General features: G+C 39.7%; 1 protein-coding gene and 1 pseudogene across 1 annotated transcript; both read right to left on the bottom strand.

The window, feature by feature from the left end:
* Nucleotides 1-1,460: 1,460 nt before the first annotated feature.
* Nucleotides 1,461-7,257, bottom strand: LOC113987799 (annotated as a pseudogene).
* Nucleotides 7,258-19,513: 12,256 nt separating this feature from the next.
* On the bottom strand, nt 19,514-28,250 carry LOC113987792 (hyaluronidase-1-like). The gene is made up of 3 exons (XM_027720884.1): nt 27,333-28,250; nt 21,086-21,175; nt 19,514-19,942 (listed from the first exon to the last, which is right to left on the bottom strand). Exons 1-3 carry the CDS (start codon nt 28,248-28,250, stop codon nt 19,514-19,516), a joined length of 1,437 nt encoding a protein of 478 aa, XP_027576685.1.
* Between the last annotated feature and the right edge of the window lie 23,452 nt (nt 28,251-51,702).

Raw genomic sequence — 51,702 nt, forward strand, 5'->3', positions numbered from 1 at the left:
GGTACAAACCAGCTAAACTCCACTGCACCTGAAGTGCTCCTCAGGAGGTGCCCTCCCCCTGATGAGTACACTTCTAATTTAGTTGTCCCACTTCAATGGATATATTGGGTGGTAGAAATCTGGGCCTGCATCCCTGGATACCAAGGAATATCATAAGATTTATACAGGATGCATTCATGTCTTACAGACAGTTGCAAATTTAACTCATTCACAGAAGAGTTTAAATTTGATTTTATGAAATACTGGTTCACTACCCCACTGTTTAGTTACCCTGAGCGTGACTATCTCATTATAAGATGTGACTTTAACGAAGACATCAAGAAGAGTCGAAACTAACATCTAATCCAATGCTGCTCAGAAAACATTAAGAGACATTTTGTTTCTTATTAGCGTGTACTTTGGTCGTACAGCACAAGCAGAATGTGAAATGAATCATTTTTACACCCTTCCCTTGAAAAATCTGCCACAATCAGCACTCTGATTTTAACACACTGCATTTTTCTGAGAAAGACATTCCATAAAAAAAACCAAACGAAAACAAACAAGCAAAATATCTCTATATAGTTTTCTTCACTATAAAAAATATACCTCAGAAAAATTTTAGTAGATCTCCTGAATTTATTTTTGAAAGAAATAGCCTATATTTAGTTTATACTTCTTTCTTTTAAAGAAGGATCATTCTAAATTTAATTTATTTCTTATTGATTAGTTGTGGTTTAGTCACAGTCTCCCCTAACTGAAATGGAATTTAAAATATGTCTTTCTGCAGTGGAATTCTGTCAAAAACAAATGAAATTTTTTCTCACTAGCCTTCAAGAGCTCTATTAACATAATGTTTGTTCACTGCACAATTGCTTTTCTAACACAGTTATTATGGCAATAACTCACTTAAGTTAGATATGACGGTAATAACACATATTTGAAAAATGAAAAACTTCTAAGAGGTGCAAAATCACAGAGGTCTAAGCCTGATGAGATCTTTAAGGTTCTGACACAAAAAGGAATAATGGGGGCAAGTAAGAGCTGGATGGTATGTTTCAAATGTTTGCCTGGATCAAATGGGAAAAAAAAAAAGCAGAGAACTCAGCATAGATCTGATTCTTGTGTAGTTGCTCTGCAAATGGTAGAAAAGGAATTTTAGCTAATGTGAAACTATTCACTTTATTTTTTCCTTGTACGTTCTAAGAAATATGTAATACGTAGGCAGCCTGTGTTAATAAATTAACTCAGGATAACTTAAATTTGGCTAGTTTGAATGATTGATCAATTTTATACAGAAAATATAACCCAATTGAGGTGCAAAGGGCTTCAGCAACTTGCACTCCCAAGGAAACACCACAGTGTGTAGATCTGCAAAGAACCCATGTTATATGCTAGAAGTGCAGGTAATGTCAGCAGGGCTGTATGGCAAGACTGTACAGGTCTGGAGCTGATGAAGATGCTTCAGAGGATTGCCTTTCTCATTTGACTCTGGTGGAAGGAAGTTCATCCTCCTGTTCATGTTGATTCTGACAGAAATCACATCCAAATGTTTAAAAAATTGGCTGAAGTAATTGAATTTGCTGAGGACAACCAAACACTTATTTTCAGCCATTTATTCACATGATGACTGGGTTTTCTATACTATCTGTTGTGAGAAAAATCAACCCAGAACACCCATTTCACACAGCTTTAAGGAAAAAGTATTTTCTCATTACAAAGTTTAATGTACGGCTTTCTGAAAACTCCAGGACATGACAGAGCCTTAGAAATCAATCTTTGATTTTAATGGGGCTAGGTCTTACATGTAATACAAAACCTTTCCATCTGATCTTATCAGCCTGCTTCATTTTACTTACCTGCACACAAGCACAAGGAGAGTTCTCATAATCTGACAAATCGCTGAGAACCACTGGTACACCTCATCTAATCTGATTGATGTGCTAATCAGGCTCTAGATAACTTCCTAGTATTTTACCCAGTTGGAAAGGAATTTGACCAGGATGATATAACTATTACAGAACTGTCTTCCAAAATGCCTGGTATTAGCTGTTGGCTTCATTCCCTACCACTGGTTGCCTATGAACCTGACAAGACCTTGTTAAGCCGGGAAAAACTGACCATATTTCACGGTTGTCCTGAATGGAGGACAGCAAAGACTGGTTAAGCAACCAGCTCTGCTGGTACTGAATGTTCAGGACTGGTGCAGTCAGACAGTGTCTATTAATTGGATAAAATTAGGATCTTACACATTGCATCTAAATCAGGCTCAAGCTTACCTCTAAAGAAGTTAAATTCATATCTCACCAAAGAACAATGCCTGCAGCTCCCAGGGCACTTTCTCCAACAATGTTAATAAGATCTCACTACAGTGAAAAGAGTAAAGACATCACTGTCAGGTTAATTCAGCGTTTCATAGCCTTTCTAAAGTAATGCAATGGTATGTTATGTGACTGTCTCTTGGACTATGTTTTCTTTTCATTCTGGTCCCTATGAACTGTATTTTATTCTGGCTAAAGATTTGCTGTCTAGACTACAGTGATTATGAAACAAAAGTTGCAAACTTAGGTACTGCCTGAGATGTTGGTAATAAGCAAGTGAATAAACATGGGGGGATAAAAGCATTTTAATTCACTTTGATGCAAAAATTTAATCATAGTTATTTGATGTGCTGGTTTAAAGGTAAACCAGCTGGGGAAATGAACTCAACTCAAAAGAGAGATTATAAGTCAGAATAACAATTTAATAAAGTAATACAACAAGTACTATTATACAGACAAACAACTGGTTTTAACCCACAAAACCCAAATGTATAACCCAGCACCCTGAGGCATGAACAGAGTGGTGTTCTTTGGGGCCCCTGAGTCCAAAGTAAAAGGAGAGGGGAAAACCTGTTGGCAAGAGTGCTGTTGCAGTCTGGTCAAGAGTGGTGATTGCAGTCTGGTCGAGAGTGATGGTTGCAGTCTGGTTGAAAAGTGGTGGTTGCAGTCCAGTCGAGAGTGGTGGTCTGCAGTCTGGTTGAGAGCGGTGATCTGCAGTCTTCCTCTGGATCCCACAAGTGGTTAAAAAAGTCCCAAGACTCCAAGATTATATATCCTCCAGTTCAGGCAGGAATGCTCAGTACCTCCCTCAGGGCAGGGGGTTCCTCAATGGGTGTGAGGACAAGAGCAACCTCCTATCTCACAGGCCTCTTAACACCTAGTTTATAGCCTGAGGAGTCAGGCTCTATGGGCAGATGGTGTAAATGGTTCATTGATAACAGTTTCTGGGAAATGACATGGAAGGCTATAGAATACACAGTTTTGGGTTACACCCATACAGTGATGAACTGATCCCAGCTGTTCTAACTAGGACATTTGATTATCAATTACTAGAAGCAACTGAAATCCTTTCATTGAAGTGGTATTCTTAATGCGAGAATTCCCCAAAGCATTCCATCAGTTCTGTTTTTGCTAATAAGGGGAAGGAGAGAACTATTTTGCTATGTCAATCAGCTGTTTTTCAGTTCCTCTCCAATGTGAAATCTGTGATTCTAAAAGCATCCATTGTTCTTGATGCTTTCCCATAAAAGAATCTCATTCAGATTCTTATAAAAACCTAGAAGTGCTTGAAAATAGGCACACACTATAGGAGGAAAATATGGGCTTTGTGCAACCTTAAATGAAAGAGAAAATGCAACACTTGATGAATCTTAAGAATTTTAGTTTCAATTTTTTTAATCTTTCTAGTTTTGTCTTTTACTGTACCTTTTCCTCATATAGCAGGCTGTAAGGAGAGGGTATCTGGCGCTTGCATGTTTATCCTTAATTTGAATGGTGATTAAGAAATCAAAAAAATCCAAATTGCTATGCCACAAGCACAGAATTTGAAAGGCCACTGATATGCAAGTGACTTCCTAGACATTGTCACCAACTTAGAGGAGTTTGAGAGCCACAGCACATCAAGAAATCAAAATAGAAAAGCTTCACATGAATTAGTTGCCCGAAGGGAAAAAGAGGCAGGAACTGGACATAAAAGGACAAAGGGGATGCACAGCAGCCCACAGCAGTTACTGATGTCCGTCTATTCTCTCCTTGCAAAGATAAGGAAGGGTAAACTGGATAAAACCACCAAAGCAGGTGCCAGCACTTCCTTTAATGTCTTCGAGACCAAGAGAAGTGAAGCCCCTTGCTGGGAAGTGTAGTGGGTGATGGATGGCAGTGATAGGGGAGTAGTGACATCTGATAGAAGAGGGAGCTAATACTCTTTCCCAGACAGGGTGCCAGCTTTAGACTCTCTACCTGGACAGAAAATTTGAACATAGCCTTTAAAAAGTGAATACAACTCACTTGCTGTACTCTGAAACAGAGAAATTGTGGCCTGCTGGTTGTGTAGTCGCTGTCTACAGGTGACAACAGAGCCAGGGCAGTGGCAGACAGGTTATACTGCTTTTTCACAGGAAGCCTACTGTCCTCATCCAGGTCCTGGGAGGATGTCCAGGATGAAGTAAAAAAAGACTAGGGTAATGGACTTATCTTGAAAATACTTTTATGTGTATGTTTGTATGTGTTCAGTACCCCTTGGTTCTGGTGCACCTTGGCCTGTCCTGAGGTAGGTATTATGGGACTAAATTAAATGGTTTTGAGGTGGAGGCATGCAGAAAGACTGCATTTGCCTTTCTTATGTACACTGAACAAGTTGGTAACATCTCTGTCTCAGTCCCTTCTATAAAAAAAGCAGGTATCTGGAAATTAATTAGTGATTTCATACCTGAGCACATCAGGGAGGATTAATGTATTAACAGCCTCCTATGTACTATATCATATTTCTGGAATACTTTTAATCCATTCAAATGCATAACAATGAATTAAAGAAAAAAAAAACAAGGTATTCTGGGCTGTAATTTTTATTCAGAACATGGAGCTCCTTAAAGCATGTGCATAATTACCATGAACCAGCAGACTTGGCCCAAGTAGGAGGTGTTTCATTCCAATGTACCATCTGCAAGAATGGTTAAAGGATAAATGCAGGCTACATTGTTCCAGCAAAAACTCCCCATAGAGAGAACTAATAAAGGTTCATCTCTATAACCTAGTCAGGTATACACAAATACAGGCAAAGCATAATCTTGGGATGTCATAGAAGAAATCCTTATGGATTTATTCAACCTAAACTGAGAAAAGTGCAAAATGTTTATGAGTGTTTCGAAGGGGGTTTCTTAATGTCAGTGGAAGGACACAGGTCTGTAATGCTATCACAGAGCCAGGAAAATGCACTGTTTCTCTTCACTCTATGGGCACAAACCAGGGTGGTTCTAATCATGGAGAAAATAATTATGACAGTCAGGGTATAAGCAGTATTCGCACAGGCCCTTTGGGTTTTTTTCATTCCTAATGCAAGTGTTTCCTTCATAGAAGCTTTTGCACTGTTTCAAAGGAAATGACTAATATTCAACATTTTTTCGCTGAAATATTCCCTTCACTTCAGTTGTGAGTTTCCTAGACTTTCTTCTGTAGACACCTTTTGAACCACAATTGGCCCGCTGAGGTCTCCAATGCATCCAGTCTGAAGCTAACCTAGTGAAGTCCTTAGCTGTGATGTAATAGTTAATGCCATGCCTTTTCTTTCTGCATGAATTTGAAAACTGAAGTTCTAGTGTATGTCACCATTAACAGGGATTTCCTGTGATGTGTCTGCCCTCTTGCTTTAGCTAGTGGGCTTCAAATCATATAGAATATTTTCAGGTTCAGTACATCGTACCTCAGGGATCGCAGTTCTGTCAGTCATTGCAGGCGGTCTTAAAAGGTTTGCTCTCCCAAAATGGTGGTTGGGATGGTTTCATAGCAAGGGAATTCCAGATGAGAGTTATGTGCAGCCATGCCAGGGGCTGAAAGGTGAACAATGCACAACAGCGTTTCATTTTCAGGCAGTCCTTTCATGACTTAAAAGACAGCAAGAGGCAGATCTCCCAGTCTGTCTGTGGAACATAATAGAAGTATAGGTATTTATTTCATATATAGATATATGGATGGGTATCAGTCACTCCTAAGACATCTACCATGCTAACACTGAAGAAACAAAGTGAACACAATGTAACCCAAAGAAAGGAGGAAAAATATCACCAAAGTTAATCAGTGTAATTCTGTGGAAGTCAGCATACCTCAGTTACTTGTCTCATAGATCCGGGTCTTACTGAAATCACCAAGGATGTTGCCATCTCTTCAGTGGGCCCCAGGATGTCTTAGTGGCTGTGGCTGTTGCCATTGGAAAGGTTGATGAATAAATGTTTTTCTTATTCTTCAAGCTTTCTCAATAACAACAAAGGTAACTGTAATATCAAACCTTGGCTTTTACCACCATCTTCACAGCTTCATGAGCATCCTTGACTGTCTAGTGCAGTGTCTGCCAGAGATACTCCAGATAACTCTAAACAAACACACATATTTCATTGTCATTGTGCAGTACCATAAAGGGATCCAAGTTCAAACCCTTGATAGCAATAAAGCAGATCCATGAAAGCTCTGAGATATTGATTAGCCTGGCTGCACTATCACATGGAGCTAACACCTTACAGACTGGCTCTGATAGCTCTGCATAACACTGCATTGTGCAATGTAGACTTTGAAGCTAAGCCCTGTGGCCACTGCTACAAGCAGCATCATTAGACACAAGGTCCCGGCCAATTGTGTGTGTATTAAGCAGAGAAGAAAACAGATATACATCAAAACCTACATTACCTACATGCGAGAATGAGAAAGTCTTATCCATTCTCCAACTCCAAGATTTCCCTTGCATTCAAAACCCTGGGAAAATCCCACATAGCTGTACAATTAATCATTATGGATTTTCATTTGGGTTCTACTGTTGTTCTTCTTCCTTAGTTCTTGCCTACCTATTTGTTTCTCCTGGGATTGTGACCTGCTGGAGGCAAGGATCATGGGTGTTATACAGGCAGCTGGACTGGAAATAGCATATCTATGCTATTCTTCATTTCTCTCGAAACAGAATAACAATAATGAATACGTATGAACCTGAGGTACTTTTATGGGCCTCCTCACTCCCTCATTTCTCTGCTGTTTTAGGGTAGGACTAGCATAATCTAATATCAGGTACCCACATCAAAAATGTCATCATGCAAGGTAACCAACCTAGGTACTTTCAATGAGCCATTGATTCTTTTAAGATATAGGTTTTTGACAGTTAGAGGCATCAGAGTGCTTTGAAGCATCCAAGATGTACCTGTTCCTCCTGCTGACCAGGCAGGCCATCCACAGGATCAATGCAGTACAGAGTAGACATCACAGAACTCAATGTTTTGTCAGAGAAATCTCACCCCATGAGACCCACAATACCTTGCATTTAGTGAAGACCAAGCCCAGATTTTCAAAATCGTATTCACATATTCACAAGTGCCACATTGGCATTAATGAGCCATTTAGAATTGAAAATTAGCCTGATTTGCTGAGTTTCTCTCCAAAAGCTTATATCATACTAAGAAAGTAAACTTGGCGAAGCCACTTAAGGCGTGTCAGGATTAAAAGGAGGTCAAACTAAATTTTCTTACCAAAAGGATGCACAGCTAAAGCTGGAAGATGGTGGGCTTGCTCTTTTGAGGAGACAACCAACAAAAGGACCACCTTTAGAGAGTCAGGCTTGGTGCTCCATTACCCCACAGGGATGGAGAAAAGGGACAGGGAGCTCTTGCCAGCCCAGCATCTCTGCCCCTTACACCAGTCCGTGCCTGGGATCAGCATGTGTTTCTGGCTTTCCAGGAGGGCTCCAGGGAGGCTGCAGCACTGCTACCCAGCAGTTTTGCCGACAACAAGCTGGAAAATGCGGACCTTGCCCTGCTGCAGAGCTATTGCTGAGCACTGTTCTCGCAGTTCACAGAGAATCAGACCTGTAACAAAATCCTGCCAGAGGGCAGCAAATCCCTACAATTACTTGTTTTTCATGTTGCTGAATGTGATTCTAAACTGCAGCATGTCGAGTTTCCCCTGTGAAAGCTGTACTACCATCCTGCCCCTCTGCTCTCATGCTTGTCACAGCCTGGTTTAGGGAGGTGTCACTAGCTGGGCTGGGCACATCCTCGGGTGATTCACCCCCAATTTCAGGGAGCACTTCCAATGCAGGAGCTATGTCACAAGTATGCCAGTGGCATGCATTGGCAGCCATCCATGCCCTGGGCCACACCACGGCATCACACCAAAACCCATGGGGCTCACAAGAGACTGCTCTTGCTGGGGTCTGTCTTCCAATGGGAAGTGGGAGGCGCAGCACTCCTGCACCATGGTCCACACACCTCTCCTCAGGCAGGGCTGGAGTGTAATTAACCCTACGCTTTACTGTATGCTGGAGGTACTGATTTGCTGCCTCAAAGCCCTCTGAGCTGGCACATGGAGAAGGCAGTGTCTGCAAGCTAAAGAAAATAGTAGTAATAAAAATCATCAGCAACAGCAACAGCATAAAAACAACTATAATATTACTGTAGTTTATTGAAGACTGCAAGGAAGTGGCAGACCACTCTGCCCCCTTAGACAAACCTGTAATGAAGGACTTAATATTTAAAAGTTAGACTCAATGATCCTTGTGGGACCCTTCCAACCCAGAATATTCTGTAATTCTGACTCAGCATAGAAAGATATTTGTAGTTGCTCTATTGTGAAGGAGGGAAAAAGTTGCTGTTTTATACTTGGTGTGATAGCAAATGACTGACTTCTGACTTCTGATTTTATTCCACTCGATCCATTTAGCCACCACACAAACACATACATGCTCCATCTGAAGTCACGTGTTTGCAGCATGCAGAAAGGATATCCTGTGCCCAAGCTCTGCTCAATATTTTTCCCTTTCCCCAGACTTTTCAAATTTGCTTCCTGTTGTGCAGGATTGCTAAGTTGTACCTCTCTTTTGGCTAGGTATTTCTTTCACTTGTATCTGTCATAGTCAACAAAATCCAGATTGAATATATCCAGTTATAACCCTTCTGCTAACTATATTTTTCTCTGTAAACTAAGGCAACACAGAGGCATCCCATCTTGGTATCCAGCTGACAGTGAAAATGCAGAGTGAACAGCAATCTCCAACAGAGAGAAAGCAGAAACATCTTTACTGGGCAGCAAACAGCTCTAGCTAAGACTAAGCAAAATCAGCCTAAAACAGGCAGTTCTGAATTGAAGAGACAGAGAGAAGTAATTGAACCAGATCACAGGATACTGCTGAAAAAAAATAGCTGGCTAATTGATAAATGTTCATCCAGTGATATAAACCCTGTATTCCTCTCCCCCAGTTAATATAGAACTGAGGAATGCACTTTCAAGCTTTAGCATTTGTCTTGTAACAAATAGCCTCCTCCAGTGAGGTTACACTATTCATATTAAGGAATTAGAAAAATTACAGATTATTAATAAAGGTAGTGATATTTTCTCCTCTCTACAACAATATGACATTGATGCAGCACAAGCCTGATGGGCTTAAACAGGCAAGCCAGTTGCAAAATACTCTTTGATAAAAGATGTGCATGGTTTTTGAAACAAAATTTTCACATCCACAAAGACCCAATAAAATCCCTGGATTTTTACAGAATAACCCTTTTATTGACATTTTATCAGCAAACCTACAGCTGATACACTCAGAAGTCTGATGGTGGAACAAGTTTTTTTCCAGTTGAAGTCATGCTGTCAGCTGTGAATTGTGCATTTCGTGCTGGACCTGAATTTGGTGGCAATATGCTCAGGGGCTTGTGACACAGGAGATGACCCCGAGAGCCGCAGAGTTGCAACAGCCTCAGAGAGGATGGTATGTGTGGATGCATTGCTGCCATCTGTCTCTGCCTTTCCTCATGTGGATGGGGGCTTATTAGACCAAGGTATTCTTTAGTGATTTGTCTTATTCAGATTCTGCAGAGTATCTCTGTTATGTTAGTGAATGCAGGGGACTGAATATGCAGCATAATGGACAATGAAAATGGAGCAGGACCTCACCTCATAATAATCTGCCTGACCCAGTGACATTGATGGCTGATTATAGACAAGATTCAAAACCCTTTAGCACAGTCCTTCACTGATCCCCGTGAAGGTGCTAGGAAACCTGAGCAGCATTAACTGCTGAAGAATGTTTCAAGTTCAGGGCTGAGCACTCTCAAAATCCTACAAATTAAAGTATCAATCTGATGCAGCAGAGCTATTTCCCTAGCACCTGTAAGGAATGAGTTGAATAAAGAATCAAAAGTTAAAATCCTGAATTATTGGAAGGTAATTTTTTAGTAAAATTTAACTTACTCTGACTTCTGTGGGACTTCTGGACAGAGGAGATCAGATTTCAGAAGACAAGCTACAAGTATGTGTTGGATTCATCAGGACAGTCATCTGGTCTTTACCATCTCAGCTCCTTTTGCTGCCATACTGGACTTTTCTTATTTAAGTGGGAACACATGTATTCCAGTCACTTACTAGGTAGCTGGATTTTTTAATCTAATAAAATGAAGAAAATTGATCAAGTGGCCTTATGCTATTTACTTGTTCTCCACTTCATGCTGCATAGATGTCTCTTATATGTATATAATTATACCTGACAGTGGTCCAGCCTGGGAGATTTGATTCATGCGTAGTCCTAGCAAAAGGCAGATAGTTTGATGAATTAATTTAAGGGCCAACTGGCATCCATGGCAGTCTTTATGCTTAGATTGTACTTTCCCAATGCTCTTGATGCCAGTGACTGTGTTATTTTCTGGCATACACTGAAATAATCTTGAAGCTCCTTTGTCCTGTGTCCAGCCTGGCAAGGTTCTCAGTGCTCCACAATTTTCCCCCTGTTTTAAGCCCAAAGGTTTTTCAGTACCCACCTTTTCCAAAGATAGTAGCCTTTACACTAGGAGCTATATTTTGTATGCTTGTACTAAAGAATCAGCACAATGGCCTGAGTCCTAGAACAGTCTGAGGAGGCTGCATTGTTATGACATTGTCTTCATGGGGTATAGAATATTAAGAAATTATATGGATTACACCATGTACAAAGCAAGAAGTTTCATATTCTTTGAGGGTATGTCAGTCTCAAGACATGAAGACTGTGTTCAGGAGTGGGCTTCAACTGGCTCCCAGTACGACCAGGTTTTCTGTCACACGGTTCATTTACCTGCAGCTCAAAATACCCCAGTGCAAAGATCCATGTGCTTAGAGGACCACAGTCCAGCATAGCCAGCTGCCTGACTTCAGGCTGAGTCAGAAAAAAAGTTGGAGCCCATTTTAAAGCTCAGAACTGCTTGGGCTGTCCACATCCATGGAGTTCCTGAGCTCGCAGTGCATTCATTCAAGATGGATGTAGGCCATTTCTGGACCAGAAATGGGCTTCATGGCATGTCCTCACCACCCTTTTCTCACCACCTGAATTTCTGAGGCTGAGATAAAGGAGCAAACACCAACAGATTACTGCTGCCTTACTCTTACTCCCCACAGCATTTTAAATTGGGAAGCAGCTTTCCTCTCGGTCCACTTTTCCAATTCAATTGTAAGGCAAATGCTAACTGAAAACGAAGCAAGTGGTCCTTAATGATCTGAGCATGTTCTTCTCATAGAAATTAAACAGGGGGCTAGCCCTGCACAATAGAAAGGAGCTGACTCTCCTCCGAGCAGCTTTCTTAGGAGTCCAGTAGAGTTACTGTGTATTTGCACTAGGGTAAGATCATGACCCCAAACTGAGCAGAACAAGCACCCACACGCTCACTGGAGTGATTAGAGCTCACACCCAGCACCAGCAGATACGGGTGACATTCCTTTATTCCTACTCCTACAGAACGGGTAAGGCAACAAAAAAATAAAAAAGGAATTTGATTTTTTCACCCCCACCAGCTGAGCTTTACATTAAAGCTAAATGTTAGTGTTGGAGAAAATACAACAGTTCAGCGTTGTCAGTCTAAGGGATTACTGCAATTATTTTAAGCTGGGGGTCATGCAAACCTCGTTAAGCCTTGTGTATGGACAGAGACTTCGAACAAACATAATGAGCCTTTCTCAGTGGCCATGCTCTCCTCAGCTGTCACAGGACCTGCTGCTTCACTGCAAGGAGAACAGAGGGGATATTTTGAGGAACTGCTACTGACTGTCCTTGCAACAGCTGGTGGGTGCTGGGAACTAATGGACTAATGACAGTCTGAAAAGGAAATTCCACGGGTGAACAAAGAGAACATGAATATTTCATATCTGCTTTTCAGCTACTGCAAATCAATGAAGATATACTACCTTACAGGAGATGAGTGTGTGCCCCTTTAAGAGTGGAGAAATCAAAACAAAATTAAAATAGGAGATCACATTCTGGTGAGGTTAATGTGAAAAGTGAGGTAAGTCTACTCCTCAAATTAGCATCTTCAATGCAATCAGATTGGTTTATTATTGGATTTTAATCCAAGTATGCTCAGAGCTCAGTATTGCTGCTGAGATACGAATACAACAATGGTGCTTACACATCACTACTCCTTCTAAAACAAGGTGTAACAGTACCTGAATTCCTGTGGAGGTCCAGGGAGAGCTTGTCTTGTTCCTCCCTACTTCTAGGTTTAGAAAAAATGTCCAAATTCCACACCATAAAGTTCGATGCTGAGACTTAAGAAAATAATACTTGTCCATGGAGCAGTCCAAAGATTCTGAAGGGCTTCAGTGCATGCTTATATTAATTAATCTCATGCAATCAGCATCACTTTCTATTATGGGTACTCAAGGGCTTTGTGGGCTCTTTAAGCCTGACTCAGTTTTACCAGGCTTGAAGAAGCACCTTTGATAGAGCACTGAATGGTATGCACTGGCCCTGCCTCGGTCCTGTCCTTACCAAAGCCAGATTGCGTCTTGCCTGGAGCAGTGCTCCCCCATCCCCGCATCCCCCGGTGGAAAATCACCATCGTTACCACGGTCTGTGGTCTCCCATGTGGGGAAATCCCATGTCAAACTGCCCTGCCAGTGCTTTGGGTATTCCCTGCACCCATGAAGCCAAGGTAGCCCAGCATAGGGGGGGTAATACCTGGTATAAGCTTGTTTTAACATTCCCATCAGCAGCTATGTGCAGAAATGGAGAGGCAGATTCCCTGGGCATTAAAATGCTCACTTTCCTTCACAATGGGGACAGGCATGAGCAACTATACACAGAGGGCAAGGGTAACAGCACAAGGTGAATGCAAGTGCCAGCTGAAGAAAACCCAGCTGTCCTCTGTGTACATGACTTGCTGCCTGTACCGCAGTTGAGGAGGGAGGTGTTATCCCTGTAGGGTTTCCATAGCACATAGGTCAGGTGGAAAAAACCCAGGGTAAGGAGCACCGTCAGTAAAGGGAAAAACTAAATGCTTTTAGTTCTACCCTGGAAACTCAGCATCAAAAGGAGTAATACAAAAAATGCTCTTAAATAATCTGCTGCCCAGTTGACTGAGAAGGTTATTACTACCACGGAAACAAACATAATTTTTCAAAAAACTGCCCTCAAATATCAAACTTCTTGACTGTCTGAGGAGAAAAAGCAGACTGATGATATGGTCTGCTTTGCTTCTCACAGATACTGGAAAGCACCTTAAATAAAAGCTGGGAGAGTTCTTGCCGTAATGGAAAAATGAGAAAGGAGCTCTGACTTTCTCTGAGAAAACAGGCTGCCACTGTGTTAAAATATCACCCTAGTAAAAAAAGAAATAAAATTTTTGAAGAGGCTACATATTGTTGAAATAAGAGCAACCACATAAGTGAAGTTTAAAATACTGTTCTTTGAAATTATAGGAGTCTGTTTATTTTTAGCTTGTTAGATGCTGTTAGCTTCCTGTATAAACGGAGTTACATAATAGACATAATCCACGCAGCAGCACAGGCCAGACGTGCCAAGCTACAAGGTTACGCAACTGCCTCCGAGTTCGCGCCTGCCAGGCAGAAAACAAAGCCTCACGTCCCTCGGAACTGTTCTGCTGCTTCTGAGTCAAACTCAGACACATGCATTACAATATGAACATGCGTAGTCTCATTGATATACACATGTGCACGTAAATATGTATGGATATCAACACGCATACTCATATCCCCTTGTTTTCTTATTACATCTTAAACAAGGTACTTGTTGAATCAGAAAAATACTGCCATGGAATTACTCTACTGACATTCAGTGAGGGATAAACTGATATGTTGTAACTATTAAAAGCATCAAAGTTAACCCTCAAGCACCAACTTACTTGGGGAAGCCACCAAAAGACTTTTCCCCTCTTTCCTAATGGGACCTCTAACTGCTCCTTACTGCTTTGTGCTGTGGTCTGTGGAAGGTACACGGTGCCATTGCTGAATAAGAACAGCTCAGGGGCTTTAAATTCATTAAGCAGTATGCAACAGCATTGTTTTCCCTTAGGTTCTTAGAAGGATCAGATTTTTATATCTGAGAAACTGTACTGTTACCAGCCACCATGGTTCTTCGAAGTGCACAGAACTACTACATTCAATTTTTAGAGTAACCTGTGTTTTCAACCACTCCCACCCTCTGAGTCTAGCCCAGATTGACAGGAAATTACTTTTCCTGAAAGGTAAACAAAAGTGGAGTTGTGGCTGCCACAGCATCTTAAGCATATCAGAGTTTCTTCGGCAAAACTTTTCCTATGTATTCTTATTATGCATGGTGTGCAAGTTTAATTCACTATCTACAACAAATTCTTTCAGTGCAAAACTGGTGTAACTTTTAATTTAAGCAACATGTTTTTTATTTAAGCAGGGAGTTTTAAAGGAAGAAATGCACACACATATTTATTTATGTGCAGCATTACAAATCCAAACTGGTCTGAGATTTCATTCTGTTGATTTTGTCTGTGAGAGCTGTTAGCTCCTTTTTAAACAACAGTATCATTCCCATTTTTACAAAGCCACTGACCCTAGTGGAGAACATTGCATTTGGAAAAAGCTGATGAAACACAAAAAAGTTCAACCAGCAAGCCTTACTTGTCCTTTTTCAACTTAAAGACTCAGTGGCAAAAGGGTACTTCAGAAAACCTTAAATACCCATGTTCCTGAGTTGGGCCGCACCAGGAGAGTTTTATCTACCCCAGCTTTAGCATCTGGTGAGGCACTGAGGTCTGGGCTGATCACTGCAAGGAGCTCTCAGTTTTGAGGGAGTCCAGCAGATGCCCTGACATGGCAATACCCCTTGGAATGATGAGCTGCTCACTGTCCCCCATGGAGGATGGGAGGAGGGCAGAGGCTGCCAGGCCCTACCCTTCCTCTGCCACACAGACCCCAGGGTGTAGGTTGGATGAGCCATGACCGATGCTGCCAACTACATACCAAGGCTACTTACTCACTTTATTGTCTTGAGTGACAATACTCAGCGTATGGCTTTGCTACCACTTCCTTGTGGGTTTTGTCCACTTCCTTAGCCATGGCTCAACTGTATAAGTATCACAATGTGAGTCAGATAGAGGAATTATTCTGACTTTCAGAAAAAAAGCATTGTGGGGAAGCACCCTTTCTTTAACAAGGGAACTTTTGACTTGGATGGTTTCCCAGCTCAGATCAGGGCAAGGGCCTGTGAACAACTGTGCCAGCACAAGCAGAGGACAGCACACTATGATACAGGGATGGGAGTGAGAGGAAAGGTTGGGAGCAGGAGGAAGATGCCCGGGACACCTAAAACTGGTCAAGTGGGAACCACAGCCCCACACATCTACCAGTAAGACTGAAGTGGAACAAAATGAATCCCAGCCTTTCCATACATTTATGAGTTACTCAGAACATACAACATTTTATTAAGGGCAACATGCAGTTGTGGTGAGAGAGAAAAAGGAAATGAGCATAACATTTCTCCAAATTTCAAAATTTTTGAATAATAAATCAGGGAATTTGAGAAAAGCTGAAAGCCTGCCAGTCTTTTGGTATTGTTTATCCTCAACTAATTAGAATACTCTTCAGTTCAGCATTTAGGAAGAACTGGGGTCTGAGTCCATGATCATCTTGAAGCAGAAGTGGTCTAAATAAATAAATAAATAAATAATATAAACCCCTATTGCTGTTGTCTCCGGAAACCAATGTTTACTTCCCAGGACCAACTATGGTTTAAGAGCCGGTTCTAGATGATAGACATCATCATGAAGGTTCTCTGCTGCTTCAAACTCTCCCATCTCCAAAGAGTTCTACCACAGATACAAGTTGGATCATGTGTCTCCAAATATTGAACCATATAACCTGTTTGGGGTGACCAATGAACCAGAGAAAAAAAAAAAAAAGAAGAAAATAAAAGGATTTTCCCTACCTTTGAGGTTGCTGGGCTTTACAAGAAAGCCTATTCACTTGAATTTTGTTTCAGTATTCAGACATGATTAAGTGAATTGATTGGTCCATAGTTTATTTTGAAGACTTGTATTAATTTAATGGCAACAGGAAGTAAAAATTTATTACCAAGGTTTAGACTATATTTCACATTTCTCCACAACAGTGGTACATGCAAAGTGGTGCGTGCTTTATGTTCCTGCTGAGCATTAGGTTCCAGCCAACCTTGCATGATCCTATCCTGCACTCTCCCTGGTACAGGGCACTGATGCAGCACTACAGTGTGCTGGTAGTGTATAGTGACCCAGTGTATAGTCACCCGTGGAGCTAAGGAATCAAAAGCATCCTGACTTTGGTACTGGCTGGTATAGTTAGTGGTCCCACACGGGAGCACTTAAGTTGTGGGAGCACTTACATGCATTTGTGCAACCTCTGCCTGGCCTCAGTATGTAGCAGGGCTACCTCCAAATACGCTTCTTCCAGGGACATTGTCTTATGGTAAATCTTACTTTTTTTACAAAATAAAGGGCTCTAACCAGGTGAAATAGAAAAAAAAAACAAACATGAAATTACATTCTCTTAGGTACTTCTTTAAGAAGTTAAAGTTCCTTCATTAAGAAGCCCAGACCAAATTCAGATTTTTGTCTTCTACATAAGACAATCTAGTGATGAGGATACAGAACTGGGCTTGCAGTTCTTCACAGAAATCCGTGAGCCGAATTAAAACACCTTTGGGTCCAGGTAAATGTACTACCACAGACACTCATGCACTATTCTGTGCAAAGCGGTAACCTAATGAGTAAAGAAGGGCCATTGGGCAAATTTACACCTGACATAAACTGACAGAGCCTTATAGACTTGCACAGGACTCTACTGCTATTCCCTAATAGAGAATATACACAACAGATTGAATCAGGAACACTGATACTTCACCCACAGCACTTGTATAGTTTGCATAAACTTCACACAAAGTAGCAGAACTTTAGTTGATGAAGACCTTATGTCAGTTTAATTGAATTTATGCTACCCAAATAAATTGTGTATATGTCACTATGCTGTTTATTTTTATAAGCCTACAGATATAATGAAAACACATTACAAAGTGGCACAGAACATTTTATAAACACATTTCACTGACACACTGCATGAGCATTACACTGTTTTCACATCAGTTCTGGTTTCAGAACACAGGACAGCATTACACAAAACAGAAGCATCCATTTTAAATACAGACCTACATTGGTGATAGGTATTTAGCAAAACTGGGCTAATTGTTTCTATGCTCTCAAGATACTGAAGTATGTGTAATTGAATTTTAGCAACCTCTGAACCAAATGAAGGAGCTAAAGCAGATATATATAAAATCAATTAAAAATATTTTAAAATGTAAACACCATAACTTCTGTCTAAAGGTGTAGGCCCCTTAATAGTTATCCATTTTTCTAAACTTTAATTTTAATCCTTTCTCTCCCACACCAAAGTAATGAAGTTTTTTATCTTCAAGTGTGCTGTCATCTATTGTCATTACACATTGCAAAGCAAAAGTTCTCGTGTAGCTTCTCAGCACATATCATTACAGAGTGACTCACTATAGCTAGCACTAAGTCTCTGTTTGACTGAAATCAGTCCCATTTCAGTGTCTAGGTTTGCAGCATTAACATATCCACTGCAGATATTTTGTGAGCTGGGTGTTTGGTTGAGTGAACCAAAGCTTTACATTTCACATCGATTGTGACATATTAATGTTTAAAGTAATTTAGGGCAGTATCAAGAAGGGAGCCTGACTTAGGGCCAGATTCAGACCTCTTTACTCAGTTGAGTATTCTCTCCATATAGCCTTGCTGATCTTAATCAAACTGCTACAGCAATAGGGTTCTATGTACTGTAAGCAATGTAGTCAGGCCACAGATGATCAATACAGCCACTGGTAAGAGCCAAAAAAAGTTTTAGACCCATATGCGGGTTTCTTATTAATGTCTGCATCTGTGATCTGGAACAATATTCAGTTCAATGCATCATACAAAAGCCTCAAAAGAAAATCATTTTAGTATCTTCCATAAGTCAGAGAGATGTAGGGAATGTTTTGGCTTTGTCTTCAATTCAGTGAAAGCATCCATTGTTATATCAAAAGGCTGTGTGGAAGACAGAGAGGTCTTTGATGAAAACACATTTGTTCACACATGAACGTGAACCAATGAATAACTGCAAATGGACGTGCCACAGTCTGACAGTATGATGTGTTATGGATGCTAAATTAACCAGTAATCAGTAGTTCATTAAGCTATACCACCTTCAAAGAGGTTCCCATCTGCAGCTGAAGGCTGCAAGCCAAAATATTCCAATGAACAGAGTTCTTCATTTTCTCCTGCCCTGCATCAGGGAGATGCACAGTGAGAGTGGGATCTGTCAGCCTGTTCCTCTTTCCCAGTCACTGACCAGACAGTGGAAAGCATAGACCTGCAGCAGCTCCAAAGGCAGCAGGGGTGCCAAGCAGCAAGGCTGCCTCCTTCCCGAGGGCTCGGAATGAGCAGAGAAGCACTCCACCATTCCCTGCCCAGGCAGAAGCACAGTGGGGTGCCAGCTGCCAGCGCTGCTCTCAGAGCTCAGGAGCCCCTCACCTAAAAGGAATTGCAGAGATGTTCAGTCAAAGGTACCTTTGAAACTTATGGCGTTGTAAAAACCTCTAGAAGTAACGAGTCAAATTAGGCCTCAAAATACTGAAATATACAATTTCAAAAGTGTGTGCTGATGTATGACTCCATACTCTTCACACTGCCCATGCAGAAGCAGTAGGATCAGTGAGCTGTGGTGGATGTGGCTCTGGGCACAGTGCTGCTGCTCACACAAAGTGCCACCTGACTTCGGCAAGAGCTGCAGTGAACAGTTTGTGATCTCTAGTCTACATGAAGACTTTCCTCATCACCATGAAAATCACCCAGCCCTGAAATGAAGAGGTTCTATGTTCTTTTTTTTTAAAGTTTCTACATGGTTGAATCTTTGTACAATTTCGTCCAACTTTTTTACTCTGGTAAAAAGTTTCACTGCCGCTGCAGAACCATCTGTTGAATGTATGAGTAAAACATGAGTTAGGAGTAAAGGAGCTGTTAAAAAAAAAAGGGATCTGCTTTCAAAATGTTTAGTGTCTGAAGCAATTCCAGGAGTGGGAGAAGAATAAAACAGGATAAAATCATTTAATCCACAATGCCTTTTCCCTGTACAATAAAAATTTGCCAAGGAACAGAACTCCTAGAGGCACCATTTCTTACTTCCTTGCACTGCCTCAGAAGACTTTAGTGTGTGGAACAAAGCAGAAAAAGCTGTATGGCTCCTAAGAGGAAGATAAAAAGCTTTTGTTTTCTTGATCTACTGAACACTACATGAATCCAGTGCTCCAACAGCCTTTGGTCAGGCAATTCACAAAATATTCCTGTCCAGCCCTGGTAACACTGACAAACGAATCTCTGCCTCATGGCTTCAATACTCTCTAGGCTGGGTTCACCAGTCACCTGGAACCTGTGGCCCTTCTCTGAGTGATGGCTTCGGATCTTAAAATCAGTGGGTGACAAATGGAGGTAAGCAGAAGAGTTGCTGATTTTACGGATACACCTTCCATTCTTCTGGCACAGGACTTTACTACAGAGTTTGGCTGCTGAGGTCACGTTAATGATGTAATGTCCTAAGGGTCCATCAACGTACTGTTTCACAGTTAAACAGCTCTCCTGTAAATAATAAAAAACCATGACATATTTCTCAGTAGCTAGCACTATACCCAAGTTATCATATCTAAGATGATAGTACTAAGCTGTTCTTGGCTAAAGTAACCAGTTGAGATAAATCTTGTTGGACTTACATACTGGAGTGATCTATTTGGCTTAATGATCTTACTTCCAGTGCAAGATTAGAAAAAAATTGATTTGTACTATACTGTCTATTTGAGTGCCTGGTAGAAACATACAGTACTAGGCTAGGGATGAGTCCCAGGAAGCAGAGTTTATGGGTTAATCTAAGACTAACCAGTTCCTTAAGTAGATATTCCTAGTAACTACCAACTAGGAGCAGTGCATGGGACTAACAGGTTTTCAAGCACATATTGGATTACTACTCTGGCCCTGATCTCTCCAACCCCTTCAGTTACCAGGAGCCACATAATTTTCATCAACGAGCAGAAAAGTTGTTGCAGCTGCAGCTAGAAAGTTCCAGTTCAGATTTCCTGCTTCCTCTGCCCAAATCAGCAGTGCTTTGCCAGAGACTTAGGAGAACAGCAGACTGCATGAAAAGCAGAGTGGGCACTAAAGTCTAGCCAAGGTTTAGGAGTGAGCGGGGGCTAGACTGCCATGCTTCCTAGAAAACTCCAGTGCAGGCTCCCATCTCCTCCATCACTTCAAGAGGGATTATTTGAGAAAGCCTGAAGAACCTGGTAGCAGAAACTAGGATTTTTCTTATGGCAGTGTTATTTCCTATGTGTGATTTCAACACTAGCAATCAGAGAAAATACTCTGCCTCCAGACTCCATTCCTTCTCAGTGGATCTATACAACTGCCATAGCTACAAAGTAGAATAGAGTAAAACAAGCAGCATATATACTGGTATGGCACTGTTTCGAAACATGTCTTTCTTCTCACCTGGACTCATTATTACACAGAGCTACAAATGACCTGCCTGAAGCAATGTGCTCTGGAGCAATGGGACTTCTCAACCTAACAAAAGTATAGAACTAACAAGACCTGAAAGCAATACTGAGCCAGCCTCCTCAGTTGCTGGCTGATAACATTGATAAAGATAAGTAGGTGTTATGGAGGGTGTGGTGGCAGAGAAGAGATATTGAGCTGACTCCTAAATGTTGATAAACTGATAAGACCTACCTTTGAGCTGGCGTATTTCATACTGCCCCAGAGAACAACTCCTGCTGCTCCCAAAGCTGCACTTTCCCCAATGGTATTGACCAGATCTGTCTGAAAAAGGAGGCCAAAACCACACATCAGAAAAACAAAGACACAAAAGTGAAAGTAAAAAAGCACTGGGATATGGGCATCACTTTTTTTTTTCCCCAGAGGCAATATTGGTCCTGTGGTATATTCTTCACAATAAAATCCACGTTTAGTTTAGAAAGCTCTTCTGCGTCTCTCCAAAGGTTTGCATAGGTGGCATTCAAGAGTCTGACTACTAAATAATAGTAGTTGAGATCCTTACAGTTTATTCACAAGAGTTCCTCCAGCCAAACTGGTGGAGTAAGAATTGAGTGATCAGTTTTGTCTACCAGTCTTTGAATGATTACCAAACCTACGTAGGCACAATTTTTGGCAAGTGATTATAAGTATGATCACACATCGTTAAATCACCCTTACAGTGTCTAATTACTGTTGATAGGCTTTAGGCAGGAGTCTAACTCATGCTTCTTCAGCCATACCAACACAGTTACAGGACTGCTGTTTCTATCAGCATGAATGCCATTAGTCCAGCAAACATAGCTTTGAAAAATAAGTCTCTCTCTCTCTGCTACATAGTGTCAAATGGAAGTAAGAAAAGCACACATATTTGCATACTGATTTAACCACGTTCACTTTTAGTATTGAACCAATAAGCAGCCAAGCTGTAGCAATAGCAGTAGCAAATCTACCAGAGCAGCCTGAGTGTAGAAGGGGAGGCACTGGTGCCTTGCCAACAGCATAGCAACATATCTTGCAAGTGTCTTAAAGCCATTCCCTGAGTCTGTGAATATTTTGTCCAGACAAATGCAATTCAATCTTAGAAAATACAAAGGGAGGAACTTCTTCTTTCCCCAAATTTCAAGGCATGATCAAACCATCTAAAACCATTTCTGTCTGCAGTAATTGATTAAAAAGTAATTTCTGATCAGTATTTGTAATGACAGACATTACAATATTTCTTGGGTTGATGAAGAAAGAGCAAATTCTTTGCACCTCTTTTATGAAAAAACAATCCAAAAGACCAGTCAAATTGTCTTGGTACAGTGGTGGCATCTTAGAAAGGCGAAATTATAGAGTGGAAGAACCAGGTTATTATTGTTAATTACCACTAAATAATTTATTTCTCTGTGTAAGTGGGCCTGTTTATTTGTCAATGCACAGTAATAGAGTCCCTGTTCCTGAAACATTTACGGTCAGAGATATAAAAGAAGGCACAAATAAATGCCCTGGGAAAGGGAGAATTCCCTGAAGAGTTGAAGACAATTACAGAGATGACAGAGTGAGCAGAGGCTTTGACCCTTAAGTAAAGGTTGGACAAAACAGTGCAGAAAACCTGCAGAAGTTTGGAAGAGCAGAGCCTGCCTACTGGCTTTTAGTGCAAGGTTCAGAGTGATACAGAGTATAATTGGTCTTGCCTGAAGTTCATGTTGCCACTGATCATCCAAGTAGTCTTTTAGAGTTTTCTACTCTTAACAGTGTACAGTCCAGTGCTAGTTTTTAAAAGGATAGTTGTGTGAGCTGCAGGGGTTATTTTAAAGTGGGAAATGGGGGTGTTGTTTCCTATGCAAATTAATTAATCAATACCAAAAAGTATGTTAATTAAAGATCAAAATATCAGATGTTAAAAGAAAGTGAAATACAGTATGACATCTTGACATTTGGGGTTCCCAGGCTTTCCTCAACTGTAAAGTATTTTATGAAGTTTACCAAGATACAAAAGCTTAACTGTAATTCTACATTAGTCGCATGATGGTTGAGTGATTTAGCACTAACACATTTCAGATCTCATTAACAAATTAATGAAAACTTATCAGACAGCCAGAATAAATAATCAATAATCAACTGAGCAATTCAGCACTTTTATAGCACCTGCACAGGTGCTGGATGCTGGTGAAAACAGCAGCTCACTGCAAAAAATTTGTATGGGACTTCATTTAAACACTCTCCTTACATCTTACATTTCCTTTTTTTGTATTCTTTAAAACAAAGTTCGAGTGCTAAGAGTCCTTCCCAGGAAGAAAAAGAATTAGAAAGACATGTTCTGAATTTTTCTCTCTTTCCCCACACTTAAAAGATACATAATTTCCAGCTAACCCTCCAGAGAGTGTTACCTTCACTGTGCAGTTACAGATGACATTTCCTTCTGATGCCATTTTACTTTGCACCAACTCAATGAAGATTCAAAGGAAGAGCAAGAAACAAGTGAGAACCTGACTACAGCTTATGACAAATTCATTTTAATAATTAGGTAACCTGCCCACAAGGAAAGAATTAAGGTTTCTGACTCTCATAGTTATGTCTTTTACTGAATGACTGTGTCATGTTCAGTACCCCAAAAGCCATCAGCACAGAAGGGCTTTTCCCCAGATAACCTATGGACAGGAGGTTGTGCCCTTACTTTTATTTTTCCTCTCTCATCACTTGTTCTTTTTGGTCTGATGATCCTTAACTCTTTTCTGGTGCCTAACACAGGGTGCTGGGTCCATCCTGAGTGGGCTCAGAAGAGAACAGAGCCAAGAGCTTCTAAACCAGAGGTAGGTGCTGTGATCAGTGGATAGTCACACAAAGAAGGAGTCACCACCACCACCCCTCCCCTGCCACAGACAGGGTTATAAAATAAAGGTTTCCCCGCCCATTTGGGCATTTTCAGAAAAGGAAAGATATGTGCCTCTCCAAATGGCTGAGAGTAGCAAACTAGGACTAGAGATAGGTAAGTGCCTCCATGAAGACCTGAGTGAGGCATACAAGCTCCACCAGCAGCCTCTGGTGGACACAGCAGTCTTGTTTTTGGGACTGAACCAAGTGACTGTCCTCACGCAGCACAGCTTGGCATTGGTGGGGGCTCACTGTCATGGTTCTTCTGTGTAAGCATAAGAGGAAAACATACAGTTTTTTTAAAAATTAGCTATTTTAAATATGAGCATCTTTGCATTTGTCTAGGTGGAGAATCCTAATTCTTTCCTTGTATCAGACATAGGCAACTGGTATTTCTCCAAATATTAACAAGTCGATAAAGCCTTTTCCCTTCTGACGCTCATTCTTGTTTGAGCTTTCAGGGACAGTGTTCATCAACCAAAGGTCCTCAAGACTATGTAGGGCTGTCTCCAAACAGACAGCTGATTTGGCAGGGAGGAGGAGGATTTAGTTTCTGTCAATATTTTCCCCTATTTAGATGAGCCAAGTTACTGCATTGGACACTAAAAAAATTAGGAGGTGAGACAAACTGTTTCTGTTTTGGAGCTCAAGAGGAAACAGGAGAGTCAGTTCTAGTTACAAGTTGAGGAAAGAAAAACAAGCACATCTGTAATCTTTCCTTCAAATTTTGAACAGTCTTAGTTACAGACATGTATTTTCTGTATTCAGGAATGGTACTGCAAGCCTGGCATGGTTGCAGGGAACGGTCTCTGTACGCATGCACACCTGGTCATCAGAGAAGACTATCTGTGGGTGAACAAGAGAATTTTTATCCATTATTCATCATTTGTCAGTTGTCATCCAGCTTTATTAATGACTTCAGCCATCTAGTCAGGAAGCACAGATGCTACTGTGTGACTTCCCTCTCCCACACACTTAGTAGTGAATTGTCAACACAGAAAGTTTCTAAATACCCTACAGATGGCAAACTGCATTTCTAGAAAATACAGAAATCTTTCATAATGATTCGAATCTCAATTCAGAAATTATAAATTGTTTCTAAGATAAAAAGCGGGATTAATTTCTCAGACACCTTATGCACAACTCACCTGATTTCAAGATGCAGTTGGGGTGAAAAGTACAGTACACACAACTACAGCATCTGTTTGGGACCTGGGCCTTTCATCTTTCTGAAGGTCTGCTAGACCTGTGTCTCTCCCTCAGTAACTTCAGTTCATAACAATTCTTTCCATTTGATTCCATTGTGCTATTTACTGTGTACAGAAGAGCTTACACACACGTCTTGAAAGTGCCAGCAGTGTTTCTGTTGGAATAGAATGCACAGCTCTTGCATAGCTTGATGGAGCAGGGCAGTGGTTTTCTTGGCCCAGTCCCTGACAGAACTCAGGTAACTATATAGCCTGCTATCCCAATTTTTCTATGGCCATTCAGCCTGGATGTCATTGTGCTACACAAGCATCTTTCCTTGTCATCTTCATGCACACTGTTGCTTGAAGGTTTCATACCTTGTTTGTAACTTCATGAGCATCACTTAGGGGCACAACATGGATCAAATGAGAAGCTCCAATCTAATCTAAAATCTGAACACACAAACCCACATTTAAAATATCCTGGTGGCTCCAGGGCTAGGAAAGAAAACAAGAACATTATTTTCTGGATCATTCCTATTTAAAATGTTATTAAATGTAACCCTGCAAGTTCCTGTCAGACCCCAAGCTGTTCTCACAGATGGTGTGTGTAGTCTGGAGATATGTCAAGCCCTGTCCAATGGCTGCCTGTGGTGCTGGGTACTGTCTGTATTAGGAAATATGTAGTGAGAAAAATCCAAATATGTTTCTCTGGCTATGTAAAGATCTTCCCTGGTTGCAGAGTTGTAAAGTGATCTTTAAAGCATCCAAAAGTAAATGGCTACATGCAACTGGAAAACAGGATGGTGAGTTAAAGAGTGTAACTTGAAAGAAGCTTCACTCCAAATTATCACTGTGCTGTTCAGAAAATACCTCAAGGTAAAACAATAACTTTATACCACCACAGATTTTGAATTCACACATAGCTGGTAACAGCATGTTAGTTTTCATAGCTTTCAGTACCATTCATGGTATTTTTATATCAATCAAGAGACTAGTTAATTTTATAAAAAAGTATTATTACAGACTGCATTTGAAGAATGCTCATGTATTTCCTAGTCTGAGTTCTTCAGTGAAGGTGTTCTGGATGAAATCCTGCCTGTACTGACCCCAGTGACTCCTTGCCTTCAGTGGGACCCAGCCTTGCCTATCTGCCCATGGTTTCTGAGTCAGCTAGGGCCTGTGATTTCCACACAGAAAACATCTCCAGGAAGTCCCTGGTCGCTGAAAATGAACAGAGGAAATTCATGATTACTTCTATGTATAATTTGCTTCCCAGAGGCAGCCTGAAATTACCATTTTCTTCCTGGGGTCAGCCTGAAACACTTCTCAGGCTCTCAGGGCTCTGCTGCACATCTTCAGTTCCAGCTCCATGCAGCCACATGCAGCTTGTGGTTCACTGGACCAACTTTTACCTTTTCTCTTGACACTTCTCTGCAGTCTTCTGTTCTGGTTTGAGTAAGAACTTGTCTCTGGCAGCAGCAGAAGCGACCTCTCTTGCAACTGTCCACAAAACAAAGGGAGGGAACACCCCCAGATGCTCTTATCATCAAGGGGTTGTTTTCATGAGTTCTCTGCCCCAGGTTTTCTTCCCTCTCAGGGAATTGATAGCAAATGAAGAAAAACTTCTGGCACTCAGGACAACTACTAGAGAAATTACGTGCATAACCAAAGTCACAGCAACACTTGTCATGACATATCCACAAAGTCTGGGATTTGAATGTATATAATTTACCATCAATGTTGTGGACACTATATATTTATTGCATTTGATTTTTGGTTGAAGAAATATTGCATGACTCAAAAACTTGGTTTCTTTAATAAAAGGACTCCACAGTTTATCACTAAATGTTGGGCATGAAGATGTTGTTCCTCTGAAAAGTGAGATAGATGGTCAATGGTCATCATGCATGAGTTAGGAACTGCAAGCCAGACTATTTTACTTGACTGGTTTATTTCTATACTGAATGACTTTACGTTTGCATAAAGAAACAAAAAACCCTGAGGGTCCTTTCTCATGAAAGTTTGTCTTTCCTTTACACTAATTAGTTTTAAACTTCACAAAATTTGTCAAGTTCATTTTACAAGCTGTCCTGAAGAATTAAAATATCAGAATGAATTACTTCCTTCAGGAAATTATTTCCTTGTACTTTCTTTCTAAATTACCCTCATTAAAAATATACAATGCTATCCTACAGAAGTAGACCGAACCACTGCAATATTAATGCTTTAAAGGTATAGAGTTTTGTACTGTGACTACAGTACTTCCTTTCAGAGGGACTGCCTTAATATGAAAAACAAATGCATAAGTGCTTTTATACAGGAAAATCTTTTAGAAAGTATTTTTTCTAAAAGGCAGTTTCAAATCTCTCAATTTCTAAAGAAGTCTGTCTGCTTACCTCTGTTAAAACTTGAAAAGTATAGGCATAAAATGGTCTGGAGTAAACAAACACAGGCAAAACGTAGTCTTTTCGAGCAATTGAGGCAACACGTATTGCCTCTTTAACCCGATAGTGAACAAATTTTAGTGCATTTGGACTTGATTTCAGTATATAATCCAGGTATATAGAAGGGTAGAGAGCAGTGCTTTGCTTCCACAGCCAAAGCAGGAGGTCATTGCGGAAAGACTCGATGGGTGGGCACTTCCCCGTATATGTTTGGGGATGTTCTTTGTAATCATAATTGTAGCAGTCTGGGTAAAGATAGTAACCCCACAAACCATTTGGTCTCATATGCTCAGCCAGAAGGATGGTGTTGTTCATAAAACTCCTGCCAGCATTTTCAAATTCTTCTTTAGCCACTTTTCTAATTTTCTCTTCTGACCACCGAGGATGCCGTCTCCAAACAATCTCAAGAGACTTATTTCTATAAATGCTTTTATTGCCCCAGTTCCTGTCCCACTGGGGCCTCCAGTTTTCCCAGTCAATGACTGCAAGTCCCTGAAATTTCTTCATGGGTATGCAGTAGTCAATGTCAGACTTTGCTTTACTAAGGTGTTTGATAAGACTTTGATTCTGGGGCACCCCTCCGTTAACAGGATCTCCGCTATCTGAGTAGTAAGGATAGTATCCCAAATGAGTGTGGTAGAAGATTGTCACATTGGATCCACTCAAAGTCTCATTGATGTTGGATGCAATGTCAAAAACACTGAGATCCAGGTCCACCTTGTACCGCAGCCTGCACTGCTCCGTTGGTGCATTCCAAACAACCATGAAGGGCCTGTGCAGAACCAGAGGGGCCCGTGCCGGCTTCGGCAGATGAGCATCAACCATAGCGAGCAGAGACATCACTGCTAACTGTCTGACCCAGACATCCATGGTATGTTTTATTCTGGGAAATTGCTATGATGTGCCCTTGAAAACAAAATCAAGACAAGACATGTTAGAAGTGCAGCATGGAGGCAGACACGATGACAAGGGGACGTCTTTTGGTTTGATTTGCTTTTGGCGACATTATAGTCAGCACAGAGAAAAGTACAAAACCAATCTTATAGAAGTTAAGCCTAATTTCAAATGCTTTGAAAAACTCTTTGATAGACTTTGTTTTCTAGAAGTGTGTTCTGATGCTCAGCTTTTTTTTTGCTTTCCCTTTCATTCAGACACCTCCCACAGCTGATTCAGACCTTCTCTAACATTTATTTGTTCCTTGATGTCTGCAGAAAACTTAGTTAATCAAGTAATAACCTAAAACAACAGTATAAAAAAAGAATGTACTTCTTATTTGAAATTTCAGCTTCCAAGTAAGCTCTGCTATGGTCAGTCTTGACTTGCCTAGAAGATCATCACAGTGGGACTATGGCCTTCTTTACTATCTGTATATACTAATGTCACAATAGGAAATAGAATTTAAAAAAAGGCAGACACTTCTACCTCACACAGATTAATGAAGAGAACTCAGAAATGCTGCAATTTTCGGTATATGAAATATTCCTGAATTTCATTTTCTAAATGAATAGATGCAAGAACAATAATCAATCTACAGGCTAGAAGGGTGATAGTGTTAATGTCTTAGTGGTTTAAGCTACTTATTATACTGAAAGCAAATTAAATAACAATATGTTAAAGAAAATGAATTGTGTAAAGCAGATCTGAACTAGCTGGAAGAACATACTGTATCTTAAAAAAAGGTACCTAATCTGTAAAAGTGGGGGGTATTAGTATTAATTTTTTCCTTCAGGGTCTGCTGTTTTCCCTGACAATCACACTGGTTTGGGGACTGCTAGTACTCTGGGAGCTGCCAGAGCTGGCAGGCTGCTGGCACCCCAGGCACCCACATCCCTACTTTGCACCCAATGGGGTAGTTGTTCTGTCACTGCCTGCAGGCAGCTGCTCCAGAATCTCTGATCTTTTCACCAAGAAGCACGACTCAACTCTGTCCTTGGTTTGTCATTAAGGTCTCTTTGCTGAACTTTTTACAATTTAGAGATCATAAAAATTGTTTCTCTATGAATATATGTAGTATGACATGGTTTATCAGCTCAGTTTTTATCTTCTATCATTCAGCTGTCTAGATTCTCCATTTTAGTCACATGTTAAATCACTGCAATCACTGCCTATTCATGCACCAGACATGTGAATTTGAAATGTCCTGAAACTGGATGTTTCCCTATTTTTACATCCATTTTAATGATTTCTTTCCTTGCCTGTAAAGTCAAACCCAAGTTGTCCTATCATAATTAGTCTAGCTTCACTTGTCCCTGGTATTTTCTCAGTAAACATCAGTTAATCACTTAACTCCTTCCTGAGCAAGGAGGGCTCCTCACACCTTCTCATGCAGCTCACAACCTGGATCTTTAAATTTCTTGCTGTCCAAACCAGTATAACCAACTCGCCGCTCCAAATACTTGATTTTGTAGTACTCCCTGGATATTATCTTTTAATCTATAATGGGATGCCAAATCTACAGGAAGGCTGCAGGTACCCCAATCCAAATATGCCAGTAGATTTATTAAAGAAAAAAATTTCCAGTCTTTGAAAATATGTTGGCTCTAATAAGTAACATAATCCAGGATTTCTCCCCTCTGTCATTTGTCCTTCCTTGCCATTCTTCCATCCTCTGAGTTTGATGTATCTTTTCCTGTCTGCCACTGCTTTCCTTCTTATCTTCTGCCTTTCCCTTAAGTCTCTACTTTGTCCTAATGTCTCCTGCAGAACAGCCTTTTTCTCCTCTATCCTCGGTCTTGCGTTTTTCCATCCTCAGTCTCAGAAAAGCATTGAGTTCCCCCAGCCTGTGGTTTGGTATGAGAGCCCCTTCCCAAGGTAGGAAGAAGGCAGTGGCTGGGGGCATGGAGTGGAGAGCAGGACTGAAAGAAGCCACAATGCTGGACTTCCCAGGAGCAAGCACTCATTAGCAAGCTACAGATGTATGCTCATGCTGTTTCCTCAACCACTCTCTGAATGCTTGTTTTGCATCCCTAAATATAGATTTAGCACCCAAGTTTTATAACTTCGTTCACAATCCTTTAGATCCTATTAAGGTAATATCCTTGAATGAAATGGGCCATTGCTACAGGCCATCAAGCTGGTACTGTGTACAAGCCTCCCTGTTGGAAAAGGCTGCCAGGTTATTTTCACTCTACTAATCTGCTGGAAGAAAGTCTTATGCTTGCAACTGGTATATTTTTCTCCATTTTCCTGCAGTCTTGCATAATCCTTTAAGTAATGCCACAGGCTGAGAAAAACAAACAAACAAACATACAAGCCACAAAAAGTGACTTTCCTGTTTTATACAAACTGAGCAGTGCACCACAGTAATCTGCATTCCTCTGATGTAGCAAACTATCTTAGTAGATTGGTAAGTGATTTTTCATTATTTGGACTGGATTGCTTTGCAGTACATGAGAAAAAAATCCATAATAAAACAGAGTTTTTCTCAGAAAGTGATAGCTCAAATGAAATGAGAGGAGCACCAAGAGAAAATTAAAGACCATTAGTGAATTTCTGTGTAAGTAAATCTGGGAAAAGGTCCTAGCTTCCTATTCCCACAATCCAAATGCTGGATTGTTTAGCCTTGTGTTATTATGCACATATAATTAGATCATTTTGTCAGATATTAATGACTAATACAGTACAGTTCTTGTCTAGGTCTGACAGCTTTAGGCATTAGAACATTGCAGATAGTAAATCAGAACAGTTAGGCCAGGAAATAATATTGCAGGGTAATTTTAAGTTATATTTTTAATTCTTGGGCAATTCTTGTTCCTATCCCTGACAAGACTTTAAATCACAGAATGGCTGAGGTTGGAAGAGACCTCTGTAGGTTACCTGGCCCATGCCAAAACTGATCACTTAGGACCAAGTAAAAAATACCAAAAGTGACAAAATGAAAATATTTATCTCAGGACATGTCAAATAATTCTTGAGGGTCTTTCAACTGGATTGACCAAATCTTTGAAATTGTGAAGGCTAGTCACCTTGCTGAATTGTAGACATGCAAATTTTTACATCTGCAAGATGAATCCCACAAAAAAAAAAAAAAAGGCAGGAATATGTCTAATGCTGTTCAAGTTGTTTAGAATTTAGGAGTCTGGTCAAGGACAGTCATTCAGGATCCTGCAGTGAATACTTGACACCTCCAAAAGTTGTTGTAAGTCCCTTACTTAAAGCTATATGGAATTAGTCACCCAACTATCTCTATTAATCTGAGAATAAGGTGGTAAGTGCCCCAATAACATGCCTACCTTTTTCATGGCTAAAGCAAATCACGGCAAGAAAGCACTGCATTTCATTGCAAAGCATCTCACTTTTCCTGCTACTGTCTATTCCACACAAGAAACATTACCATATTGACAATTCCTTAAAGAGGATATAATTTAAAAAAAAAAAAAAAAGTCCTTTGAAAAAGTTCCAATCTAATTGCATTAATCCGCAATTAATTCTGATGTTATTTGCAGATGGGAATTTAATTACAGATACTTATTTTTTCTTTAAAAAGTCACCTGAAGCCAAGTGAAACAAGTTTTAAAAAAAAACAGGTAAGCCTATAGTTCAGAAAGAGCAGAAGATTAATTATGTGTTGTTTCACAAATGCATGAAGGAACCTCTAAAGAAGAACAAAAAATCTTTTATTACATTTTCCTCTGCTGTATCTTTGGATTTCCTCCTTTTTACTCTTATGCATGGGCACTAATTGGACTACTTTAATCCCGGTTTTTAATGAGCAGAGAAAGTAATGATTCCTCCATGAAGCTCATTATCAAGTTTGATTCAAATTGTATTCAGTGACATATTATCATGGTCAATTTAACTTCCCAAAGATGCAGATAGCTTTCTGAGCCACTGCAGTGTTTTCAGAGAGAATATGCTCTCAGTATTTCTGCTCTATATTCTAAAAACAAAAATGAGTTCTTCGTAAGAGAAAGAAGTGGGGCCCGATCACAAATCCATTGAAGTTGATGAGAATGAAGTTTTTTTATTGTATTCAGGAAATTTTGGATCATGTTTTCACTGCACAAAATGACATGTAGTTTTCTATTTGCTTCAGTTTCTGCTATGCAGTTTAGGATGAAGCAGGTTATGGCTGGATTTCAATATCCCCTTTCTTGAATAGAAAAACTTAGTTCATTTCTGCATATTCTTTTCATAATTATTGTAAAAAGTAACGAGAAAATATTTGCTTTTCCCAAAAAACTGTTGTTAGCTTAGTCCAACCTGTATTCAACTGTGTTTATTAGTCAGAATTCCGCTGTATTTTCTTTTCCACATATTTGAAAACAACTGAACCAGACATCTTAATTGCACATTTGATTTGAAAATATTCCACTTAAAATTCATAAAAATATATACTGTCACAGTAAAGAAGCTTATTTGCACACCAGGTGTTCCAATACAGACCAATGGTGTTCTCTAGATGGCCAGTTCTTCTTTGATGTTTTTTAGGTATTATCCTGGCATTCTTTGCACTGTAACATGATGTTACAGCAGCTGCTTTTGGTTATGATTCTTATGCTGGTCTTATAACCAGGCAACACAGCTTCATAATAGCCAACAAATTAATGCTTTCATTCTATACTCATCTGTATGCTGACTTGAAGTATAGTCCATACAGTTAGCTATAACACAGTTTGTTTTATCTCTGAGGTATGAGTTAGACTGCACATCTGTCATTGAACTCCATAATTAATTCAGAATTCAGAAACACACTGACAAAAATAAATAAATCTGGAGTTCTTATGGTAACAACCACTTCAGATTCCCTCATTAACCTGTATCTGACAAACATAGTCTAAAATCCAGAGTAGGAAAGAGGTACGGTTAAATCACAGAGTTGCAACAGACAAGAGTCATGCCTTGGGATCTAAATTGGATTTACAGCATTTTTCCAATTTTGCTTTCAGCCTGTCATATGTGGTATTGACTCCTGCTTTGCTGAGTATAGCTCTGCACTTGTTTTCATCATAAATGTATTAATTTTAACTACTATTTCTCATATTTGTAGGAAGGCATTTTGCTTGAAAAACAAATAAAGTGTGAAGACACTTACAAAGGAAAATAATGGAACAGGATTGTTTTCATTTCACCAAGAAATGTACAAAATTGGCAGCTAGAAGAAATGCCTTTTTTTGAATATAGGCTGACCACATTTAGTATAGCAATTGTTATGACGGCTAAGAAATATGGACATTTCAACTGTATTTAAGCAATTCTTTGTCACACAATCACATTTAAAAGTACCTTGCAAATAATTTGAAAAATCTGTCCAGTCTGCCTCTGTCTTGCTCCCTCTCTGCTGTTATTTTTCTGTTTCAAAATTGTGTAAAAAGTCATGCTTTTCCCGGTTTTGTTGAATAATGGCTTGCATTAGTAAGCAGGTAAGTATTTTACAGAAGTATTTAAATCCTGAAACCTTCTGTGGCCCAAAAGTGTAAAACTGCATCAGAGAGAAATTAAGCATTCATTGTATCCTCACAACTACCAGTTTTCAGTCTCTTGACTCATGTCTTCATAATTCTCCAGAAATATTTCTCAGATTAGATATCAAGTTAAACAGTGAACAGAGGGAAAATAACAACCTGAGGAGAAGGACCTGGGAGTGTTGGTTGATGGTTGATGAGACCATGACCCAGCAACGTGTGCTCACAGCCCAGAAAGCCAACCCTGTTCTGGACTGCATCAAGAGAAGAGTGAGCAGCAATCTGGGGCCGGTGTTTCTGCCCCTCTACTCTGCCCTTGTGAGACCCCACCTGGAGTACTGCATCCAGCTCCAGGGTCCTCAGTATAAGAAAGATGTGGACCTGTTGGAGTGAGTCCAGAAGAGGGTCATGAAAATGTTCAGAGGGCTGGAGCACCTCTCCTACGAAGACAGACTGATAGAGTTGGGGTTGTTCAGTCTGGAGAAGAGAAGGAGACCTTAAAGTAACCTTCCAGTACCTAATAAGGGCCTACAAGAGAGCTGGAGAGGGACTTTGTACAAGTGTAATTTAAATGTTTATTTCTTCCCCATATGCAAAGAATAAAGGGGAAAAAATAAATTGCATTTTTTTGCCTTTTGGAAGAGCTGTATTGATTGTCATAGCTGTTAAAGCCTTCCTTCCCTAAATAATTAAGACTAATGTCCTCAGCAGTGTTCAGTACACTCTTCTGGTTCTGACCTTTGATAGGTAAAAATAAAAGTGCCTACCAACACTATTCTGTAAAGAAGTTCTTATTTTTTATAGATTTTCTTTCTAATTTATCACTAAATACTCTTAACTGAAGACCATGATCATTAATTGGCACTAATAGAATACATCCTACCTTCAGGCATGTAATTTTAATAGCTTATAAGAATGTAGGAATGGGTAATACTGTGCAATAAATAATACATGAGTTTACATTCTTGCAAAGCATGTAAAATAATTTAGCTTCTTTCATACCATCTGCTTAATTCACACATTCGCTTTCTGAAAGGTTTATTGTTATTAGAGGCACTTATAACAGAGAAAATTAAGTCAAACTGATAACACAGAGAATGCCTACAATCAGGCTTAGGCTTATTCCTGAGAAAATGCTGTAAGCTAAATTAACTCTAGCTCACACAAAGATAAATTATGCTTTCAGACAGTGTAATTCAAGAAAATTCAATTGAAATTAATTGAAGGGTGTAAATCTGGAAAGATTCCAGTTGAATTCATGGAGTTATTAAGGATTTATAATCTTGTGAGAGGAAAAATGTGTCCTTTAGTCAGTTAGAAAACCCTAATATGTTGGCAAATGTTAAAACATTTGTGTATTTCCACTGTAAATCTCTGCTTGCAGTATATAGTTCCTATTCTTTGGATAGTACAAAAGAGAATATTACACTTTGCTGAACAGAAACTCGGGACAATTTGGAAAATATGCATAAAGCATTTGAGGTGAAATTAACTTCAGATTTTATTTGCATGCCAATACACAGATTAGTCTGGAGTGTATATTGTTTCAAATAAATGAATTTAAAATAACTCCAGCTCTACAGAACCCCAGCACAATAGATTGACACAAATCATTAATGAACAGAACTTATTGCCGAACAACAAACTGCATCCTCATTTGGGGTCCTTTTAAGATTATTTTAAGATACTCCATTTGTAGGTGTAACTGCCATTTTGAAACAATTCCCCTCAATGTTTTGCCTCAAACGAAGGAAGTACTTTTTTATTTTTCATATCAAATTAAATAGGTGAGCAGTATATGATTAGTTCCCTTCTAGGCGAGTGGTGTTGCGCGCACAGCCCAGTACATTTAAGTACTAAATTGATTAATCAAATTCTGAAATATCCTTAAAGTGAAAACATTACACATTTTTCAAATGTGAATTTTGTTCACAGACACACCATTTCAATATCAGTTATCTAACTTAAAATTGCTGTTACGTATTGGAGTGTTAAGCACCAAATAGCACCAATAGATGACAGAAAAAAAAACCCAAGAAATAAATTATAGTCCAGAATAGACATAATACAGAAAATAACACAGAAAGCCTTCCTAACTGGTAGACTATAGGCAGAAGTCAAAACTTTGTGTTTACTGATTGTTAATTGAGTAAATAACATGGCACTTACCTCTATAAAACCAGAGAACAGCAGAAAACTTTGCTGAAACAATTTACAACAGCTGATGTGTTTGTCCCAGAAATGTGCTCCTCCTAATGAGTGGGCTTTTAACTAATGAGAAACTGAGGGCATCTGAAGATAAGGGCAGAATTTTACCTAAACGCTCATCATGTCGTTGCAAAATAAGTAAATGAATTCATTAAAAGCATAGACGTACTACTTGTGAGCAGCTGGGCTCTTGCTGTAATAATTTTGTATCATTTTTATGTCCCAAAAAGGGACTGGTGTTTGAGAGGAATTAAATTGTGTTTTGAGAGCTACACACTCTAGACTGCGGTGACAGGCATTAACAGAAGGGACAGCTAGGTCACTGTGTAGGGAGAAGCAGGAATGCTGGCAAACCCAAGCAAATGAAATAATTCAGGAAGACCTATTTTAAAAACTGGCTGGATGGCTGAGTCCAAGGAGTAGTGGTGAATGGAGTTAAATACGCTTGGTGGCCAGCCCCTAGCGGTGTTCCTCAGGGCTCAGTATTGGGGCTAGTCCTGTTTAACATCTTTGTCAACAACCTGGACAAGGTAATCGAGGGCATGATCAGTCAGTTTGCAAATAAAACCAAGCTGGGCAGAGGGTAGGAATGGTCCTGCAGAGGGATCTGGACAGGCTGGATCGATGGGCCAAGGCCAAAGGTACGTGCTTCAGCAAGGTGAAGTGCTGAGTCCTGCACTTGGGCCACAACAACTCCATGCAGAGCTACAGGCTGAGGGAAGAGTGTCTGGAAAGCTACCTGGCAGAAAAGGACCTAGGGGCACTGGTAAAGTACAGGTGACTATGAGCCAGCAGTGTGCTTGGGTGGCCAAAAAGACCAAAGGCATCCTGGCCTGTATCAGAAATAATGTGGCCAGCAGGACCAGGGAAGGGGTCATCCCCCTATACTTGGCACTGGTGAGGCCATACCTCAAATCCTGTGTTTAGTTTTGGGTCCCTCCCTACAAGACAGACATTAAGGTGCTGGAGAGTGTCCGAAGAAGGGAAACAAATTTGGTGAAAGATCTGGAGCACAAGTCTTATGAGGAGCAGCTGAGGGAGCTGGGGTTGTTTAGCCTGGAGAAAAGGAGATTGAGGGGGGATCTTATTGCCCTCTGCAGCTACATAAAAAATTTCTTCACAGAAAGGGTTATCCAGCATTGGAATAGGCTGCTTAGGGAAGTGGTTGAGTCACCATCCCTGGAGATATTTATATGTGTAGATGTGTCACTTAGGGACATGGTTTAGTAGTAGACTTGGTAGTGCTGGGTTAATAGTTGGACTCAAGGACCTTAAGGGTTTCTTCCAAACTGTTTTATGATTCTGTCATTTGTGCATAAGCCTCCCTAAAACCAAATATGAAGCACTCAGTCTTTGCTATTCCTTGAACAGGACACCTGCAAGTGGACCCCAGGGACCAGCGCTTCCCAATCGCATTGTCTACACACCATGGGATGGCATGAGTGACCAAAGCAGGGCAGAAGGGACCAACATATCACAGCATCCTTGTGTGCTCTTTCAAGAGTCTTGATTCAGCATTACAACATATTTAACAGCTACGTCCTACCTCAACTACCAGTCAAAACCCCCTCAGATGTATAGGGATGGATAGAAGAAGTCCCTGCCTACTGAAATATGACAGTCAAAGGCATGTGTATCATAACAATGCAGACAAAGAGGTCAGAAACGTCCATATCCCATGTGGGAACTGTGAAGTGTAAAAGGAGGAAACTCTGGGTTTCCGCATCTTGTCAAGCATGAGTGTTGCCATGTAAGTATTAAATCTGAAACAAATACAGGAAACAAGTACAGAGAATTATTGGAACAACTACAGACATTTTGGTTGTTGTTGTTGCCACATTTGTCTCTGAATCTGCACAGCTATTTGAATTAAATAGGAAACAAGTAGCTCCCTGAGCCCTGGAAATAATAAAGTCAAGTTTCCTATGGGCCTGTGTCTCATCCTTGACTGAGCTCCAAACTAAGGTTCCCCAAGGCTGAGGCATGTACAGATGATCTCTCCTGTATTGGTTCTTCAGCTTGCAGCTTGACTCCTTTTTTTCTTGCCTTTTCCTCAGCAGGTTGTTTCCATCAATGAGTAGAGATGAGATAGTCTTTGAGACCTGAGCCACTCCTGAGTACCTGGCTGACGTTTGCTGTCACGGACGGACATGCAACTACACAAACAGAGTTTTGACCATATCTGTATGGTCAGTGAGGACTTGAGCATCATTTCTATGATGGGAAAGGCTGAAATAACTTCTGACTACTAAATATTACCCAATACCATCAGTAGATATGCCAGAGGGTGCATTTAACAGCTGTCCCAGCCATGCAATGGGTCAGACAGTGCATCCCTGTAGCACTGCTGAGGTGCCCCTCATCACCCATCCACAGCCTGGCAGACTTGTGCCACAGCCCTGCGCTCAGGATTCCCACCCCAGAGTGCAGCCAGCAGGACCACCAAGCCAGCACTGCTTTTCCTGAACACCTGGCAAATCTCAGCAACAGTTTATTCAAAACAAAGGACAATCTATTTGCCTAAAACAGACTACAGGACAAAGGGCAAAATTAAACAGACAGCTTTTCATATTTGGCCTTAAATCTACCTTTCTTTTAAGCCCAATTATCTCAGCCTGTTGGCTCGGGAGTGGAGACCAATCTGACATGTGTTTGAAATGCCTCTTTCTCGATGTGTTTCTAGCTGCATTTTTCCCTTGGAGGGGGGCTGCTAATGCAGGTGCTGCCCACCTCCTCCTTATTCTACTTGTAAAGGCTAGCATCCTCTTGAAGCCTCAGCTCTGTGGAGCTCAGCCTTGCCACCCCTACAACAGTAACCCCTCTACTTTACTTTCATTCTTGTTCTGGGTCTCATTTCACTTCACTTTAACATTTTCATTTTCCTTTCTTTTATCCTGCACTAAGAATATGAAACAAACTGGCGAATAATTAATAAGGAATTTACTTCGACTAATCTCTTTGTTCTATCTGTTCAAATATATCACACAAAGAATAACTTTCCAATTAAATGCTAATAAAAATAACAGTATGTAGGAACACACTATTCACATGTGTTTGGTTTATATACATATGTAGGTAAAGTCTTTGGTATAGTCAAAAATACACCTGAACACGCTTAAAATAGAGTAATAGAGTGGAAAAAGCAACTCAAATAAACCAGTAGAAAATACTACATTTCCCTGATTAAAAGGGGAAAAATAACAAATTTGAAATAAATGCCTGGTTCGTCCCAAAATGCCACCCACTCCTGAGTTTTACTCAGAACAACGAATAAAAGGAAATCCTGCAGTATAAACAGCAGACAAGGACAACTCAAGAATTTGCTTCTTCAAGGAATCACTAGTCATTCAGGCAGCACTCTGAGCTGCTGGAGTAAGAGAAACCCTTCCAACCACTGGGGAAAAAAGGATGGCAATAGAAAATCTGTGTTCAGAATAATGAAACAGCCCCAAACTCCCCAGGATAGAAGAAACAGCTTTGAGAGCAAGTACTTTCTGTTTTGCAACACTACTCAATGACAATACCAATGCTTAATAAAAGTCAGTGTAATACCCCAACCCAAAAAATATTTCAGTTTTCACCTTTCCACCTACACCTCTGTGGGCACTAAGATCTCGGGGTGTTTCATTGCTGTTGTTAATTTTACTTGATATTGCAGCTTCACTTAATATTTGAGAAATGAAGATAACGAGGGATGTGTGACAATTGCCATGAGTCAACAGCTATTGATTCCCACCATCTGAAAAAGGGATGTCTGTGCATATGTATGAATATAATTCTAACAGAGAGGAGGAGAATGCCATCAGGATTTGCAGTCTAGCTCCTGCCAACCTCCACCTGTGCTGTAAAAAGCTGTTAAATCAGAAGCCCTTGCTCTGTCTCCCTGAACTCAGGTGGTGGGCATCTACATCACGAGCCTTCTGAGGTTCTGCTCCTTCTTGACAGCTGGACCTCATCCCCAACCACGCAGAAAATGTTCTGTGGGAGAGAAGGAATGACAGGTTGCAACAGAAGAGAGGGAACTATAAGGAGAGACATTTGGGGAAATAATTCAGAGAGAGACTTATGCTTTGGTTTTATTTGAATTACAATTGAAACCAAGATCTTTAATGGAAGGAATTTGAGGAAGAAAGCTATATTTTTTGTAAAGCTGCATTTGTTTAGAGCTGGAGTGGAAGCTCAGCTGTCCCCAGCTTCTTATTATCCATCTAAAAATAATGTTATTATTTCAAAGTTTTATTACTGACAAATATAATTCAGCTTCCTATGTATTAAGAGGAAATCACAGGAACTCAGGAAATCACAATAGATATGTGGGTTGCCACTTGAATAAAATTTAGTATGTTCTCAAACACAGAACTGGTCTGATTTGATTTTTTTTTTGTCAAAATAATTAGAATGTAAGTTTCCAAATTAATTACCAAGTAGTTATTAACATCAGTGCTTAAAGACTCTAAGAAAAAGTCCTGATATATATCAAAATCCAGGTTCTATGCCGTTTCACAAATGCATTCGGGACAATAAATTCTACTAAAAACCTCACATCTTGTTTAACAACTGGGCTAACACAGCAATTCTATCAAGAACATGCATTTAACAAAATTACTTTTAAGAATTTTAGAAAAAAATAAATTCAACACTGCCTACAGAATAACTTCTTATGCTACATAGCAAGGAAGAAATGTCTGAGAAGGAGAGCGGAAATAATCCACTATTAGTCTGAGTTTAAATACCCATTTTTAAAATAAATGTTGTCAGGTTGATTTGACCTTTGGATTATGGGTTTAATTTCAAGCCATACATGTACCTAGAACTGAATTTCACTCCTAAGGATCCACTTTATTTGAAGTTCATGTGAAGTAAGCAGGCTCATACCCCTGTGGTCAGATTTCCAAGTCCCTTCATTGCCTAAAAATGCAAAGAGAAACTTATTGATGCTGTTAAAAGCAATTGAATTGATTTGGCCTCATAGGACAAAGGATATTTTTCATATCTGTAAATTTTGTAAATATTTAATTCTTATTTATTGGTGATTTCAGTGCAGTCAAGCTTGTAATTATCATTGGGTGTAAGACTGATTGCACTGAACCAGGTTTGCTGCTTTTGAAAATATTATTAGATAGTTATCTGCACTTTAGGTAGTTATGTACTTTTATAAACCTATACCTTCAGGGGTTAAAGGATTAGGTCCCTCTTTTGCCTTTCTGAATGCTTTCGATCATAAATACTGGCCATTTGACTTTGTGGCTAGATGAACTACAATTAAAACACACTCTAAAAACACCTAGCTAACCATGAGACAGAAGAAGCTGCGTCTCCCAATTTTCTGTATGGACAAGGATGTTGGTACCTATGGTTAGCTGCCTTTTTGTCAACACTTTTCACCAACACCTTTTTGGGGGTCTGAGGAACCTTGTTGTGACAGGTTTCTGGTGAAGTCTGACTGAAGTTAGGGATGCTGAGGTCACATCTACCAGAAAAGTGCTTCATCCCCATTTCTGGCATTCAGCCTCCAACCCAGTGTCATATCCACCTCCCTCAACCTGCAGGACCAAATCCAACGTACTCCACTTTTTTTTTTTTTTTTGTGAGGCAAAAATAACCCAAAGCTGCCAAACCATATATATAAACTGTTTCAAGTAGGAGTGTCTCTGAAAAACATATGCACAACCTGGGTGTGAATGGCACTTCTGCCACACAGGAAAGGACAGTGGGTATGCACAGCTTTAGGGTGAAAAAAAGTTCAGACCTCTGAATACCAGAGCAGTTACAAACCAGTGAACATTGACGTGAAGTTTGAGCTAGTGATCTGATTTCATCAGGAAAAAGATCAGGGATTTAACAGTGTTACAAGGAAATATTGCAATAAGGTTAGACCTTCTGACCAAGGAATATCTGATGTTTCTTCTTAATCTAAAGCAAAACCTAATAAATTCAAGATGACACCCCCCCTTTGCTTTCCTTATGTTTTCTAAAGAACCTAAAAATCCATTTAAGACTGAACCTTTTACAACAGTGCCCCTGCATTTCCACAAATATTTAATTCTGTAAGTAAATGCAAGGAGTGTGCACTTCAGTAACACTCTCTGGATGTATCCAGTGGCTTGGTCAATCTTAGTATTCTTGCAAGAAGCTCCTGAGAACACATTTGGCATATTGGGCCTTTGCACTCAGGTATCTGGGATCTTTCTCTGATGATGGTTGTTTACAATACAAAGATAGAAGATGTGTTTAAAGCTCAAAGCCTGCAAACATTTATAAGCTTATCAGACTCAGAACATAATTTTGGAGAGATAAATGCTTTATTAACAACTCTTACAAAATCAGATCTGTGGCTTCCCAGCTCTTGAGACATCTACCAGAGAGAGAAAAGTCGGGCCTGAAGATAAGAATTACCAGGTCTGGGATGCTGATGTCTGAAGAGAAACTTTACTTTAAGAACTTTACCTCACTTTTTTTTCTGTGATATTGTCATTATTTTGGCACTCAAAAAGATGTGTGCATTCAGTTTTTTTTCTGAATGTAGACTAATTTTCATTGCCACACCAAAGGGAGTTGGTAATCCAGTCACACAGAAAGAGAGTAACAGATCTTGACCCCAATGGAACAGAGGAATGAAGTTATATTTAAAGAGCAAGGAGGGAGAAATGGAATTTATTGTTCAGCTTCATGCAGAGAGGTGGCTGACTCACAGGCCTGTGTGGCTGATGGTACTTTCAGGCAACAGCAGGAGATAAATGAATAAGTAGAAAAAAATGTCAAATTTATGTTGACTAAAGGGGAAACTAAAGAACAGCCATGACTTCCCACATATTTCTGCAAGGCAACTTTCTTCTATGTTTCTATGGTATAGCCAGAAAGCAGAAGCTGAGCCTGTGGCTGTCATATCTCCACAATTTTTGCAGATTTCCTCACATGAAACAAGCAGAATCATAAAAACACCTCAAGAGATCAGGTTATTCCTTCATATTGAAAATTAAGATCTTTCACTTCAACAATAAGTACTTTTGGATGCTAATAGAAAAATAATTGGACAGCACTTGAGAAAAAACTTTTTGTAAAAAATGAGTCATCGCTTATCTCTCTCACTATATGTGTGTGTATACAGAAGTCACAATCAGAAACACACTGCTCACGAAATGCACTTCACACTTTAGACTCATTTTCTAAAGACTGTGCTGTTAACTAAAACTGGGATAAGTGGCGAAGGTAACAGTAAGCTATCAATAAAACCAAGAGATTTGTTTTTCTGGTTTTTCAAGTTCATGAAATCCTGTCAAAAACTTGTTTGTCAGCTGATATGATAAATATAGATATTTGCGGAAGTGTTCACTTTGATCATGCCCCTTGGCATTTTAAAAGTCCTCTGTGTAGGAGAAGTGAAAGAGGAAAGACTCTAAAAAATGTTGAAGATGAAACAGGGAGGGGGGAACCAAGACTCCACTGGCATTGCACACCTTTGGTTACACCACCCTACAACAGAGAGCAAACAGGTGATGTTCATGGTACCCTGGGGGCTGCTGCACATGCAGGGTGCAATGAATGCTCAGAGCCCTTTGCTCCAAAAAGGCAGCAGCAATGAGTGGTGGGGAGAAACTCACACCTCTGACACAACCCCTTTCTCATAACCATCCTTCTAATGCATGAACTTCCTTTCCAGCTTCTTTTCCTTCTTTGCAATATTTTTACTCTATTCCTGCTTTCTGGTCTGATTGAGAATCCATATTCACCAGATAGATCACCTTAACCCTGCTACATTAACTCAGCACAAAAAGATAAAAACTTGTCCCAAACAATCAGATCTATCTCTAAAAAAAACCCCAAAAACCAAAAAAACAAAACAAACAAAAAACCCAAACCAAACCAACCAACCAACCAAACAAACCAAAAAAACCAACATAACTTTTCCATGAATTGTAGAGAGGAAAATAAGAGCAAAAAGGTGAATGTTTTTCCTGGCCCGAAGAACACAGTTTGAATCATGTGCTCAAAAAGCTACCCAGATACAGCAGCTATATTTTCCTGCCTTTGCTATTCCTTCCTCCTTCCCATTCCTAACAGAGGGCTTTGTTTTGATTTACAAGGAAATATGATTCAATTTCAACTGTGAAACACAAAAGCCACTGTCTGAAATCAACACTTTTTTTTAACAGAAGAGACATTAATTATGACTTTAAAGAATAGTAAATGAGAGGGTTTTTTCCTCTAGAATATTGTATAACATAAAAAATATGGTATTATAATGTGGAACTATTTAGAAATCTGGTGTACTGAGTTTTTTTATAAAATTTCATCCACATTTTATCCACTTCTTTAAAATTCTTCTTTTTTAAGCTTTTTCTGTTTTCTTTCTCTCTTCATTCTATTAATCTTCCTTTTTTGCCATTTAATAAAAATTAAATACAGTTTTGCTTCTTGCATAAGTAGTAAAATCCAAAGACCTTGTCACATAAGCTCAAATCTAGATTTCTGTGCAGATCAAGGAAGTAGTACAGTCATTTTCCATAAGAGTTTTTGTCTCATCTTTGAACTAATTTTTGTTTTTCAAGCACAGGCTGCATATGCATGTGGGGAACTCCAATAAGGAAATGGAGAAACAACCTCTGTGACTTAGGCTGGGACACATTCTTAGACTTGCAGTTTGCCTAAACAAAAAAGGTGTGGAGCCATCATACCACCCTGAGTCATACTACCCATACTTATGCAATTTGAAGTAAAGGATCTCTTTTGACACCCATTGGGATGGTGACATGCCTCACTCAGGTGGTGAATAACTTGTTCCCTCCAGAATTCAGCGTTACCACACAGATAACACCGTATCACCTGGTCCAGGCAGAAGCCAGGGTGTGAGGAACTACTTTGAGACAATGACTTGCTTCCTGGATCAGAGGTGAGTTCATGCTCTGTCACCAGGTTGCTCATATTAGGGTTTCTACATTTCAGAAGAGTTTGATGGGCAATAAAAGTACTTGAAAGCATTTCATTTATTCACACTGCCGTTCATTACCTTGTGAATGGAAGCAATTTTGGGTTACACTCTCAAATAAGCCTCACAAGACTGCGTTAGAGATGTAGGAGCCTACATATTTTGACCTTCAGTAGGAATCACTCACATAATTAATTTGAATAAAAGGTTGATTTTTCTACCTTAATACAGATTAGGATTTCCATGATAAAACACAAAAATATGCCTCTATTGTTAGCGAACTTAAACATAGTCTCATCATGTATTGGACTGCTAATGATGACCATGGTCAAGTTTGCTCAATGTTTTTGCATCATTACACAGTATTTTGGTGGTACTTGAAATGCAAATAAAAGCAGGGAGACTCTCCATGCTGTTTTGCACCCCTGCACTTTTTTTAATGATCACAGAGGAAGCAGCTACCAAATGAATGTGAGGGGAAGCAGGCAGGGCAAACTGGGGAAGTAGGTAAGAAATTTCTGGAGAAGGTCAGAACCAGGACTTCCAGAGGGACCAGAGAGGATGAGGAAAGGGGAGCCAAGGATGGGGACAGACAGATGTCAAGGGGCTGCCTCTTTTACCATCTCCTACTCTTTCAATATCTGACTTCAAGATAATTTTACAGGTGAAGTGCTACACAAAACCATGAACTTGTTTCTACTCTTTCTATGCATTCACTTTAAAAGTTAGAAGTGTTTTGCCTTCTTTTTCTAACTGCTATTTTTGTAAACCCAGCAGCAACCTAAAGGAAAGCTGGTAGCTGGTAGATTTCCACCCAATTAATCATTCCTGTCAATGAAGGCTCTCAGATGGGTTCTCAGCCACACACTGGGAGCCCCATTCTTCTTAAATTGAAGTTATATCTGTGCAGATCACCCATCTTCAGCACACTTCCTTAGATATAACGCTTCCACATTTGCCAAATAATTGTTTTTATGGTACACAGAAAGAAGCAGAAACCCACTCAAACCAAACACCATGACTAGCTGAAGAGCTGGAAGTGACCATATGCACTAAAAGGCTATTTCTGTCTCATAGATTAGCAAATATGACCCTGAATTCAGGCAGGATGTATTTTAGACTTGTGCAGAGGGCCAGCACAAGAACCATACGTCATTTAAATCCCATTTAAACATTATTTTAAAGGCACTAGTAGGACTTCTGTGCTCCATCACCCTTTCTATCGGGTTTAATTCGATAAGTGTCATTTTTATACCGGTTTCAAAGGAAAATTGTGCTTTAAATTGAGGAAGTGGCACCATCTTGTGGGTGATAATGAAAGTGTTTTTTTTCTTTAGTAAATTTAGTTGGTTTTTAGTTTTCTTTCATTTCCCTTCCTCTCTTTTTTTTAATGTTCTTATAATTCTAAAGAGTAGCCTATTGAATCTAAAAAATAATTATTGTTTCAGAAGACTTTAGCACAGAGCTGAAGTCTATTATGCAAAAAGTGCACAATATTTTGATTATCTACCATGTACTATGCAGATTTCTGACAGATTGGTTAATATCATAGAATGATTTTTGAAAAGCCCTTTTGCAGTCAGGCCCATAAAATTTAAGAAAAAAAAGCTAACTAAAATCTGTTTATCAAGAAAATAACGTCTACAGTTGCAGTGGCCAACTGTAATTCCCAGGAGTGAATCAAAATTCTTCAAATACACACATAGAAGATTTATTTACACATTTAAGACTATAAGCCTCAATGAAATTATCCAAATTAGATCTAAGCATACTATAATAGTTTGTCTTCACTCATGTATTTTCAGGGCCACTAATAAAGTTCCTGTAAGTTTAAAAATAAGAATATAGCTCTGTAGCAATTTACCTAAAAACCGATACGTGTGCCTTCACTCTGAGAATAATCAAGATGCAGTCTCTCTTTTTTTTTTTTTTAAATACCTCAATTTCTTCTTCCTTTATAGGACTAGTCAGAATTGTCAGCAATCTGCTGTGGAGACAGAAAAAAAGAAGAGTAAGGATGTTGTTGATGATGAATATTACCAGTTTGTTTAATATGCAAACAGCTGTAGTGCTAAGAGTAAATGTGCAGTGCTTGAGCTTGTTTGTTTAGAGGCATGCTCTAATTACTGTCAGTATCTCAGTGCAATTCACTTCTCTTTAGATATCACCAGTGCAAACGTCTATAGCTGAACTGGTCAGCAAGGTTTGTTTTAAAGTTTCTAGGGAGTAAGAGTTGATTTTAAGGTGCAGTTCATCTCGTCCTGTACCAGATATCTGAAGCAGATCAGCTGACTCATACCCTTAAAGTGATTATTTCTCTTCTTTGGTTATAAAGGGAAAATGACGTAATTAGCATAAACATAGATAACTCCTGCAGCGATCTGCACACAGTCAAATGAAAGGTACCCCATGTACCTCATAGAAATGACATTATCAAGATTTTTTGAGCCCTACGGGTGATATTTAATTCAGAACTCCAAACAACTTTAAACAGACAGTCTTAATTATGGATTTCAAGAACAAGCTCTAAAGATCAAATCTGAATTAAGAGATATTAAAATAGCTTAATATAGGACTGCACACACTGTGTCAGGAGGTTGGCATGATCCTTTGTGGTGAACCTACTGGGGGAACTATACATTCTAGCACCAGTTACTTTATATTTAGAGGTGTTTTCAGTTCATTTTGCCTTTGCATAAGTGTATGTACAAAGCGGCATTTTAACAAAAGTTAATGTGCAAAGTAATAATAACTGATCTTTTTTGATTACTGAAAGACAAGTTAACCCTAAGATATTTGTTGTTATTTACAACTGTTTGCCACGATCAGTGCCAGAGTATGAGCTGGGCTGTAAAGCAAAACCTAGCCCAAGAGTATTTTCCTTCCAAAAATCAGATACTCATGCAAAGAATATAGTTCTGCGTTGGCATCTGCATTGGTAAGCAAAGCTCAGAGGCTGTTTCCCTGCTGCTGAACAGAAGGCTGATCTCCATAGCACCTGGATACAGTTCTTTCCCTTGACCATGTCACATTACTAGCTGCTCCCAGAAGGCTGGGGACAAAATGGAATGGCTGATCAGTTTTGTGCCCAACAGTTCCCCTACACTTGCAAGGTGTGGAAAGAGGAAGAGGTGGGACAGGTCTTGTCCATCCTCCTTGTGTAACATAGGACAGCAGCTCAGAGCCATCTGCTGCCCAAAACTCACAGAGGAAAACGGACAACATCCAAGTGCTTCCACCTTCAGCTCCCCAGAACCAGGACTTTTCTCTGTTCCTCACCCTTGTCACACCAGCTCTGCTTCCCTGCCAGGACCATGTTTCAGGCCTGGTTGGACACACCTGGCACCCTCATGTTTCTGGACACAACTTTCAGGGTTTTCAGTTCTTGAAGGGTAAGCTGATAGAGGACTATTCATGTGGGCTTTTTGCTGTATCTTATCTTCAAGGAGTTGAAGAATTGTCAACTGTGGAAATACCTACAGCGATTTCAGATGGGATATATCCTCTCTGAGATCTCCTTACAATGATCTAGTCTTTTCTTGAGAAGAGATATTCCAGGGCACTATGTGGATGCATATTGTAAAATAATGGAAGCTTTAAAACATGAAGCAGCAAAAGGAAATGTGTATGTGTATATGTGTGTGTGTATATATATATTTGTGAAGGCAAATCATAAGAAAATGCTTCCATAATAACTTTTTAGCAAGACCATAATTACCTACCTGTGCATTTCTAGAAATTAAGCAAAACAGATTAAAAGTGCACATTGCAAACCAGCTCAGCTATTTGACTGATAAGGAGAGTTTATCAGAACCTTGTACAATAAACTGAGAACATATATTAGGACAATGAAAAATTACAGAGACACAGTACAGACATAATTTGGGAAGAGAAACTGTCTAAAGGTTTTATGTCCAATGTTTAAGGAAAGGATAATTCCCAGCACATCGCAAAGCCCTTTGAAAATTAAGGGGTTTGCCTAGGCTCCTCGGCTTCATAGGAAGCATTTGTACAGGCCAAAACCCTCATGGAAATATTGCCTTAGGCAAGGCAAGAATCTGGCTGACCCTTTGGCCAATTATTGAACTGAAACTCTTTTGATGTTAGAAGCAGTCTGGCTCATCTAAATGCTAGCCACTCCACCCACCTTTTCATCTCCTACTGTGCTTCTTGGGTTGAAAATGTCTACTAAGAGTAGAAGCTTCTCCTACATTGTCCCAGGCCTGATGGTAAATGTGATGCAGCTGGAATCACAAATCTCTGCTCCTGCCATTTGCAGCCCATCCTCACAGAATAAAGAAAAAGGCATAATTTCAGTGGAAAATTCTCTGAATGTTAAACTTTACCTCATCAATTTGAACTGAGAGAACCCAGAAACAGGTTTATAATTGCAGAAAGTGTGGTCACCATCAGTTGGCATATTGATTCCCATGTTACTTGTCATATTCTCTGCACTTTCTTGATGTCCCTTTGCTAGAATGGGCATCACCTTAATATAGTTTCTCTTTTTCAGTATTTTTGATGGGACAAAGTGAGAGATCATTAGAAACACCGGAAATAAATTTATTTATCCAGATTTATTGTCATCAAGATTTATCAATCAAAAAAGATTTATTTAACATTCCAATAATAACACAAGATAAAACCAAAGTAGAAGAATTTGAAATTTCTTCATTCAATAATCATATATTTAAAAAATCCTAATACTTATTATCAAGTCTCTATCACTGTCTGCCATTAAGTTCAAGAGGTGCAGAAGTCTTTGCTAATATCAAAAATGTATTTCATATTATAGTTTAGGATTTAAGTCTTGAAACAGGCAGTGGTTGAAAAGGGAATACATAAGAGTTGAGGACTGAGCTATGATTGTTTCGGGGTCTGGGATTATTCCTATGTCTTTCCTTAGTAACAATTTCATCTACCTCACTGCAGAGAGAGAACTGGAGAACTAGTCAGGTCCGCAGTGCATTTAAATTCTCGTACATCTGTTGAACTAAACTTGCACCCACTACAGATCTCTTTGATTCATTGTAAATGTTTACCATAGGAGGAGGTTTAAATCTATAGGTCAACTGCTTACAAAACCTGCAAATACCTCAGCACTTTGAGAGTGGGAGGTTTTCCACATGATTTTGGATTCAAATTGTCTTGCATGACCAGCAGCAACTTAAAAAAATCCATGTGAAGAAGCAGAGCTATTCAAAGCCTTCCAATAAAACACTTCTTGGAAATCCTGCCTGCCCTCAGGCCCTGGGTGATAAAATCTCATCCAGACAGTAAAGCCACATTAAATGTTCAGTTATAGCTTTAGCTGGTGCAAAAGTTCCAGTATAATATGCATTGGAAAGACCAAAGACAAATGATGCTCTACAAGACTGTTGAAGGTAAATGCCTCTTTTCTGGTGAGAATTCTTCTTTACTCAAGTGGCCAGGATGCATCCTTGTTGGAACAGAAGCGCAGGGTGAGAAAAATCAGTTACGATATTTGTACAAATAATACATACATATATACACATAATACATACATACATCATCATGGCTGGGCTTCACGAACGAAGATTTGGGAAAGGCTCTATCCATATTTCGTACAAGCACGCTGGTGGCTAATAAGGCCAATGCGAGATAGACATGTCTGATTGCAAAAGGCACAGCAGAAAGATTCCTTAGGAGGTATATTCTGAGAGACACGGTTCTTTCTGCGTTGAACATACATACATACGCATGCACGAATAGTCCCATCTCTGCAATGCATGGGAATTTTACTGAAACCAACTGTAAATAACTCTGCTGCTTCTGGATTGTGGGCTGTCATGAGACATGGAGTAGTGATGTGGTACAGACTCGTAAAGTGCCTGTTTTGCTGGGGGAGACGGGTTACCCCTCGTGGGAAAATTCTGCTAATCTTGGAAAGTATATTATGGCTGATTAACTTTATGGACTGCATTGGTTTATGGGCAGGTTTTTTCCAAATACTTTAAATCTCTGATAGTGTTGAAACACAACTCACTTGTGTAGATTGTTTTCTAGAGTTTGTTAATTTACTTGTTCAAACTTTTGGCATAACTTTAGCTATTCAGTTTCATCAAGAGAAAAACAAGTACAGCAAAGTAAAACTTTGATCTTTTATTAGTACCTGCTTTTGAGAGAGAAGGGAAAGTTAGAGCAACTGACCACTAGCAGTAAACAACAATTTGCTTTAAATTAACAAACAAGAAATGACACATAGAAATGGAGATGGTGATAAAAATTATTGCTACAAGACAGAAAATGTTGATAGTAGTACTCTTGAACAGCGGCAGTCCTCTCTTTTGGCAGTCCTCTCTCCCGATAAGCACAGTGCCAAGGCGTACATGGTTTGTGTCCACACGTGTAGCTTGCAATCACCTTGAGATGCTATTTGCATTTTATTGACATACTTGTTTCAAGTGATATTTGCAAGGACAATATTCAGCTCTAATGGGATATTGAAAGAAAACCCAATAATTTTTTTATTTTTGTGGCCATTGCTTTATTCCTGTGGGCAAATGTCATTTAGATAATTGCTGCTGGCTGATGGGTCCTGTACCGTTAGATATTCTATCCTCCTGACGGGATGCTGGAGGTGCTCTAGCCAGGCAGTTCCAAACCTTACTGCTTTTCATAGCTACACAAACTCTCTACAAGCCATTCTGAGATACTGCAGCTTAATGCCCCCACACTCAGTGAAAGAAATTTATCCCTCAGCATTTATAGAAGTTTAATAGGATTGTATTTAAATTTCTATAAAGGTTGTCAATCCAACGTT

The sequence above is a fragment of the Pipra filicauda genome, unplaced genomic scaffold (assembly GCF_003945595.2).
Source record: "Pipra filicauda isolate LSUMZ 115617 unplaced genomic scaffold, ASM394559v2 scaffold113_size4260070_pilon, whole genome shotgun sequence".
In the NCBI taxonomy this organism is placed as follows: Eukaryota; Metazoa; Chordata; class Aves; order Passeriformes; family Pipridae; genus Pipra; species Pipra filicauda.

Bases quoted from the DNA above. Each gene is read 5' to 3' on its own strand.
- LOC113987792 (XM_027720884.1), bottom strand. From the start codon at position 28,250: ATGGATGTCTGGGTCAGACAGTTAGCAGTGATGTCTCTGCTCGCTATG. The intron at 21,176-27,332 runs GTAAGCAGACAG...CTCCTTTTTCAG, and splicing joins CTTTTCAAGTTTTAACAGAG to ACAGATCTGGTCAATACCAT. The intron at 19,943-21,085 runs GTAGGTCTTATC...TATTATTTACAG, and splicing joins TGAAATACGCCAGCTCAAAG to GAGAGCTGTTTAACTGTGAA.